Source organism: Macrotis lagotis, chromosome 1, assembly GCF_037893015.1.
Source record: "Macrotis lagotis isolate mMagLag1 chromosome 1, bilby.v1.9.chrom.fasta, whole genome shotgun sequence".
NCBI lineage: Eukaryota > Metazoa > Chordata > Mammalia > Peramelemorphia > Peramelidae > Macrotis > Macrotis lagotis.
The window spans coordinates 902,566,553-902,637,417 of NC_133658.1; the positions used below are offsets into that span (position 1 = coordinate 902,566,553).

At 42.7% G+C, this 70,865-nt stretch overlaps 2 protein-coding genes and 2 pseudogenes across 2 annotated transcripts; all 4 read right to left on the reverse strand.

The window, feature by feature from the left end:
- Nucleotides 1-5,959: 5,959 nt before the first annotated feature.
- Nucleotides 5,960-18,321, reverse strand: LOC141509501 (cytochrome P450 2F3-like). Its single transcript, XM_074219105.1, has 10 exons — nucleotides 18,204-18,321; nucleotides 17,071-17,255; nucleotides 16,757-16,919; nucleotides 16,466-16,615; nucleotides 13,932-14,092; nucleotides 13,603-13,779; nucleotides 9,862-10,003; nucleotides 9,443-9,630; nucleotides 8,754-8,895; nucleotides 5,960-8,502 (listed from the first exon to the last, which is right to left on the reverse strand). Exons 2-10 carry the CDS (start codon nucleotides 17,242-17,244, stop codon nucleotides 8,321-8,323), a joined length of 1,479 nt encoding a protein of 492 aa, XP_074075206.1. The 5' UTR covers nucleotides 17,245-17,255; nucleotides 18,204-18,321; the 3' UTR covers nucleotides 5,960-8,320.
- Nucleotides 10,087-10,974, reverse strand: LOC141509506 (ATP synthase F(1) complex subunit epsilon, mitochondrial-like; annotated as a pseudogene).
- A 3,717-nt stretch (nucleotides 18,322-22,038) lies between the features above and the next one.
- Nucleotides 22,039-37,034, reverse strand: LOC141508581 (cytochrome P450 2F2-like; annotated as a pseudogene).
- Nucleotides 37,035-45,149: 8,115 nt separating this feature from the next.
- On the reverse strand, nucleotides 45,150-58,125 carry LOC141509509 (cytochrome P450 2A13). Its single transcript, XM_074219119.1, has 9 exons — nucleotides 57,871-58,125; nucleotides 55,615-55,777; nucleotides 54,656-54,805; nucleotides 51,975-52,135; nucleotides 51,382-51,558; nucleotides 50,018-50,159; nucleotides 49,611-49,798; nucleotides 47,458-47,599; nucleotides 45,150-45,430 (listed from the first exon to the last, which is right to left on the reverse strand). The coding sequence occupies exons 1-9, from the start codon at nucleotides 58,048-58,050 to the stop codon at nucleotides 45,246-45,248; spliced, it is 1,488 nt and encodes a 495-aa protein (XP_074075220.1). The 5' UTR covers nucleotides 58,051-58,125; the 3' UTR covers nucleotides 45,150-45,245.
- Nucleotides 58,126-70,865: the final 12,740 nt, after the last annotated feature.

Consider the following 70,865-nt stretch of genomic DNA (forward strand, 5'->3'; position numbering starts at 1 on the left):
CTAACCTGAGAAATGGAGTATTCTTTGCCAAGAACAGCAAGGAGACCAGTGTTTGCTGCATCACTGGAGGTGATAGGGAGCCCCTGGAGTTGATTGAGTAGGAGAGTGATTTGGTCAGACCTCTGCTTTAGGAAAATAACTTTTTGGAGGAGAGTAGAGGATGAATGAGGGAGAAGCCAGGCTTATGGCAGGCAGACCTGCCAGCAGGCTGTCACAATAGTCCAGGTGCAAGGTAACCACAGTTTAAAGTAGGGTGGTGGTTATGTGAGTGGAGAGAAAGGGAGATGGATAAGAAATGTTGTGAAGGTTGAAGCAATAAATATGTCAACAGATTTGCTCTGTGGGGTAAATGTGAATGAACATGAGGCTGTGAATCTGAGTGAGTAGGAAGTTGATGGTACTTTTGATAGAAATAGGGTATTTTGGAAGAGAGAAACAAAAGAAAAAGAAAGGGATGGAACATTTTTATTGTGCCTACTATGTGCCAAACACTTAAAAAACCTAAATAATGATCCTTGCAACACTACAAGGTAGGTGATATTATTTCCAGGAAACTGAGACAGACAGTGACTTCTTAGAGTTGTATAGTTAATGTCTGTGACTGAGTTTGAATTTGGTTCTTCTGAACTCCAGACTAAGTGTTCCATCCATTGTGCCATCAGCTATCTCTCAGATAGAAGTGTTTTCGAAGAAAGAGAATGAGTTGGATCTAATTGATTTTGAGATGCCTTCAGGATGTCCAATTCACCTCTGAAAGACAGTTTAACAATGTGAACTTGGAGTTCAGGAGAGATTAGGCTGAAAAACTTCATCTGGGAATCATCTGAACAGAGTTGAGAACTGAACTCCTAGACCCTAATGATCACACTAATGAAATAATCAGAGGAAGAAGAGAAAAGATCCCAGGGTTGACGGGGAATAGGGGGTGCTGCCGTAAAGATGGGAGCTCTTTGAAAGTAGAAAAACTCATGACATGTCCTGGAGTTGGAAAAATTCAGCACTGATTTTATTTTACAAACCTAAAAAATTTCACAAAGACCTTTCAAAGAATTTAGAGAGAGAAGCAGGGAACTCAAGAGAGGAGAGAAGAAAAGCTTAGCTCAACATAAAACTGGGCGGGAGCACATGGTTCTAGGTTTGAGAGAATGTAGCCATCCTGCAAAGAAGGAAAGAGAGAAAAAGAAAGCTCCATTCCATGAGACCTTGCTTAAATACATTTCCATAGTGGACTGGCAAGGGTGGTACTTGGGGAGTAGATTAGCACCTGGCTCCAGGTATTCTTCCACATGGATACCACAGGTGTGATCCCCCAAGCAGTGGCTAAGACAATACTCATTTTGCATGGGAGGCATTCTACACACTAGTGTTTTAAGTCCAACATAGCCATTTCTTGCATGGCCTTCAAGTCCAATATGGCCATTTCCCTGTGCCCTGCTTCACCAGGATAAATCCTTGGGGGATAGCCAAGTTGATACGATCTAGATAAAGACAGACTGAGAAGACATGTTAGATATGTAGGAGGAGAACCAAGAGAGAGCAGAGTCACAAGAGATACTTAGATAAATCATTTATTAAGTTCTTGATATGAGCCAAAGCACTATGTTAAACACTGGGGAAACTTATAGGCAAGCAAGACAGTACTTGCCTTCAAAGCCCTCTGATTCTAATGGGGAGAGACAAGACCTGTGGCAGAGGCTGGGGCAGGGAGGTTGGGGGGCTTTTGGAAAGTGTTGGAGGAGGATGGTTTTTGTGAAGCATGATAAGGAAACAATGAGGAAGAGGTATGCAGGCAAATGTCCTTACCCAAGTGAAGCAAAAACTCCTCTATCAGAGCCATAGCATCTGGAGGCAAAATCCAGGATTTTTGAGGAGGAGAGAGAGGGTGATTCAAGTAGAAAGAACTTGAAGGGAAGAAAGTGTCAAGGAGAAGAGAGTGATCCACAGTGCTAAAGGCTGCAGAGAGGTTAAAAGGAATGAGCAAAGGTCACATTTGGCAATTCAGAGATTACTGTGGCTGCTATGACAGAAAAGTAAAGTGACAAATGTTGGAGAGGATATAGAAAAGTTGGGACACCAATGCATTGTTGGAGGAATTGTGAACCATTCTGGCCAGAAATCTGTATTCTGCAATGGGTAATTGTGCAAATGGATACTATCACAAAGGGCTATAAAACTGTTGACCTTTGACCCAGCAGTACCACTACTAGGTCTGTATCCTAAAGAATAAAAAATAAAAAGGAAACCCGTATGTATAAAAAATTTATAGGAATTCTTTTTTATGGTAGCAAAAATTGATAATTGAGGGGATACCCACCAAATGGGGAATGACTGAACAGATTGTGGTACAACATTGTGATGGAATACTACTGGGCTATAAAAAATGATTAGCAGAATGCTTTCAGAAAAAGCTTCAGAAATGATGCAAAGTAAACAAAAACCAGTAGGACATTTTGCACAATATGCACAATTGCACAATAATAGCAATATTGTATCATAATCAACTCTCAATGGATTACCAATTTTCAGCAATCCAAGACAGTTCCAAGGACTCATGATGAAAAAATCCCATCCACCTCCACAGAAAGAACTGATGGCAAAGCATACAGTTTTTTTTCAATTCTGTTTATTTTTCTTGTGGTTTTTTGGTCTGTTTTCTTCATAACCTTTCATAATGTATAATAAGGAAATATGTTTCGCATGACTGAACTTGTAAAACCTTTTCAAATTTCTTGCCTTCTCAATAAAGGGGAGAGGAAGAAAGGGTGGGAAGAGAATTTGAAATTCAAAACCGTAAAAAAGCTAAGGTTAAGAACTGTTTTTAAATAAAATAAAATATCAGAATAAAAAATAAAAGGCACTAGGGAAAAAGAGATCATCGGTAACTTTGAAGAAAGAAGTTTCAGATGCGTGATGAGGTTGGAAGCCAAATTGATAATTTAGAAGTGTAATTGGGGGAAAATATCAAAATAAAAAAAGGCACTTAAAAAAGGGATCATTGGTAAATTTGGAGAAAGAAGTTTCAGATGCATGATGAGGCTGGAAGCCAAGCTGAGGAGAATTTAGAAGTGAGAGGAAAAAGAAACAGAAGCACCCACTGAAGATAGTCTTAAGGAATTCCTGAATTAAAATCTAATCTCAGATACTTATTAACTGTTTGACCCTGGGCAAGTCACTCCACTCTGTTTGTCTCAGTTCCCTCATAAACTGTATAAAATATATAAAAATTATAAAATGACCTGGAGAAAGAAATGCTAAACCACTCCAGTATGGGGTCAGGAAGAGTCAGATACAATTGAAATAAATGATGGCTTAAGGAGTTCAGTTACAAAAGGCAGTTGGGATATAGGATAGCTAATGGAGATAGATTTAAGTATTTTTTAAGGCTATGGGAGACAAGGGTGTATTTGCAGGAGGCAGGAAAAGAGCCAATAGATAAAGAAAAATTGAGGATTAATGAGAGATCAGGGATGAGATGGGGGCCACCTCCTGGAGAAGACAATGGGATGGGATCAAGAGTTTGTTTTGGCAGGAGAAAGACCACCTCTTTTTTGGGAGATGGGAGCAAAAGGAGAAATTATCTAACTGATATGAGATGAGGAGGAGAGAAAAGGAGGCTCCCCTAGAATGTTTTCAATTTTTTGACACTTAGAGAGCTGAAAGAAAAACAATCTTAGCCCGAGGGCAGTGGTCTGGCTTTCATCAACTGGATTTTTTGTCTCAGCATTGGACTTGCTCTGAGAAATTGGATCCCTTAAGAACAAAAAGATGGTTTCTAGTTATTAGAACCTAAATGCCTGGATTTAGGAGATGATCGGCATGTCACCCTGAAGAGATGAATCCCAGAAACTGGTAGCAAGTATCAGGAAAATGATTTACTCTTCAAAGATGCTCTTTGGGGAACAGTAGATACTTGACACCTGGGGGATGCTCATCAGAGACCTGCTACCTAACAGAAGACAACTCAGAAAGCACACAATGACTATGTCCAGGCTCAGTAAAGATCTAAGTAATGACAACTCCAGAAGATAATAGATGTTCTCTGCAGTGATAGCAATATATGTTGCCCTAATGCATGTCTACTACCTGTGCCCCCATACCTGTGTCCACTTAGCCTAATGATCCTATGTATATTTATGGGAGAGCACGCCCCCAGGTTTGTGGAGAGAATTTTTCATGACTATTTTTCATGTTATGCTCTTGCTTTTGCTTTATGTCCTTTGCCTAATAGCAACAAAGTTATTACTTTGAGGGTTTTGTGAACTATGTCTAAGTTGATGCAGACTTTAAGAGTTTATTGGACCTGGTGTAGCTTTTCTGCGGGCCTTATGTGGGAAAGTATGTGGAGACAGTGACAAGTCATATCCAGGACAGGGACTCATGGGCTTTTCCCCAGCTCCCTAACATCTGGTGGAGGTATGTGAAACATGAAAATCCATTTTCTTTTCCTGGGTCTGCCTTCCATCTTGCAGGCCCTACTACCATGTGTGCCTTCCACCTCTCTCCACCCCACTTTTTCTAAGAAGTCATCTGCTACTACCAAACTCAAAAAGGTTGGAATGTTCCCTTGTCCTCTGTCTTTCTTGCCAATCCTGATTAACATTTCCAAAAACAGATTTCAATTGGTTCTCTATTCCATTTAGCTGAATTTACCTCATAGCACTGGAATTATTGCTTATGCTTCTCTCTGGACATTAGATCATAGAACAACGAATGCTTTGGAATTGGTTGCTGGGGAAACTGGGAGCCTTGAGAATGGATGAACAAGTCAGACCAGATATTAGGGAATAATCCCCCAAACTGGCATAAAACTAGGTGGGGTGACAAATGAGAGGGATATAGTCCTTGTACAAGGTAAACACAGTTAAGTGGTGCTCATCTTCCTGAGCTCAAATATGGCCTCAGAAACTAGCTGTGTGAACCTGGACAAGTCACTTCACCCAGTTTGCCTCTTAGTTTCCTCATCTGTAAAATGAGTTGGAGAAGGAAATAGCAAACCACTTCAGTTTCTCTGTCAAGAAAACCTCAAATAGGATCACAAAGAGTCAGACATGACTGAAATGACTGAACAACAAAGATCTTGGTTAATTTTTGTCTAAGACTCAAACAGAGCTAAAGGTCCTCGATCATCTTAGAAGTACTGGATCTGGGTTCAGGATGAAGGAAAAAAAAAACCCTTAGGTGCCACTTAGTCTAGATACTGATAGTTTTCTTTTTAATCACCTCCTCACTCTAACTGAACTGTGCTTGTGGTCTTTCTGAATATGTAGATTCTCTTCATTTAGCCCTTGTAGGCTCCTGGTGGTAGCCACAGGAGAAGTTTAGAAATGACAAAGGAGAGGGCATCCAATTTCTGAGCTCAGGGAGCCAAGGAGGCTCAAGAGATGGATAGACTAGGACTCTCAACCTCCTAGTAAAGTTTAGCGATATGGCAAGATTTAGAATAGACTTTAGGTTGTTCTGGTGCTGAAGGTAAAGGACCATGGACAGTGCCAATGAAAGTCAAAGTTGACAACCCAGGAATAGATCCTTCTGTGGAGCACACGACATACTTAACGAAGGGGCTTGCTCCCTTTTGCATCTATCTGCCTGTATTTCTAGTTCTAACTCTGTTTCTGTCTCTGTTTGTGACACAGACTGTGTTCGAGTGTATTTCTAACTCTGTCTCTTGTTTGAAGATGCATTGAAGGACCTGAGCATGTGCAGCCTGGATGACTTCATGTGAGAATTTGTCCCTGAATGCAGAACCAGCAACAAAGGATAGAACCAGAAGAAATTCCAGAAAAGCTTCCCAACAATGAACTATTTCTCCAAATGAATTGGGCAGCCTTGAGGAGAGGGTTGGCTTCCTTTTTTTGGAGATTGTTGGGTCCATAGAGTAGCCATGAGATCCCCTCAAATTCAATGATCTCTGAAGGTCTCTGATTCTGTCTTTTTTGTAAGTGTGTTTTTTATGCTCAAAACAATTTTATTATACATATTTCATGAGATATCGGTGTCAGAAATGAAAGCTCTCTATCCACTGTGCTTTGGTGACCCTCCTTTATTTGCCTCTGTAGATCTGTGCCTCGGTCCTCTTTAAGTTTCTGTTCCTAGCCTTGAGACTCACTCACTGTTAGTGAGTCTCGAAGGTTGGGAGGAGGTTATCATACTGATATCCTGACTTTCCCAACAGGGTCTTCATGGCCTCTCATTCCTAGACCCCTGCTTCAAATCCATGGTTTGGGACCTTCCAGGTGCTTCAAGTCAAATCATCTCTGACCTGGTTCCCACCCTGATCCTGCACACTCATATCTTGGACACTTGCTCAGAAATAGATTGTTTATTCTCAGATAGTCAAAGGGGCAGTCTTGCTGGGAGGCAAGCTGCTGGAGTAGAAAGGACCAGCACAAGGCCCAGTGCTTAGGGTGGGGATAGAGCATGAGAGATAAAGGATAGAAGTGTCATGGGGGCTTGGAGCAGGCAAGGATCTGATACAGATCTTGGCAAATTGGGTTCCAAGCTCTGGGATCCTGCCTAGGTTTCAGGGAACCATGCCCAAGGATATGGGGGAGGTACACTCAGAATAGGAAAGAACTAGAGGTACAGGGAGGAGAAATAAAGGATAAATGGGGGAATCAAGGGAGAAGGGCTGAAAAGCAGAGATAGGGAAACTGAGGGAGGGGATCAGGGAAGATTGAAGAGATGAAGGATGAGAGTAGGGGAGACTGATGAGGGAAATCTTGAAAAACAAAAGAACAGAGATGGGGAGAATAAGAAATAGTAGGGACACAGGAAGAGGGTGGAGGAGGCTGAGGGAGAGAAGTGTGTGTAAGGAAATGAAAGAAAAGGAGAGATAGAAGGATGAAGGCAGAGAGATTGAAGGAAAAAGAAAAAAGTAGACTGAAAACTGAAGACTAAGGGAGGAAGACTGGGAAGATAAGGACAGTGGAAGTAGACAGGAATTGAAAGAAGGGAAGAGACAGTGAAATTGAAGCGGTGAGAGGCTGTGAAGAGACTGAGGAACAGGGCACATACCGAGAACCAGAGTGTGGTTACAAAGAGGACAAATGGAGAAGGAGACCCAGAGGGTTATCAGTTCAAGAGTGTAAAGAAGAGGAAATAGATTGATGGAAGAATGGAAAGGAAACCTGAGGACCAGAAAAGGAAACCTGAGAGAGAGACTAAAAACAGCAAAGAAATGGAAGGGACAATGAGGAAGGACACTATGAGATAGGGAGAACGTGGAGGAAGAAGGCAACCCTGAAGGAGAAAGGGGAAGCTAAAGGGAAAAGAGGAGAGAGAGAGAGGCAAACTGAAGGTGGTTTGAAAAGGCTTCAAAGTGTATCTAGCTCTACCTAGGTGATATAGTGAATCAAATGTTGGCCCTGGAGGCAAGAAGATCCAAATTCAAATCCAGACACTAGTTGTGTATCCCTGAACAAGTCACATAATTGCTGTCGGCCTCACCTTCTTGATTGTGAAATGAGAATAAGAGGCACTAACTCCAGAGATTGAGGACCAAATAATACAATAACTGTAAAATACTTAGATTTTTTGCATGTTGCCACTTAATTCCTGTTCCCTTCCAAGTTTCTCCAATCTATTCCCTAAATGGTTATCCATCTTCCCTTCTTTGAAGAACTTTTCTTGACATCAAATCTAAATTGACTTTTCCATAATTACAGGTTGCTCTGAGTTCTGCCCCCCAGGGCCAAAAAGAACTAATCTAATCCTTCTGTCACGAGGTAAATGCTATCTTGTTCCCCCTGAGCCTTCTCTACTGCAGGCTTAATATGGTGAGATGCTCCTCATGTGGCCTGATCTTGAGGCCCTCTCTAACCTGACTGCCCCTTTGGATGCTTTCCAGCTTTCCTGGTCAAGGCTTGTGTTTTCATTTCCCTTGGGAGAAAATTCTCTTTAGTAGGGCAGGTCAGCACTTGCTCTTTGTCCTATGGTCTTTAGGGAGTTGATTGGGGGCCATGGAGAAGTAAAATAATTTGCTGAGAGAAAGAGAGGAGAGAGAGGAGACAGAAAGAGGAGGAGGAGGGCGATATGATGATGACAAAGAAAATGGAGAGAAAGAAAAAATGGAAAGGAGGAGGAAGAAAGAAGAAAGGAGAAGAAGGAGAGAAAGGGGAAGAGTAATAGGAGGGTGAGAAGAGGAGAGAGGACAGGGAGAGAGAAAGAAAAGAGAAAGAAAGAAGAAGAAGGAGGGGGCTGACTGAGAGATAAGGGAGAAACCAAAAGGTATAGGAGGGAGACAAGGCAGGATTAATGAGAAAGATGGGAATTGAATGAATGGCTTTTGGTCTGCGGAGCTGAACTGAGAACCAGCCTGGACTCATCGGGGCAGCATTTGGAGCTGGAAAGGTCTTGGGATGTTGCCCAGGCCAGAGCTGAGGGGAGTCACATCAATTTCCTCCAGTGGGCATAGGGGCTGGAGAGTGAAGTTTTGTAGAATCCCAGTCAGGTAAAGGAACAGCTCCATTCGGGCCAAGGATTCTCCTAAACACAGGCGGCGTCCTGCAGGGAAGAAGAGGCTACAGGTAGCTGGGATCATAGATGATCCTAGAGTGAGAGAGGGAAGGGACTTCCAACCCCCTTATTTTTTCAAATAAAGGAACTGGGGCCAGCCAAAGTAAGTGACTTCCAAAAGTCACACAGTTTGTAACTAGTAAAGTTGTGATTTCCACTCAGGGCCTCTGACCCTAAATGACAACTCTCACAGAGACTTTGGGGAGGTTGGAAGGAGAGCCTTTGGTTGAGACACCCACCAGCAGAGAAGGGCATGAAAGCTGGGCTCTTCTTGAAGTCTTCCTTGGAGTCCAGGAAGTGGCCAGGGTTGAACTCATTGGGTGTCTGGAACTGACTGGGGTCGTAGTGAACGGTGTTGAGGAGAGTGATGATATCAATACCCTAGAAGATGGGGAGAAGAACTGGGAGGTGGAACACTCGAGTTTCTCTCCAAGGGGGAAGGGCAAGGGGAACACTCCAGGGCCAGAGTTGGGGAGGTTTAGGTAGGGCAGGGATTGTTGGAAGATGGGAGAGTCAGAATCAGGTTTTCATTTTTTCTTAGTTTCCCCAGTGCTGATGAGGTATCAAGAACCTGCTTAATAAATGTTCATTACTTACTTTCTGACAGGCTCCAGAAAGTGTGTGTGTGTGTGGGGGGGCAGGGCTTGGCCTAGACAGGATTTGAGTCCTGGGCTGAGGGAGATGGCCAAGCTGTCATTCAGGGAAGACAGACCAGGGTCTAGGTTTTGGAAGAGGGGGTAAGGGGGGGACTCAAGAAGTCTTGTCACCTCAAAGTGGAGTAGAATAAAGCTGGAAGATGGGAAGGTGAGGGGATTAGGGCTGGGGCTCCTCTCTCCAGCAGGAAGGTGCTGCAGAAGGCTGCTCCTCTGGAGGGGTGGAGGGAAGCAGGACAGGGGTCCGGACTGGGATCTCAGGGTGGGATCCCTACCTTGGGCAGCTGGAAGCCTCGGAAGGCCGTGTCACGGGTAAGTCGGTGTGGCAAGTTCATGGGGATGACGTCAGCAAAACGCTGCACCTCGTGGATGACGGCATCAGTGTAGGGCATGGCTGAGCGGTCCTCCAGGGTTGGTCGTCGGCCTCGCCCCACTACACGGTCGATTTCTTCCTGGACTCGGGCTGTGGGAGGCACGTCCACACCCCAAGTGAGCCAAGGAACTTACCTCTCTCCCACCAGAGCTCCTCTCTTCCCCAAGGCCAGGTTTCCTTCTTCTCCTGGACTAGGACCAGAGGCCCATGCCTGGGCTGATTAGGGGCATGGGAGTGTAGGGGCAAAATCCATGGGCAGGAGGGCAAGGGAATGCCCCAGAGGGGTCAGGGAGGGGTTGGGGCAGGAGGTTGGAGGCTCACTCTGAATGTGTGGGTACTTCATGAGAAGTAAGAAGCCGTGTCTCAGGGTGGTGCCCACAGTCTCTGTGCCCCCAAAAAGGAGATTGTGTGTGGTCTTCACTAGCGTCTCCATGTGGAAGTGACTTCCTGGGCTCTTGGCTTCCTGGAGACAAAGTAAGACTGACTATCCCCACACTCCCACCTGGGCCCTGCATCCCACCCACCCTCCCCTCACCTGGAGTCAGAAATTGTTATCCTCACACCTGGGGCCAGCAGGGATAGGGGGAAGAGATTGGTGGGAGTGAGGAGACAACTAATAACTTCACCCCAGCCTATGCTTCCATGGGGGGTGCAGAGGGAAGGTCAGACTTCACATCCCATTCCCTCCCTTCTCCCCAACTTCCAAAGTCATTGGTTTGTTCCTTCCTCTCACAGTGGTCCAGTGCAATGGGATCAAGACAACGGAACTCTGTTCCTTCCTCCAACTGGGGCAGATGTGAGAGTCTGGTGGAGTGAACCACTTAGTTACTTTCTAAATTCCTTTTTTTTTTTTTACCAGGAATCAGGGAAGCTACTTGCAAGCCAGGAGGTAGATTAGATACATGTGCTGAGGTCCCATCCCTAGTGGGGGGACTCTCTCCCAAACCCCTTTTCTCTGTTTTTGTCTCTGTTTCTGCACTTCTATTTTTTTCTCTATGTCTATCTTTTTTTTCCTCCTCCATCTTCCTGGCCCTGTGCAATAGGATCAAGTCAAGGGAACCCCATTCCTTTCTTCAGCTGGGGAAGATGTGAGTCTGATGGGGTGACCCCTTCAGTTCCTTTTTTTTTTTGAATCAGGGCTTAGTTTATTGGCATGTCAGAATACACAGGCAGGTGTTTTCTTCTCAACAGCAAAACATGAAGTGAGATAGTTTCCAATCTGCCATAACATATAACTGAAAATCTTCACCTTGAAAATGTAGCACTAGTCAGGTTACATTATTCCTTTTTAACTTTCACTATTTTTACACTGCTGCCAGAAACCTTTTCAGCATTTGCTTTGAATTCAGTCTTCAGTGCATCTCTTACTGCTTTTGCACAGATCTGGGAATATCAGATATAGCTGAGTCCGGCCTGTCTCCAATGGGTGACCATGGCTGTGGGGCGGGCGGGTGGGCGAGGAACCAATGAGGGAGAAGTCAACCGGCTCAAGGAAGGTCACCTTTCAGTTCCCTTCTAAACCATTTTTTCTCTGGCTTTGTCTTTCTGCACCTCTTGACTTTTTCTGTCTGTTTCTGTCTGTCTCTCTCCATCTCCCTAGTCCTGTGCAGTAGGATCAAGGGAACCCCATTCCTTCTTCCAGCTGGGACAGATGTGGCAGTTTGGTGGACCACTCAGTCCCTTCCTAAACCCCTATACTCTGGTTTTGTCTCTATTTCTACACCTCTGACTCCATCTTTTCCCCTGTAAAGGTGTCTATCTTTTTGTCTCTCTCCATTTCCCTGACCCTGGTCCTGGTTGAAGAAATTACAGGCTTGACCTCCCCTCCACTCCCCTCACTCATTCCTCCTCTTTGCCAAGATGGATGGCTGGCAAACTACCAGCTACCTCTCCTTTACAACACCTTTTCAACTAGAATGAGAACCAGTTCTACTTGCTGCCCCCAGGCACCTTAGACACACCACTCTGGGTCCCTGGCCCAACTGGGCTTTAGACAGGAGCTTTGAGAGCCTGGAGGGTAGAGATGGGAGCATGGTCAGTGTATGAAGCAGATCTGAGTCAGATGGATTGGAGAGGAATGGGAAGCTGCCACTAGATGTATGGGGTTAAACAAAGGAAATGGGTTGATTTATGTTCATGAATTAACTTTTAAGTGCCTTTTCATGGAAGCTGTCTACCTCTCCTGGAGGCCTCTCCCTTCTCAGCCCTGCTTCTAGACCAGGGGTGGGGAAAGCTTTTTTTCTGCCAAGGAATATTTGGATATCTATAACATTCTTAGACTATACAAAATTCTCAACTTAAAAAATGAATAATTAATTCACCCTTAAAAAGCTCTTAGATTCAATGAGTTTCAAGTCCTGCCTGTTGTGTTGGCATCTCCAAACCAAATGATTTTGAGGGCCTTATATGATCTGTAGGTCTGATGTTCCTGCCCTTACTCTTGTCCTTAGCTCTTTCTTTCAAGGTTGAGCTCCAGGGCATCTCCAAGGAGACCTTTCCTAATTTGAGTTAATTAATGTTCCCATAGCTTGGTATTCACTTTATATAGGCCCAGACAATGACACTGAAAGTATCAATGGGATTGATGTTTTCTCCTCCTTGAAGGGATTGTCCATTTTTTGACTTTACATCTTCAATGCCTTTTACTATTCTATTTAACAAATGCTTGTTTAATTGAGTTGAGTCAGAGGACTTGGGTTTGAATTCTAATAATTTACTGTCCTCATGACAAGCTCCTTCCCTTCCCCTGGGTCTCAATTTCATTATATAAAAAATGAGATGGTCGGGCTAGTTGAAACTCAGAAGTCTCTTTCAATGTTATGATTTAATGATCTAATTGATGATCCTATGATCTAAATAAATGATTTCTATGTTTCATATCAATATCAGTTGGTAGGGAGTGGGGAAGGGATCTCTGGGATCTTCTACCTTAGGACCAGTCAATTTCCACTCCCCCCCTTCATCATGGTGAACTTCCTGCCTGATTCTCCTCCTTTATTGGTTCCATATCCTCTTTTTCCTACAACTAAGACATCCTTACTTATTTCTGAATCATAAATCCAATGATCTTCTGATAGACGGCAGAGCTGCAAGGAATCTTAAAAATTGGATCCCATCTCTCATTTTACAGATGAGTGAATAAAGGTTTTACATTTTGGAGTGGAAAGTGCTTAATGGAAGGAAGGGATAGGTGGAAGAGATAATGGGAGAAAATCTCTGAGGAACTTAGAGGTTTATAGAATAACAAGATGGCAGTCTGGTTCAGTCATGTCCAACTCAACATGATCTCATTTTGGAGTTTTCCTGGCAGAGATATGAGAGTGGTTTGCCATTTCCGGATCCAGATCATTTTACAGATAAGGAAACTGCAGTAGAGTGAAATAACTTGTCCAGGGTTACACACTAGGAAGTGTCTGAGGCCAGATTTGAACTCAGATTTTCCTAACTCCAGACCCAAAACTCTTATCCATTGAATTATCTAGCTACCCAACAGTAGAATTAACAATTTGACATCCTTAGACCCATAGAACTTTGAACTTTCAGAATCTTAGAATTAGAGAGTGTTAGACTTTTCAAATCTTTGACTCTTAGCAGCAGAGAAACACAGAAATACAGATTCAGAGACTGTAACTAGGGTGTGGTGACTGGAGCTTTTTTTAGGGATGCCAAATTTGGAGGGTGTCTGCACTTGCAACCTTTCACCAGCTTGGGAACAACAGCATTGAATGCTAAGCAAGAAAAACTAAACTTGAAAAATTAAACAAGCCTCTGGGTAGCTTACTAGTATGAATTCCTCTGTAAACCCATTCGTATCCACGCCTCCAAAAATGCCATGCTATTGCCCTTAGGGGTGGCATGTGCCATAGGGGAAACATACCTCCTTACAACTCTGCTCTGAATCAAAATGAGGTTATTAAAATGAAGAAATTTGAGACTCTTAGCTGAATCATAGACAATTGAAGCCCCTGATTCTCTTAGAGACCAGGATCATAGATTCCGCAGGGGAGGATCCTGCAAATTCCTCTGGGAACCCTGGAGAGTCTGATCTGGGGAAGACCCTACCTCAGCCATCTTGATAAGGAAGCAGTCAATAAAATCCGAGGGGCAGTTAGGGTCCAGCCTGGCCTGGTGCTCATGGATGCTTTGATCAATGAGGGACTTCATACTCCCAAAATTCTGAAAAAGGCGGTGATGAGGACCCGGGATCCATTGTAGAAGACCAGGAAAGATGTTGTACATCTAAGTTGAGAAGAGAGGGGAAGACTCCAGTTTAGAGAGAGTCTCCCCATCTCCCTATCCCTCTACCCTCTGGGTCCCCTAGGAGCCTTCAGTGGCCTCAGCAGGTTCCATTTTCTCTTCCCCCCACCCAAGTTATGTCTGCCCAGACACACCTCCCCCCAGGGGCTGCTCATGATCTTAAAGTTTTCATTGATGAGATGAATAATCTTGAGCAGACGCTCATCCTCATAGTCAAAGCGGCTGCCGAAGATGACCGAGCAGATGATGTTGGACACTGAGCGACTCAGCACGTAAGTGGGGTCAAAGGGAGCACCTGCGGACCAGAGATTCCTAAAGGTCAACAGGGCTGCTGGTGGGGAACAACTGTTACAGTGTAAACTAGGTGATATTCTGTCCTAACATCCTCCCAGCTTTAACATGCCATCATCTAAGGTGCCTCTCATCTAGAATGTTGCTCAAATCTTGCCCAACAGGGTGGTAGGCTTTTAGATCAAAGGGTCCTTTCTTCTCTATGAGTCTCTGTTCCATGGACTCTCCCAGCTCTAGCATTTCAAGTTCTAAGTTCCCTTCGATAAATTTGTACTTTTATCATCTTTCTCTAAAATTCATGTAGATACTTTGAACCGTACCCTCTGTGGTCTGAAGAAGTTATAAGAAGCCAGGTAGAGGGGCAACTAGGTGATGCAGTGGAAAGAGCACTGGCCCTGGAGACAGGAGGACCTGAGTTCAAATCTGGCCTCAGATGCTTAATTACCTAGCTGTGCGGCCTTGGACAAGTCACTTAACCCCATAGACTTTCAAAACAAAATAAAACAAAAAAAAACAAGGTAGAGCAAAGGGACAAGACATCTTTGGGGAGCAGTGTTAGGGGAGACAAAGTCAGAGAGTGAATGGAAGAGTGTGGAGAGACTGGGTGGTGGTAACTGGGCAAATTGTAATAAAGTAATAAAAAAGTGAAAGGGGCCTGGGGTTCTTAGATCTCTGCCTAGTCCTTTGGGTGATTTTTGAGCATTCCTCCCCACTCTCTGGCAAGATGTAGCAACTCAGGGGGCAGCTAGATGGTGCAATGAATAGTGCACCAGCCCTGGATTCAGGAGGACCTGAGTTCAAATGTGACCTCAGACACTTAATAGTTTCCTAGCTGTATGACCTTGGGCAAGTCACTTAACCCCATTATCTTGCAAAAACCAAAAAATAAATGCAACTCAGATAGAATAATTTATCTGAGGACAACAGACCACTAGTTGATCTACCCTAATTTCATCTACCTAGTTGATGCAATCTAATACTACCCTAGATGAAGACGTACAACATGACATAGTGCAGCCAGACACATACAACGGCATACTCTTTTTTGTTTTAAGTTTTTTTTTGTAAGGTAAATGGGGTTAAGTGGCTTGCCCAAGGTTGCACAGCTAGGTAACTATTAAGTGTCTGAGACCAAATTTGAACTCAGGTCCTCCTGGCTCCAGGGCTGGTGCTCTATCTATTGCACCACCTAGCTCCCCTGACAGCATACGCTTAACTGCAATGCTGCAATGTGTCATATGATAATAAATCCTGTCCCAAAACACATCAGATATCTCTCAAGTACATGAGAACATGAAAATTTTACAATAGCTAACAGGACAATTCATTATGTAAACCAGCCACGAGCATAATATAAAAGAGACAGAAGTACCTATAAGATTTACAAGAAGCGGGGCAGCTAGGTGGTACAGTGGATAGAGCACCAGCCCTGGAGCCAGGAGGACCTGAGTTCAAATTTGACCTCACACACTCAATAATTACTCAACTGTGGCACCTTGGGCAAATCACTTAACCCCATTGCCTTGCCAAAGAAATTAAAAATATTTACAAGTCAATTGATTTCATTTAGATTGTACTTTTATCATCTTTCTCTAAAATGCATGTAGATACTTTGAACCGTACCCTCTGTGGTCTGAAGAAGTTATAAGAAGCCAGGTAGAGGGGCAACTAGGTGATGCGGTGGAGCCCTAAACCACAGGACACAGGCTATTAAGTAACATGAAACCCTCCCAGGTGACAAGTTTCTTGAGAATAGGGTTTCTGTTTTGCCATTTTTATCTCCAGCACCCAGGAGAGTGGCTGGCACATAGTAGGTTCTTCATAAAGGCTTGTCAATTGATTGTTCCCCTCTGACAATAACAATGACCATACCCTACTTCCTCTAGGAAGGAACCTCACAGCCAGTGAAACACAACAAAGGCTCTGAAAACCCACTGCACAGTATTTCTATAATATAACCTTCTATATTTCTATAATATAACCTATAATAGAGCCTTCTATAATATAACCAGTGAAGTGACATCACAAATTGGCAAAGAGCAGAAGCCTGTGGAACCTCAGAATGTTCTCATTAGGAGATGGTGCTTTAAAACTCAGATTGTCCTAGAGGATGAGGAAGGGGCTTGGTGAGTGCCAGTGCATCCTATTCTCTGCACATGCATGTGTGTGTGTGTGTGTGTGTGTGTGTATGACTGTATAAGATGTGTGTGACTATAAGATGTGTGATGTGTATGTGACTGCATGTATAAGATGTGTGATGTTTGTGTGTGTATGTGAGGTGTGTGACTGTGTGTGTGACTGTATGTGAGATGTGTGACTGTGTGTGTAAGGTGTGTGTGTGTGTGTGTGTGTGTGTGTGTGTGTGTTGGTCACCTACCTTCAGTTTTTTTTAATTCCTCCAAAAGAAAGGTTTCCTCTTCCAGGATACGCTCCTCAATGCTTTTTTTTCCCATTCCAAAATTGCGAAGGATCTGGATGGAAAATCGCCTCAAAACCTTCCACTTTTCCCCATTGGAGAAGGCAATCCCTGAGAAGGGGATGAGGCTTGGCTCAGATGGTTCCCCTGTCCTGAGGATCCCAAGGAAAGTGGGGAGCTGGAACTGGAGCTAAGATTAGGGTTGGGTGAGGGGTCGGAAAAAGTGGAAGGGAGGCAGGAGAGGGGTCTCACCATTGCCCTTTGTGAAGTCATGAAAAACTGGGTACTCCCCTCGGCCTGCAAATTCTTCTGCTTTGTCCACCAGAGCCTCCTTGACTGTCTCATACCCACTTAGGACAACCACAGGCCGGGTACCCAGGTGCACAGTGAATACAGAACCATACTCCTGGCTCAACTGGGCGAAATAGAAACAGAACATCAACGAGACTGGGCTCTTTGTTGTCCTCCCTCCCTCCCTCCTTCCCTCCCTCCCTCCCTCCCTCCCTTCCATCCTCTATCTCTGTCTTGTCCCCCAAACTCCCCCATCACCCAACCTTGGCCCTGACCTTGGTGAGTGAGGCCAACATGTCTCTAGATCGGAGCTGCAGTAAGTTACCCAGCAGGGGCAGGGGTCTGGGTCCTGGAGGCAGGCGGCCTTTGGTTTTGTAGGCTCCCTTGGCCAACAGCAGGCAGGTGATGCTTATCAGCAGCAGTAGCAGCACTGTCCCGGTCCAGTCCATGTTGGAGGCTCCTGTTCATATTGGAGGGCAGGGGTAGAGACTCCAGAGTCACTGGCCAGATCATCTCATTCACAGATATCCTCCTTCCCTTCCCAGGGGTTACCCAAGTCTCTAAGGACAGTCTTAGACAGAGCTTGGGAACCCATGAAGACAGAGGCAGACAGAGAGTGGGCAGCAAGATCTTGAGAGACAGAGACAGAGACATAGTGAGAGAAACTGAGAAACCCTCCCCCAGGGAGATAGTGAATAGGGGAGGCAGGAAGGAAGAGGGGAAAAGAGATTCAGAGACGATCAACAGGGAGAAAAAGAGAGGGAAACAGATGGACAGATAGCAGAGCAATTTGGGAATAGAAGCAAAAAGAGAAAAATGTTGGGAGAAAACACAGGAAGCACCGGGAGAAAGACAGGTATGTGAAAGAGACACGGGCTGTGAGAAACACAGGAAAAAGTAGGGGCAGAGACAGAGACAGATTGAAGACAGGAGAAAGAGAAAGGATCAGAAAGACAGGGTCAAAGACAATCAGGAACACAGGGGGAAGCAAAAGTAGGGAAATAACAGGCAAAGGATGAAGGAGAAACCAAACAGAGAGAGACAGAGATGGAAAGAGGGAAGAGTGAGATGGAGGAGGAGGGAAAAAAGGAAGAAAACAATAAATTGAGAAGATGGAGAAGAGACAGAGAGAGAGAGAGAGACAGGGACAGAGTCCATGAGACAGATTAGAGGGAAACTCGAAGAGGAAAAGTGAAGAATCAAGGGCAAAGAGACTCAATCTCCAGTAAGTTTGATGGGTCCTGAATTGTTGTCGGGTCCAGAGAAAAAAGACCCAAGATTCCTAGGGAGCAAGAGTATAAGAAGGAAAAAATAGATCTGCAGAGCAGAGTCATAAAAGTAGGAAGACAAGAGATTAAGTGATACTGTTCCCACTGCCCTGCCCCACCTTGTCCCTTATCCCAGGTACCTTCTGGGCTGAGGGGAGTCTGAACTGGGGAAAGAATGTCCTGAGATGTGTAAGGACTAAGCTGGCTAGTGTTTTATGTGGGTCCCAGCCCCACTGGGGTGTGACTCTAGGAGGCTGCCCTTCTTCAGGCCCTCCTCCCCTCGCAGTCCACCTTTATCCATCTAGATGCTGACCCTTAATCCGACCTTGAATTGAGTTGAATCCTTGTAGCTTGCCCTGAGGGCCCGGGCCCTTAGCCAGTTGGACTCAGTCCGCAGTTGCTAGCTCCTCAGTCCTTGAGCTTTCCCTGATTTCTGATGTACCCCTCCCCCTCTATCCCTGATCTAACCTTAGACTTGCTTGCTTTAGTTGCTTACATAACGTCAGGGACTTTGGGGAGGTCCCCTCTTTCCTGATTTCCTTTTGGAGAGGAGGAAAGGAGGAGAGAGGAGGAGGCTGCCCAGGGCTATTGGCAGTTTAGAATATTTTCCCCCTTTTCTCAAAATTTAATTTTTTAATTTTAATTTTCAGTATCAAATTTTTCTCCCTCTCTTTCTTTTCTCCGCCCCCCCCCCAGTCATCCAGAAGGCAAGAAATCTGATACTCATTATACATATGATGCCATGAAAAAAAGTATTTTCACTTGCGGGCTTATAATGTGATACTGAAGACTGGGGGAATAAGACCAAGGACAGGATTGGGGGGGTAAGGGGGCAGGGCATGGCATTGTGTAAGCTTGGGTTTGCCTAGCTTTGTTGGGGATTCAGGAACCTTGGATTCTAAGGAGGCTCTGCCTTCTCATTTTTCTGTGTGACCTTGGCTCAGGTTCTGCCATTCTCTGGCTTTCATTTTCCCTGCCTGGAAAAATGAAAGGATGGTCTTGATTGTCTTCAAGGGTCTTTCCAGACTGACTTTCTGACTTCACCTAGTTCACGCTTCTTAGATGAGCCCTTCCTCTGCTGCCATGTGATGGAGATTGCTCCATCTCACTAGGGACTGAAAAGTGGGCTATCCCTGCTCTCTTCTCCTTTTTCCCCTCTTCTTTGTTCTTTTCTCTCTCTCTCTCTCCCCCTCTTCTTTCTTCCTTCTCTTCTCCCTTCTCTGTATGCTCTCCTAATCTTTTTATTTATTTTTATGTTATGCTATTTATTTATTTATTCATTCATTCATTTATTTATTTATTTATTTATTGCAGGGCAATGGTGTTAAGTGATTTGCCCAAGGCCACATGACTAGGGAATTATTAAATGTCTGAGGCTGGATTTGAACTCAGGTATTCCTGACTCCAGGGCTGGTGCTCCATCCACTGTGCACTAGCTGCCTCTCCTAATCTTTTTCAATGATGTCTCCAATTGTCCCTCTCTCTAATTCCCATGTGTCTGTATTTCTGACTTTCCTTTCTGTCTGTCTCTTTCCAAGTCTTACTGTTTCTAGCCTTGTTTATTTCCCTGTCTCTCTCTGGCTCTTTCATTCATTCCCATCTACCTCCCTGTCTTTATCTTTCCCTTAACCTCACAGTCTCATGGTGTCTCTCCCTGTCTCTCTCCCTTTGTCTTTCTAAGGCTTCCCCTCTCTAAGCTTTATTCTGTCTCTTTTCATATACCTCTCTGTCTCTCCTTGTTTTGCCCCTTTCTCATCCTCACTCTGCCTTTCTGTCCTCCCAACTGGATCCGTTGAGGACTTTCAGTAAGATTCAAGGTAGTTGGGGGTGGGAATAAGGGAGGGGATTGGATGACCCCATGGTCTTCATCAGAGTAGGGGGAAGAATTCAGATAAACTCTGGACTTTCTTTTTTCTTTTCTTTTTTTTTTTTTTAGGTTTTTTTTGTAAGGCAAACGGGGTTAAGTGGCTTGCCCAAGGCCACACAGCTAGGTCATTATTAAGTGTCTGAGACCAGATTTGAACCTAGGTACTCCTGACTCCAGGGCCGGTGCATTATCTACTACGCCACCTAGCCACCCCCAACTCTGGACTTTCTTATGAAATAAAAGACTTGGATGCATGCAGAACATAAGGATTTTTATTTTTGCATAAGTAGGAATTGCCACTGACCAACACTAGGCCACTGTTACTTCCTCCAAAGCTGGATCTTATCTTTGACTCAGACTTTGGGGTCAGAATATTAGAGATAAATGGATACTAACACCTACAGATTGAGGGGGCTGGTGTCCAAGGAAGGGAGGGATGGTGGTTGGAGGTCAGGGATCCAAGGGATGGAGGGAAGGCAGCTGAAGGTCTGAGAACCTCTTTTTGGTTTTGCAAGGCAATGGGGTGAAGTGACTTGCCCAAGATTGCACAGCTAAGCAATCTCCAAAATGATGAGGATTCTTAGGGATGAAGAGAGGAATAAGAGGTTAGAGAACACAGATTCCTGGGATAAATGGAGGTCCCCATTGGTCTAGAAGGATCAGAGGGATTGAGATTGGGGGATTGATTCCATGTTCCAGTAAATCAGGGAAGACAACTGAAGGTCTGAGTCTGAGGGAGGGAGGGATGACTTGGAGGTGTGGAGGATCAGAGGAGGGATCAATCTTCGCAGGGAGGTTCAGAGAGGAAGAGGACAGTAAAGAGGTCAAAAGGCTAATATAATCTCTGGAGCAGGCACTCCCAAGCAGGGCTAATAATCAGATTTGATGGTTGAGCTGACATTCCGAAGAACAGATAAAAGGGTTGTGTGTTCTTGCAAAGCCCCACTGAGTCCAGGTGCTCCCTTTGCCTCTAAGACACGGTCTTTGGTCAGCAGCTGGAGGAAGAGGTTATGTGGTTTTCAAGGGGAATTCCTTTTTGTCTTACTCTGTCATCTTGATGCAGGGGGCAGATGCTAGGAAAAGGCGTACATAGCAAAAGGTGAGGATCCTTGAGATGGGGGCAGAACTGGGTATACTCCCTAAATCTCTTTTTTTTTTTTTTTTTTTTGCAAGGCAATGGGTTAAGTGAATTGCCCAAGATCACACAGCTGGGTAATTATTAAGTGTCTGAGGCCGGATTTGAGCTCAGGTACTCCTGATTCCAGGGTCAGTTCTCTATCCACTGCACCACCTACCCCCCCCTCCCAAATCTCTTGATGGGGATATAGGACAGGGCAGGCTACAAGGGGGTAGAAGATTATTGGATTGAATGTCTCAGATCTGTCTTCTCTGACAAGGTAGAGGGAGGAGAGGTTGATGAGTTGATAGGGTTGGACTGGATGTTCCTTGAGTCTTCTTGAACCCACTATTGGTACCTCCCAACTATTTCCTTATCCTTGGGCTCTTCTTCCAGTTCATGGCCTCTCCTTGATCCTGACTGGGCTAGGCCAGACTAGAAAGACTGAGAAGTGAAGGGTGGAGAACCTGACTCAATGTAAGTAGGCAAGTTCCTTGGTTTTGAGTACTCTTTCTGACCAACCTCCTTCTAGGGGGAGGGTATTGTTTCAGCAGAAACTTGGGAGGTTGAGAGTATGGCCTACAGTGAAAGGAATTTTTTTCCTTTTCCTTTTATTTTTTTGCAAGGCAATGGGGTTAAGTGACTTGCCCAAGGTCACACAGCTAAACAAGTATTAAATGCCTGAGGCCAAATTTGCACTCAGGTGGTCTTGACTCCAGGGTTGGTGCTTTATCCACTGTGCCACATGGGTACCCTAGTGATAGGAATTTCTAAATGGGTTCCTAGATCTGAAGGGGAGGTCATAAGGGAAATGGTGTGGTTTAGGTAACTGGGGAATCTTCATAATATTAGAGACTGCTGGGGTTAAGTGAAACCAGTGGTCTAAAGGAAGTCAGATTTGGAAGGGAGGGTCTCACAATGATGTGGATTAGGATTTACAAGGAGATCCTAGGGAAAATGCGGAAGGGCTTCCAGACTGATCTCTCTGATATTAGAGTTCTTGGAAGGTGTCATTCTTCTTAAACTTTCCCTGTTCATCCAGAAATTGTCCAGGGTCAAATTTCTCAGGGTCTTTGAACTGAGTATGATCAAAGTGAGCTGTACACAGCAGGGGAATGATGTTCAAATCCTGGGAGTATAAGGGAATAAGAGATGGGGAGCTTAGAGAGATGGTCACAATAGCTTCTTACGAGTCACTCCAGCACAGAGGATGGTGATCAGCCTCCCAGATAGGCTGGTCTGACAATCTAAGAGGGGTAATGACCAAGATGGACTGGCAGTGTGGGATGATGGAAACTGAACCATGGAAATGAAGTTAGAAGACCTCAACGTTCAGATCCCAGCTTTGCCATTCACTACTGCAGCCACGACTTTGGGCAAATCCTTTTTTTCTCTTTGAGTCTCAGTAAAGGATGGGGGCAAGACTAGATAATTTTGAAGTATCCTCCCAATCCTGGCTTTTTCCAATCTTGTGATGGGGTATTGAGGTATCATGGGAAGAGCAGAATGGTCTGTGATGAGGTATAAGCTATTGACAGAGTTTCTGGAGCATGGGGAGATGGGGGTAGTGGTGATAGGGAAACCAGTGAATTTTTGGGATGAGATAGAGTTCCCTCCCCAGCCTAGGACCTTACCTTGGGAAGATGGTAGCCACAGAAGGTGGTGGGCCAAGTAATTGTGTGAGGCACTGACATGGTGACAATGTCTGCAAAACGCTGAATCTCATGGATGACAGCATCCATGTAGGGCATTTTGACCCAGTCCTCCATGCTGGGGTGCCAGCTAGTCCCAATTACCTCATCAATTTCCTTGTGGAGTCGGGTTAGAGAAGAGGACAGATATAAAAAGAGATGTTTGGGGTCATCTGCTCTTAAAATTTTGTTTTAAAATCTACTTTTTTGCCCTTCCATCCCGACTGAGAACAAAAGAAAAACAAAATCCATTTCAAACATGTGGAGTCAATCAAAATAAATTTCTCTTCTGACCAGGATCTAAAATTTTTTTTTGTCTCATTCTACATTCTGAGATCTTCACCTCTCTATAAGGAAATGGATAGCATGTTTCATCACTAGTCTTTGGAATTGTGGCTAGTTATTATGCCCAACAGAATGCCCAATTCTTTCAAAGTTGTTACAGCATCTCCTCCGAATTCCAAACCAGAACTTGGGGCCGGGGCCATTGAGTTGGATTTGAGGATCCAAGAAAGAGAGCTAAAAAGATTTCCCATTCCACTTCCTTGGGGTGAGATGGAGTGATGTTAAATTATCAGTAGAACTGGAGGACCTGAGTTCAAATCTTAACCCTGATACTACCTTGAGAAAGTCCTTTGACTTTCATGATTCTATGAGCCTCAGTTTCCTCATCTGTAAAATAAAGAGGTTGTGCTAAATGGTCCCTTTCTAATTTTACATGTGTGGTTCTAGACCTGTCCAGCAGAGAGACAGACAATTGAATGTATAGAACTCTTCCTGTGGAAAATTAAGATGCTTAAGTCAACTTAAAAGCATGAGATGTGAAAGGCGTGGATAGGCAGAAGTTTGCTGAAAGAAGATATGGGGGTTCTAAGGGACCGCTAGCTCAATATGAATTAATAGGGTGAAATGGCAGAAAGGAAAGCCAACAAGCTGCTTTCAAGTTAGGTGGTGGAACATCTCAAATTCATCCTATGTGCCATAAGAACATGTGATTACATTGTAGTTTGGAGAAGAGAAGATTTGGGGGTCATGATTGGTCTCCTCAAATATTTGAAGGCCTATCATGTGGAAGAGATTGGCTCTATTGCCCCAAAGGCAAAACCAGGAAATAAGTTCATCACTCATAATAATAGTTAGTATTAATATAATTCTGCAAAGTGTTTTACACCTACCTCATCTTTTCCTCATAACAACTCTGTGAAGTAGGAGCCATTATTATGCCCATTTTATAATTGAGGAGACTGAGGTAAGCAGGTAAAATGACTTGCCTGGGGCCATAGAGCTTATAGATTTCTATGGAAATATTTGAACTCAACATTTCTTGTCTCCAAACCCAATGCAGCAGCATCTAACAGACCCTACTTCTTACCCTTGTCTATCACCTGAACTAGTAAAATAGCTGCCTCTCTCCCCTGCAATCTATCTTTCACTCAACTGCCAAGGGGATTTTTCTAAAAAAATGTGGTTTTAGGTATCTTCCTGCCCACAGAACTTCATTGGCTCCTTCTTTCTTCCAGGATCAAATACTCGATCCTCTCTAGGTCATTGAGAACTCTTCATTATCTAGTCCCTTCCATGAACTCTAGGATGCAGTTGTCCTGAACTTTCTTGAACACAGTGCTTCATCTCCTGTCTTGGCAATAGCTCTGCCCCCTCACTTCCACCTCTTAGTTTTCTGGGCTCCTTCAGGGCTCAGCTCCAATCCCATCTTCTGCAGGACCCCTTTCCAGGATGGCCAACCACTACTGCCTTCCTCATTTAGATTTCCTTCCATCTACTCTGGATCAATATAGCTCCTATCTAATTATTTACAAATTGTCTCTTTTATCCCATTAGAGTATATCTTCCTTAGGGGTAGGGGCAATTTTGTTGTCTTTATTTTATATCCTCAGCACTTTTCACAGGGCTTCAAAAAGTCATATTTGGAAGGCTTTCTCACCTTCCACATCAGGATGTTTGAGAAGGATGAGTGGAACTCACTGTCTCTGTTCCTGTGAAGACCAGATTCACTGATGTCTTAGAAAGAGGCTGAGTGGGGCGGCTAGGTGGCGTAGTGGATGGAGTCAGGAGTACCTGGGTTCAAATCCATCTCAGACACTTAATAATGACCTAGCTGTGTGGCCTTGGGCAAGTCACTTAACCCCATTTGCCTTGCAAAAACCAAAAAAAAAAAAGAGCCTGAGCATTGAAGTGACTCTATGGGTTATTCTTCTCCTGAAGGAGGGAAATGTGAATCAAACACAATTTGGCCTCCATCAAAGTGGTAGACTCTGTTATAAGGAGCGGAACTCTGTTTTTAGGGGTAGGGATCTTCGTCTAGGAAGAGTAATCTGAATTTGGGGGTAGTCCTATCTCTATGGCTCATGATCCATAGATGAAGACTTTTCAAATACAGAACTTGGGGGCCTGGGCCAAGGAATCGACATCCAGGCGAGTCCTTATATAAGGTAAATTCTGTTTCTCTAAGGTATGTGAAGAAAGAGTCTCCTGGGGGTCTTGATTACTCTGTTGCTCCATTTTGATCAGGAAGCAATCAGTGTAGCCCCAGGGACTGGTTGGGTCCAGAGTCCTCCAATTTTGAACCACTCGATTATTGACAAAGGTTTCAAGCTTCAAATAGTTATGGGAAATCTGCCAGTGTGGTTCTGGGAGTAGGCCCATGATCTTTGGAAATATGGAGAGGAGCTGGGGGTGCAGAAAAAGGGGGCTTAAGAAAGTAGAAGTGTAAGAGGGAGGATGGAGATCCAGTAAGGAAGAGAGAGGGAATTGTGAAGAAGGCTCTCATTCCCACAGAGCTGAGGCTTTGAAGTCATCGGGCTCCCTCAAAACCATGTCCCTATTCCCTGTAAAAGAGAGTTTGGAGAATATAATGGAGATGAGGATGTGATCAAACTTTTTCAAATACTTTTACTATCAATTATCAAAGCAGGTGATTTTTAATATTTTGGCAAAGTAATTGTCTCATTTAAAAATGATAACTTAAGTGTCTTAATCCAAATTTATTGGAAGAGGATGAAATTCTGGAGAGCAGTCAGACCTGTCTTGGTTTGTGTCAAAATACAAATACAACCACTGAGATTGGCCCCTGGGCACTTCCATCTGGGGCCAGTTCTACTTGGCTTATGATAGTATCTGGATCTGGGCCAACTGTTCATCCAACTTGTGGAAGTGCCATCTTATAGGCTAGAAAGTCTACAAGTCAGGAAGCAGAATCTTTTTTTTTTTTAGGATTTTGCAAGGCAATGGGGTTAAGTGGCTTGCCCAAGGCCACACAGCTAGGTAATTATTAAGTGTCTGAGGCTGGATTTGAACTCAGGTACTCCTGACTCCTGGGTCAGTGCTCTATCCACTGCCCACCTAGCCACCCCCTGGGAAGCAGAGTCTTGAAGAGAATAGCTCTTTATATATGGGAAAGACATTGCCTCCTGATGTCCTTATCAGTTTTCTTTGATTCTAGCATCTATCCCAAGATGGAATAAGGAAGAATTGGGTTTCTACTTATAGGGTAATTCTGTTTTCAGAGAATTGGACCCCATGGTCTTGAAGGAGATATTCATCTTCTCAATCACCCAGGGAAGTGGAAAAGAGGCACTTCCAATTTTTGGGAAAATGTCCCAGGATACTTATTCTGATATACTTTTAAGGTCTCTCTGCAATATTTCAAATTGCCCCCAATCAATCAACAAACAGAAGATGAAGACCTAGTTTTTCCAGAAAGTAAAAGGGAAGATTTTATAGGGAGTAGGTGGCATGTTCTGTAGTTGGCAACCAAGGAAAGGAGGATTGACAAGAGGAAAGGTTAGCAAAAAGGCAAAACTAAGGGGGAAAAAAAGCAAAATTTTACCTTTATCATTCTCTGGGACCTTTGATTCACATTCTCTCTGTCTTATAGGTTTTTATTTTAAGCTCCTTAGGAAAAGATGGATTAATAATCTCCACAGACCTTGTCTAATACAGGAATACTTTAAGAAATTTAAATATGAAGTCATGGCAGTGAGGTGGCACAGGTAATTAGAGCACTGTTCCTGGAGTCAGGAGAACCTGAGTTCAAATCTGACCTCAGACACTTAATATATTATTACCCAGCTGTGTGACCTTGGGCAAGTCACTTAATCCCATTGCCTTGCAAAAAAATTTTGAAAAAAGCAGTCTCTAAATATGATGTCACTCACATTCTTGAGACAGACGTGTGTAGAGGCTAAGAGGCAAAGTCAGCTCTCTTACATTAGAGGATGGGAGAATGAAAAAAGGAAACCAATGAAAGGATAGGTGTGTGAGAGAGAAACACAGGAGCTTTAGAGAGAAACTTCTCACCCTTAGGGAGCTGGCACTTAGCAGGCACAATCAAAGAATTTCTACTGGTAATATCTCTGATTCCCAGAAACAGCTCATGATTCGCCAGTTGTCATTGATGAGGGCCATTAGCTCCAGAAATTTAGGGTCATTGTAGGTGAAGTGGTCCCCAAAGACCAAAGGAAGAGATGATGTTGGAGCCCTCACAGCTTAAGAAGAAGGTGGGGTCAAAGGGGGCACCTTTTTTGGAAGAAGAAGTCCCAGGGATCAGGGGAAGTTTTATGGTAGTTGATAATCTCTAAGCACTTAAGAACCCTTTCCGTGGGGGAATCTCTAATTATCCAGGGGTTAGCCCTTCCTAGAGACAGAAAAAAGCAGTAGAACATAGGCTTATTGAGTTGTTTGGGGAAGATGAGAAGTCAGATGACCTAACTGTGGTCACCCAGCTAGTACATGTTTACTGTACTTAGTTTGGTGTAGCAAGCAGACCTTGAAATCATGAAATCTTGGGTTTGAGGCCTGCTTCTGATACATCACTGCTATATTGTGACCCTCGGCAACCTGCCAAGACTTTTATTTTTGCCAAAATTTGTATTTATTCAGTACTTTCTATGACTGTATTGATCTCACATTAAGATAAAAAGAAAAAATATAATTAAGATAATCTTTGAGAAAGTAGTTTAAAAATATTGCTGTTTTTGTTATTTTTGTTTGCTATCAGTACTTTTATTGAAAGAAATTGTACATATGGGATGATAAAAATACAAACTACTTCTCTGTTTTTATTTCAAAGTACCTTGTGCATAACTGAAAACATTAATCTGACAATGACATTCCAATACTGAGTTTTTAAAAAACAATGAACCTCGGGGTGGCTAGGTGGCACAGTGGATAGAGCACCAGCCCTGGAGTCAGGAGGACCTGAGTTCAAATCCTGCATCAGACACTTTATAATTACCTAGCTGTGAGGTCTTGGGCAAGCCACTTAACCCCATTTGCCTTGCAAAAAACCAGAATAAAACAAAACAAAACAACGAGCCTCATAATTTGACAATAAATACATAACTTGGCTTTCTAGCACTGCCAGCAGTAGGACATCCAATTCTAAAGGACTACTTACTTCTCTGATAAAATAAGCCTTACCAATCCCATATCTGTGATCCTTTGTATCCTTCCAAGACTTTAAATTGAAGAGAAGATGGCATGTTTCTTTGGTCAAGGGAATTTCCTCACCTGGAAGGTCCTTTATCCTTATTTTTTTGGTTTGTTTGCTGTTTCTTCAGTCATTTTTCCCTTGTGTTTTTTTGTGATCCCATTTGGGGTCTTCTTGGAAGAGATTCTGGAGTGGTTTGTCATTTCCTTTTCTAGCTCATTTTACATACGAGGAAACTGAAGCAAACAGGGTGAAGACTTGCCAAGGGTCACACAACTTTGAAGTATCTGAGACCAGATTTGAAATCAGGACATTGCGTCTTCCTGACTCCAGGCCCACTGCACTGATGATGATGATGATGGCAGCTAAATAGTGCAATAGATAGAGTGCTGGCCCTAAAATCAGGAGGACCTGAGTTGAACTCTGCCCTCAAATGTTTACTAGCTGTGTGACCTTGGACAAGTCACTTAACCCTGATTGTCTCATAGGCAGGGTCATCTTCAGTTGTTCTGATCCATATCCAGACACTGGACCCAGATGGTTCCAAAGAAGAAAGTGAAGTTGGTGACTTATCACAGCCCCTTTCACTCAAATTCAATCCATTTGCTTGTCATGGCATCACCTCCCTGATGACATGGTCTTCTTCAAGAATGAAGGGGGGGTGGGGCAGCTAGATGGCACAGTGGATAGAGCACCAGCCCTGGAGTCAGGAGTACCTGGGTTCAAATCTGGTCTCAGACACTTAATAATTACCTAGCTGTGTGGCCTTGGGCAAGCCACTTAACCCCATTTGCCTTGCAAAAAAAAAACCTTACAAAAAAAGAATGAAGGGGGGGGCAGCTAGAGTACCAGCCCTGGAGTCAGGAAGACCCGAGTTCAAATCTGGCCTTAAACACTTGATACTTCTAGCTGTTGATCTTGGACAAGTCACGTAACCCCATTGTTCCGTAAAAACAACAAAACAAAAAAAGAATGAAGGACATTTGATACCTACTAGCTGGGTGACTTTGGTTAAGTCACTTAACCCCGAATACCTCACATTGAGGGCCATCTCTAGTCATTCTGATCCATATCTGGCCATTGGACCCAAAAAGCTCCAGAGGAGAAAGTGAGGCTGGTGACTTAGCAAAGCACCCCCTCACTCAAATCCAATTTACATGGCATTTCCTACCTGATGCCATGGTCTTCCTCAAGAATGAAGGATAGTAGGGGCAGTTAGGTGGCACAGTGAATAGAACACTGACCCTGGAGTCCAGAGGACCTGAGTTCAAGTTGATGCTTCTAGCTGTGTGACCTTGGACAAGTCACTTAACCCCAATGTTCCACAAAAACAAAACAAAAAAAGAATGAAGGACATATATCATGATGTTGATCATGATGATGATCCTCATTGTTGTATGGGAGGAAATTGCATGTGGTTTGATGAAAAGTAGATTTGGTTTGGAGTCAAGAGCCCCTGAATTCAAATCTTTTCTGGCTCTGCCACTCTGCGCCTGGGATGGGGGGCCACATCATTTTTATTTCTCTTATACCTGGGTTCCCTCATCTATCAAAGATGGACAAGATGGCCATTCAACTCTAAATCCATAATTTGACCATTCTAATGGCTCTTGCTTCTTCTGAGAGGGATTGCTAAACACCCATGGGCCCTCTTTCAGGGCATCTTGAGCCTGGATCTCACCCTTGCCTTCTGGAATTCACACAGCTTCTTCTCAGATTCTCTCCTCCAGGCTGTGCTTTCCCATGCCAAAATTTTTTAGGGTGGAGATGGTGAATCTCCGGAGCTGCCTCCACCATTCTCCTTTTCCATAAACAATCCCTAAGGTGGAGAGGGAGATAGTCAGAGACACAGCTCCTTTTCTAGCTCCAAGCCTCCCTCAGAGTCTTCTGACTTGGAGACCTTTACAGAACATAACTAGGGGAGGAGAATGAGAGCTCTGCCCCAAGACAGCAAAATGTGGATGGCACTGCCAACAAAAGAACTGCATTTAACCCCCGGTGACAAGGACAAAAGTTTGTACCTTTTTTGAGTTCTTTCCTGTCTGGCCCCACTCTATTCTCTCCCCATCACCTTTGTTTTCCCTATAACTGAGCCTGTATCTGTGATCTCTGTACCCATAGGGTCTTCTGCTCCACAGTGTTCTCTCTTCCTTTCCAGATTTGTTTTTTGACCTCACAGTATTTTATTGCCTCTGGATACAAAAAATGTGTTTTACCTTTAGTCCATTCCCCTTACGCATTCCAGGAAAGTTTCTGACCTGAGACCTAGTGACCTTTCTTTTGCCTAAGCCCTCATTCCAACAATGAGAGCTTTTCCAAGGGCAGTCAGTGCCCTTTATGAAGGGAAAAACTTCATTTCTCCAACCAGAAAAGAAATTTCCTTGTCTGGCATAGAGTTGCCCTTACTAAATTTGCCTGATCAGGTACAGAGCTGGACATTGTGGAAGATGAGGGGGGGTCCATTGAAGGATTGATTATTTTTCCCCAATGGGCTTCACTAAGGATTTTGAGTTTAGACCCTCTCACCATCCCAAATGATTAACCCACCATCCCCATGGCTCCACATCTGCACAGCAGGGAACTCTCCACGGCCCCAAATTCCTCAGCCTGGTTGATGAGGGTCTCCTTCAGGGCCTGGTACCCAGCAATCACCACACATGGGTGGAAGCCCAGATGAAAAATATAGATGGGGCCATATTTGATGCTGAGCTGATGAGGGGAGAAAGATATTGTTCAGATACTCTCTTCTCTTCCTCTATCTTCTTAATCGTAGCTCAGACCTCCCTCAGTCTATCAATGTCTAGTCTGAGAAGAGAGGGCTCTGACACTCTTAATAATGATAATAATGATAATAATAATAATAATAATAATAATAATAATAATGATAAATCTTGTCCTTCATTTTCGAAGAAGACACATCAGGGATGTGATGCTATGACAAGAAGGTGAATTGGATTTGAGTGAGGGGGGCTGTGTTAAGTCATCAGGCTCATTTTCTCCTCCAGAGTCACCTGGTCCACAGTGGCCAGATATGACTCAGGACAACTGGAAATGGCTCTGGATGCAGGGTAATCAGGAACAAATGACATACCCAAGGTCACACAGCTAGTAAGCAGCAAGTGTCTGAAGTTGTATTTGAACTCCATATTCACCGTGCTCCTAGCTGCCCTACACTCTTAGTATAAATATATTGAAGATATCTATCTATCTATCTATCTATCTATCTATCTATCTATCTATCTATCTGGACCTAAGATTTCATTGGTATAGGGAATTCCTTCCATTGAAGGTTGATAGCTGTTCTGTAGTTAAATAACTTTTGCTGGGTAATAGAGTCATTTTACATCTGGGGTAGGATTTGAACCCAAGTCTTTCTGATTCTACGGTCTAAATCTCATCTTTCAGGTTTTCTAAATCATGAAATCAATGACCCTCTTGAGTCTTTCTTCTTTCTCCTTTCTCCTCTCCTATATCCAATCACTTGCCAAGTCCTGCCAGTTCTACCCCCTCCCCCCATATCTCTGACCTCTGTCCCCTTTACTCCACTCATAAATCACTAAGTTAGTTCAATCCTTGCTGGGTTAGACTGTTGCAATGAAGTTCTAATTAATTGTCTGCTCTGCCTCTAATCCATCCTCTCTAAATCGCCTTCTATGGAACTGCCAAAGTGGTTTCTGATTTTGCTGTAGATCTGACCATGATTCTCCCTCTTTCAATTATCTTATATTCATTTGTTTCTTTTCATGTTATTTATCTCCATAGAGTATAAGGCAGTGAACTGATTTTATTTTATTTTATTCTTCCTTTGTGTCCTTTCCCTGATGATGATGTTTGGTCCTTGTTTTCAAAGGAGACCATGACATCAGAATGATGGAGCCATGAGAAGCATATGAATTCGTTCTGAGTGAGGGGGCTGTGTTAAGTCACCAGCTTCACTTTCTTCTCTGGAGTCATCTGGTCCAGTGGCCAGGTATGGATCAGGATGACTGGAGATGGCCCTGGGTGCAAGGCAGTCAGGGTTAAGTGATTTGCCCAAGGTCATTCAACTAGTAAGTGGCAAGTGTCTTGAGGTCATATTTGAAGTCAGGACCTCCTGATTTCAGGGCCAGTGCTCTTTCCACTGTGCCACCTAGCTTATATAGTGCATGGCAAAGAGTGAGAAAGTGTTAATGCCTGTCAGTGATTTCTAGGATAAAATTTTAAATCCTTAGGCTGGCCAATAAAATCTGTCCCAAGTAGACTTCTGCCAGCATCTCCAGTCTAATTTCCTACTGCCCCACCACCCACATTCTCTATTCTATTTGTCACATCTATCAATTGACTCTATAATCAACACTCCCCTTCTGATCTTTGACTAGACTCCTCCTTGCTTGCAGTGCTCTCCCTTTTCACCTTTACCTCTTTCTGGTTTTGGGTTTTTTTTTTTGATGGGGCAATGGAGTTAAGTGTCTTGCTTGAGGTCACACAGCTAATAAGTATCAAGTGTCTGAAGCTGGATTTGAACTCAGTTCCTCCTGACCCCCCAGGGCTGGTGCTTTATTCACTGAGCCACCTACCTAGCTGCCCCAAATCCTTAACTTCTTTCAGGGTAAAGCTCAGTTGCACTGCCTTTACAATGCATTTCCTGACTCTCTCTCCTAATTGTTATCCCTCTCTCCTTTTTGAAATGAATTTCTATATAGGCTTATTGATTGATCCTATAAAGAATCCAACATTGGCTGCTATGGGTGCTATGCAAACTGAACTGGGCATTTGCTAGAATACCTAGGCTTCAGGTGATATGACTGGAAATCTTCCTGGGTTAGGGAGAATGAATGAATGAATAAGTGAATGAATGAATAAAGATGAGAGTCTAATGGCTCAGTCATGGGGTAGATGTTTTCATTTGCATCATTTTGTTACCTTCACACGACCTATGTAGAAAGTGACAAAAGATTCCTGTCAATTCCTATGAGGATTTAGGTTGGTTATGCTTGTGTTTTGTAAACTATTCACAATAGTCATTCAATAAGTAAGTATTTGTTAAAGGCTGCTAGGTTCTGGGGATATAATGACAAAAACGAAACAGCCCCTGCTCTCAAGGAACTTACCTTCTTTTTTTTAAATTTATTTTTTTTATTCTCATTTTGTACAAATGTTTTTTTTTACATTAATAAAATATTCTTGTTTACAAGTAAACAAAATACCCCTCCTCACCCATGAATATAGATAGACTTGCTTGGGCGAAAAAAGTAAAGGGGAGAGAAAAAATTAAAATAAAAAAATAATAGTAATAATTGTAGGTATGGCCAGGTGGCGCAATGGACGAGGCACCAGCCCTGGAGCCACGAGCACCCGCGTCCATATCCAGCCTCGTAAACCCAACGATCACCCAGCCCTGTGACATGCAAGCCCACCGATCCCCACTGCCCTGCAAAAACCAAAAAAAAAGAAAAGAAAAAAAGACCCAAAATAAAATAAAATAGTAATAATAGTAGGGGTGGCTGGGTGGCAGACAGAGCATTGACCCTTGAGCCAGGAGCACCTGGGTTCAAATCCGGCCCCAGACACCCAAAGATCACCCTGCTATGTGGCCCCAGGCAGGCCACCCAGCCCTACTTGCCCTGCACCCTCTCCCAAATAATAATAACAAAAAATGTGCTTGAGTCTTTGTTCCAACACCACCAACTCTGTCATGGGTGGATCACATTCTTTATGATAAGTCCATCACAAAAGTTACTTCCATATTTTTCCAACGTTGCCATTGCTGATCGCAACTCCCTCCTTTCTTATTTCTCCACTACCATGTACTCTATTTTCTCTCTCCTTTCACTCTGACTCTGCTGTAGGGTCGTTGACTGGCTCAGCATACAGATCTCTGGTTCTGGGGCCAAGAAGCCCTGAGCCCCCATACCACCCCTTAAGCCCAGCATCCACCTGGCCCCATGATCCTGGGCAGGCTTTCCAATCCCAGCCCCTTGCAAGAAGTAAGAAAGAAAATGTGTTATATCTGACCACTGTCCCCCCATGGTCCATCCTCTCCTCCTTTATTCACATCCCCACCCCTTCCCCCTGCTCCCCCCTCCTTCTTACTCCAGATGTCTATACCCCATTGAGTATATTTGCTGTTTCCTCTCCTAGCCATTTCTGATGAGAGCAAGGGTTCCCTCATTCCCCCTTGCCTCCCCGCTTCCATATCATTGCAATAGCTCATTGTAATAAAAAAATCTTATTATGTGAAATATCTTGGACTATTCCCCCTCTCCTATTTCTTTCTCCCATTCCATTTCCCTTTTTTTCTATTGACTCCATTTTTACACCATATTTTATCTTCGAATTCAGCTTTCTCCTGTGCTTCAACTATAAAAGCTCTCTCTACCTGCTCTATTAATTGAGAAGGGAACTTACCTTCTATTGGAAGGAAATAATGCAATATACTCAAAAAAACTATATACAAATTATATACAAATATCTAAAAAAAATTATATACAAAGTAATTGCAAGAGGAAGGCACTAGTAACATGGTGGTAGAACAGGCAAGAGAGAATTCAGGGAGCAACTAGGTAATGTAGTAGATAGAGCACTGGCCCTGGAAACAGGAGTACCTGAGTTCAAATCTAGCCTCAGACACTTAATAATAATTTCCGTGTGACCTTGGGCAAGTCATTTCTAACCCCATTGCCTTGCAGAGAGAGAGAGAGAGAGAGAGAGAGAGAGAGAGAGAGAGAGAGAGGAATCAGGCTTATAGGAAGTGATATACTGGAACTGAGCTTTGAAGGAAGCTAGGAACTCATTTGTTTAAACATTAATAAGCTGGTTTTAACAAGCATTTATTATCTGTACCTTCCCACTGCTGAACATTCCCACTGCTGAACAATAAAATGAACAAATATACATATTTTGTATCCCTTCCCCTTAATTCCTACTTTAGTCATATCCAAAAATATGTTCCTAAATCCATGATCTCTTTACCAGGCTGGAATGACATGTTTTGTCTTTATTTCTCTGAACTCATAGTTCCTCACTACCGAACTTGGAGTTCTAAAGTCTTTCAGAGTTTTTCCTCTTCTTATGATGCTATTGTCATTTTTTAAATTGTTATTCTAGTTTCGAAAGCTCCGGGATAGTAAGGAGAAGGTGGGGTAGCATGGAGATGATTCTGATTAGGTTAATCCACACTAACTACATCCTTTGAATTGAACCAGTCAGTGTAGTCACCCATAAAGAATTGGAGCTGGGGAACTGAATGTCATCTACTTTATGAGATCCTTGTCACTTGGAAGCTTGTCACGTCCCTAGCGTGCTCCACACCCACCCAGATCTGCCCAAGCAGGGCATGGAACATTCAACATTGGGCTCATCACTGAGCCTTCCCCCCTGAACTGGATCAGGTTACTGATTAGCAGTGCCACCTGATGGTTACATTTGAATGATCTTGAGTAAAAGGAATGATTGTTTAATAAATGCAAATTATCTGTTGAATTGATTTTGGACCTTAATTCATAGAAACTTTTAAAGACCATTTCAAGAACCCAGGAAGGCAGTAATGAATGAATTGAATCTTGTCCAGAGATGGTGGTGATAGTGGTGTGTTTCTGTCCCAAAGATCTTAGCACAGAGAAAGAATGTATCACTCTCTCCCCTCCTGGAGAATCTTCCTTTATAGCAGGGAATTTTTAAAAGTTTTTTTTTGCAAGTCTTTGGGGTTAAGTGACTTGCCCAAGGTCACACAGCTAGATAATTAAGTATCTGAGGATGTATTTGAACTCAGATTCTCTTGACTCCAAGACCAGTGCTTTATTCATTGCATCACCTAGCTGCCCCAAGGGAATTTTTTTAAGAGAAAATTTAAAAGAGGAAGGAGATCAATGAAACCAAGAAATATATCAAACAATCTGAAACGATATGCACTGTTCCACTCCTAGAATGAAGGATAAACATTATCTCTAAAATGAACTAGAGAAGAAAATGGCAAATTGATTCCAGTATCTTTGACAATAAAACCCCAAATGGAGTCACAGAGTCAAACATGGCCAAAAGAACTGAAGAACAATTGATGGGCATCTATTCTATTCTATTTCCACTGAGCAGCTGCCATAAAAAGTGCTGCTATCAATATTTTGTTGTATGTGGGTGTTTTCTTTTTATTACTACCACCCTTGGGATCAGTAGTGGAATGTCTGGGTCAAAGGATTTAGATATTTTAGTCATCTTGGCTCTGAAGTCAGAGGAGTTGAGTTCAAATACCTTAAATGTTATTGGGAAAGTTAGTCTACTTTCCTGAGCCTCAGTTTCCTCATTTGTAAAATGAATGGTTTGAACTAGCCCTTCCAGCTCTCTATCTATGAAACTATGACCTCTAGGAAGTGAGGACCCAAAACTTCTTGAGTTAACTCATTTTCTTTTGGAATAGTTTTAATTGTTGAGAATCCCCCACCCCCACCCCACCCTGCCATGTCAGGTTCAAATTGATTTCTTCACAGTTTCTACCTATTGGGCTTCCAGGTCTGGGGCCAAATAGAAGGAATCTAATGCTTCTTTGAATGCTTGAAAATAGCTACTGTATTTCACCTCCTGCAGGGCCCCCCCCCCCCCATCTAATCTTCTTTGGGCTAAATACCCTTAAATTCATTCTCATTTGGCCTGATCTCAGACCCTTCCCAGTCTTTCATGGACTATGACTTCCAAACTCACCTCCTTCAGAGACTTCAACAGGTCCACCACATCCATGCCCAGAATATTTCCTAAGAAGGGCCAAGGGGCTGGACCAGGGGGCAGCCCAGAGAACTGGTGGCGCTACATGCTGAGCAGAAAGTAAATGGTAATGACCAGGCCCAGCCCCAGCCCCAGCCCCTCACCCAGCTCCATCACCAGGGAAGTCTGGCTCCGGCACTGGCTCTGTGTCCTTACCTGGCCCTTTATCTGAACCAGACTCTTGTATCAGTTGTGGGTAGGCATGTGGGTCAGCCAACCCTAGACTGGTGTGGGGATGGTCCAGCCAGATTTAAATCCACTAGTATGTGCTCTCCCAAGTATGTATGTATGTATGTATGTATGTATGTTCCCTGGGGTTAGGGACTCCCCTCTACTCCTCAATTTCAGATTTTTTTACCCTCATACCTCACTGTTTCTGTTGGAAGCCTGTCTTCCCCTCCCTCTGCATCAGATTCTCTGCTTTCTTGAGCATTAGCCCCAGAGCTGAAAGTATTGATTGATTCTTGGTTAAATTACTCTTAAAAAAACCCCCAAAACACAAACCAACCAATGTCTGCTGCCCATGAAAAGATGGTTCTTTTTAAAAAATTTTTATTTATTTTATTGTTATTTTTATTTTTCCAACTACATGGAAAGATAGTTTTTTCTTTTTTAAACTATAAATTTTTTTTGTTGTTCTCAAGGCAATGGAGTTAAGTGACTTGCCCAAGGTCACAGAAGGATGGTTTTCAACAATCATTTTTTTGTTTTTTGTTAGTTTCACATTTTTTTCCTTCCCTCCCTCCCCCCCCCAATAGAAAGCAATCTAATATAGGTTATATGTGTATAACTATGGTTTTTTTCTTTTCTTTTTTTTTCGTTTTTTTTTTTTCAAGGCAATGGGGTTAAGTGACTTGCCCAAGGCCAATGTATAACTATATTAAACATATAAGGTAATGATTCTTAAGAGTCAAGATACTTATCCAACAATGCCAACAAGGTCAATCCAAGAATGCTGCTCCATAGTTAGTAGTTTAAGGGTGTTTTTTTTTGCAAGGCAATGGGTTAAGTGGCTTGCCCAAGGTCACATGACTAGGTAACTATTTAGTGTGTGAGGTTGGATTTGAACTCAGATCCTTGACTCTAGGACCTGTGTTCTCTATTCACTGTGCCACCTAGATGCCCCTGGAGTCTTGATTTCTTAGAAAGTTGGCAAAGTGATTGATATGAAGGCTGAGTATTCTTTAAACAAATCAATTGTTTTTTGAACCAGGATTATAGTTATCTTATTATGGTTAACATAGGATACCCTTGAAAGTTCAGTTCTGATGGATAATTGGGTCATGTGATAAGTAAATTTATACTCTTCTTCCTCAATTAATCTTCTTAGGGCCTGGAGAATCTTTATCACCCTATACCTTCTTAGATATTCCATCTTGGCTGTGGGCATGCTCTCTGTTAAACAGTCTCCTTTGTGATTCCTGACCTCCTGGAGCTTTTGGTCCCCCCCAAAATCCCATCTCCTACAGGAAGACTTCCTCACTTCTCTTAAATCCAGTGACTTTTCTCTATTAATAATTTCTTATTTATCCTGTGTATAGCTTGCTTTGCATATATTCATATTATTGCCTGGCATCCAGGGCTGTGTTCTGTTATCCTGATTCCTATCTGGCCCCTGGACCCAGATGGCTCTGTAGGAGAAAGTGAAGCTGGTGACTTAGCACAGCACCCCTTCACTCCAATCCAATTCATTTGCTTGTCAGGGCATCCCCTCTCTGATGTCATTCCTCAAGAATGAAACTCAAACAACATCATCAGCAGGGTCTTTCCTCTCCCCTCCTACACTTAGATTGTAAGCTTCTTGAGGGCAGGGATTGCCTTTTGCCCTTTTTGTATCCCTTTAACACAATGCACTTTATTAATATTTCTTGAATGAAAATAAGTTTTATAAGATGTTCAAGACCTCCCTTAGGATTCTGAAAATAATAACATACTCCTTAGTCGGGATCACCCTGTAGATCTGGGGGTGCCACAGGTTGAGTAGAAAGTGAAGTCAAGATCCTGGGTCAATCCCAAGACCCATTGCCAGGAAGCTGTGGCTCAGTCACTGATCCTGGTCAGTATTGCATCAGGGTTGAGGATTTGTCTCAGATCAACCTACTGGACTTTGCTTGGCCCTGAGCATAGCCCAGCCAGATTCAAATACATTCTAGTGTGCAAGAGTGGCTTCCATGAAGAGTAGCTTTAGGCTTAGTGAGTAGCTTTAGGCTTTATTTTAAGTTGCTAAAAAGTTGGTTTATTGGAGTTTCATGTCTATGATTCTCAACACATTCAACTCCAAATGAAAATGCTGGTTTCCCAAGAAGGATGCCTTTCACAAGAAGGACTGATCTGCCTTGTACAGGTAGAAGAATCCACCTTCTCATATATGGGGAGCCTATATCATCCATTAAGATTTCAGGGTCTGTTTTAAGAATTCAAGAATGTTCAAGGAAGGAATGGGAAGGGACTGAGAGCAGACCAGATGAGAATCAGTTGAAGGAATGTGTATGTTTAGCTTGGAAATAAGATTGGAGAGAAGAGAAAAATATGATATCCCAACCCTATTTTTAAGAGAAAATCTGACTCATATTTTGATGTGGAAATTCTTCAGTATTTCAGAGAAACTCTGAGAGAAATCAGAGAGAAATCACATTTCACTGTGATTTCTTTCTGGAGTTCTACCATCTTTGCATCCAACAGGCAGAAGGATTGGTCCAGTTTCTAGGGGATAATCATGAGCCGCTGTATTTGTGACATCACTTACTACTCTTCCCATCATCTCAACCTCATCCTCTGCATAACCTAGAATCAGCCTTAGCTTTGTGTCTGTACTTTTTCTGGAAACTCGGAACCATAGATGAATGGAGCAATCATCATGATCATAGCTATTAATCCAGGGGATGCCTTTCCCAATCACTGGCATCTTTTGTTTGACCTGTACCCCATGGGTTGATTGTGAGATTGAGAGTCTTATATAATGCCCAAGCTTTGACTACTCTAGCAAGAACAAATTGAGGGGCAGCTAGGTGGTGCAGTGAATAGAACACTGGCCCTGGAGTCAGGAGGACCTGAGTTCAAATCTGGCCTCAGACACTTAATAATTACCTAGCTGTGTGGCCTTGGGCAAGTCACTTAACACTATTGCCTTGTAAAAACCTAAAAACAAAGATTAAAAAAACAGATCGAGCCCTGAGTGAATATCCTCTCCATCCTTTTGAACTTGCAAGATTTCTTTGAACACTGAATGTTATAAATATTTTTTTTTCCCAATAGGGGAAATAGGGTGGCCTTCCTCCACTCCTGTAGGTATTGACACCACCACCTTCTTTTATCTGTCCTGACTGTTCCCCTACAGATTAGACAAAGAGTAATTCGTTATTGTAGAATTCTGAAGGATTTCACATGGCCTTTGAGTTAAACTCCTCCCTAAAGGGTACAGGTTTACAGATCCCTCCCCTACGTCATTGCGGTAATGGTGTTGAACTTTGGTGCCATCATCCAAGTCATTAAACATAGACTAGGAACTCTGATGGTAAATCCATGATGGATTTCTGATGTTAATGGAATACATTGTGGATGTCACATATCAAATGAGCACCCAGAAGGCTCCTCTGGATCAGCAGTGATTGCTAAGGGATCTGTCTGGAATTTTTGATGAGAAGCACTGTATTTGCCCCCCCCCACTTCATCACTTAATAAAGGGCCTTAATAAAGGGCTTTCTCACTTGGGGTTATCCTTACTCATGTTGGGGTGGTATTCTTGGCAAGATGGAACTAAACTTTCTTGACCTCCTGCAGCCAGGTGTGGGATGGGGGAGCAGTGTGAGACCCTTAATAGCTGGTAATATTGCTTTTGACTGAGGAAAGGGTACTTGCTGAAATGGAGACTGCTAGTGGATAGAGCATTGAACTTGGAGTCAGGAAGATTTGAGTTCAAGTCCCATCTCAGCTACTTACTAATGCTTTCTGCCTCAGTTTCCTTAACTGTAAAATTGAGATAACAATACATTTAACTCACAAGGTTGTTCTGAGGATCAAATGAAAACATATTTGGACTTAGCACAGCCTCTGGGACACAGGGAGAGAGAGTTTAATGACTGATTAAAGAAAAAGTTCTTAGAAACTGAGATGGAAGGGATCCAACCCTTATGAAACTCTTTAGAAATGGTCCAGTTGCCATCCCTCTTCCAGTGGACCCCGCCCCCCAGAATCCCAGAAGCTCCACCAGAAATCACCTATCCAACTGTGCCAGCAAGAATGCCTCCTACCCCATCCTAACCCAGGTCACTTAACCTTTTCTTGAATACTTGAAGGGAAAGAGCTGTGATTCTCATGCTGAGCCTAAATCTGCCTCCCTATTGATAACTCCCACCCACTGGTCCAGGTATTGCTTTCTAGAAAATTCCAGTCCCTTGTCCAAGTGAGAGCCCCTCAAATACTTGGATCAGTGCTCTGCTCCAAGAGGGACTGGATGCAAATTCCAACTCTTTCTCTTTTCCCCATGTGACCCACTTTATTACTCTTAGCCTCAGTTTCCCCATCAGGAAAGTGAGTGTATTGGGCTAGCAAGGCACCTATGGTCCATTGGAAATTTAAAAGTCTATAAATGTTTTTAAAAATAAATTTTCATATGGAATTCAATATAGTTAGTCTCTTTTGCAATTATATGTATTCTATGCATTTAAAACATGTTTTGCGAAGGGGTCTGTGGGCTTCACCAGGTAGTCCAGGGAATCCAGGATACAAAAAGAACAAATCATCTCTTTCCATCTCTAGAACCATGAGCATATAAATTATGCTTTCTTCTCTTTTTCCAGACTAAGTATCCCCCATTCTTTCATGACCTCCAATCTTCTCACCACTCTCACCATCCTCTCCAGCCTTTTAGAATGGGGAGACCTTGTTATCTTGATATCTCCCTATGGAGGCTATGGAAATGCCCTTTGCCAGATAACCTAGTCGAGAGGACTGGGAACTTCTCCTGGGGCCTGCTAGGAATACCTTTGGTAGACTCTGCTTATGGCAAATCAGAATTCTCAATCCTTTTGCTGAGAGCTTCTCAAAAAAGGTTTTTGATGCAGACTTACCTCCTGTCTTTTCTATTTTCTGAGCAAAGATGAAGTCTGTATTAGAGGGGGGAGAGGAATATGGGGCAGAAGCCTTTGCTCTGAAGGAGCTGCCTTGAGAAAGAGGTATTCTTTATCTTGTTTATTGCTCATGTGTTCAAATTTGTTGGCTTATCGTCTACCCTGTTAGATTGTGAACTCATTGAGAGATGAGAACAGAGACTATCTTTTGTCTCCTTTTGTATCCACAGTATGGTGCCTGGAACTTAGTAGTCAATTAATTAACTTAATTAATTAAAATAATTAATAATTGTTGATTGACTGACCAAGGTACAAGACCATTGCATGTACTCCAACACCCAAGATGGCAGCCTGGTAGAGGGGATCCCATATTCAGAATGTAAGAGTTAAGAATTCAGCACTGGGAACTCTTTTAGCATTGTTTGAGAATTCCCTTCTAGACAGGAATGAGAAAACATCCTGTAGCCTCTCAGAGAGGAGAGTATCCCTCTGGTATCCCCAGGGGCTGAAAGAGCAGAAAGGGTCAAAGCCACAACATAGGGGTTGGACCTTAAGCCCTGCTATTATTGCACAAGTCCAAGAGAAGGGGTTTCTTTTCCCACAGCCTCAAGTTCATTTTTATTCTGAGATGAGTCTAGGCCTTTAGGGTAATTCCATAAGGTTTGAGGGGCATTTGAACTCTGGTCTTTCTGACTATAACCTATGCTCAAACCCACTCTGCCTTGAACCCCAAATTGAGTCTATCTGACTGATCTCTCATCCAGAAATACTTTTAGTGTACAGAGGGACTATCTGGGGGGAGCTGTTCAAGTGACACCAAATTCATTTCCCTTTCCACGGAAGTCCAAACCACAAGATGGCGCTATGAGCCTGAAGGACTCTAAAGGGAATGGGTAGTCTTTAGAGTAAAAAGTCTTGATTATTTAGGGGCTGATGTGAATTCTCCCTGGTTTCTATATGTGGTGTGGGGTGAAATAAATTCTGTCTTATATCAACTTTTTCTTTTACATGGAGTGGACTGGGAATCTTTTGTCCATTAATTATGAACCCTATAGAGATTTCCAAAAGAAACTCTTGTTCAATCATGTCCGATTCTTTGTGACCTCTTTGGAATTTTCTTGACGAAGATACCAGAGTGGTTCATTTTACAGATGAAGAAATTGAGGTAAATGGGGTGATGTGAGATGCCCGGGATTACACAGTAAGAATATGAGACCAGATTTGAATTGGGGAAGATGAGTCTTCTTGACCCTAGATCCAATACTCCATCCCCAACCACTTGGCTGTCCCGATGCCTGTAGTAGTAGTAGTAGTAGTAGTAGTAGTAGATGCTTGATCATTGTTTGTTGCATTGAATGGAATTGTATGTGGTAAGATGGAAAGTGGATTTGGTTTGGCATCAGAAACCCTGGATTCAAATCTACTCCCCTCACTAAAGAAACCCTAGCTGGGGATAAAATGGATCACAGAGATAACTCTTTTGTCTCAAGACTGGATGCAGTTCATTTAAGTCCAGAACCTGTAATGCTGAGTCACAGGTTATATAATTAAGCTATAAGTCCAAGAAGTAAACACAATGTTCTAGGTGTGGTCTGACTAGAGGAGAGAACCATTCATCTCCACTCCCATTCTGGACATTATGTCTTTGTTATTCCTATCCGAGTATTAATTAGCTTCTTTGAGTCTGCCTTGACACCTTGCTGACTCATTTAGAGTTCACCCAGATCTTTTCCATATGAATTGTTGGACCAGCTCCATTCTAAACTCAGGAAACTGATTTTTTTTTTAAAATAAAAGTTCAGGACATAATATTGTCCATTTAAAATTTCATCATTATGGATTTATCCTATCATTTCAGCTGGCTAAGACTATTTGAAGGCTAATTTTTACCCAACTGGTGAGCTCTCCATCCCTGATTTGTGTCTTCTTTGAATCTGAAAGGGTCCTCATTCAAGCTGTTGATAAACTTGTTGATTAATACAGTGACAGAACTCCAAAGTACTCTAGTGTAAACCCCTCTCCAAGTTGACTTGCACCCTATTTTTGGGGTCCAAGTATTTAAGGGATCACAGAGTCATTGGTTTAGAACTGGAGGGGACCACTGAGTTCACTGAATCCAATGCTCTCCTTTTACAGATGAGGGAGCCTGAGACCCAGAGAAGGGAAGTGACTTGCCTAGTATCAAATTGCTAGTAAGTGGGGGAGGAAGCATTTGAACTCTGGTCTTCCTGATTATAACCTATGCTCAAACCCACTGCAGCACTCTGCCTCAAACCCAAAGCTGAGTCTCCCTGACTGATCTCTCATCCAGTCCACATCTTTCTTTCCTCTTATTTCCCCCTACCTAAAATCATCTCTTCCTCTGCTTTCTACTGTGTATCCCCCTGCTGTTGTGTATAATCTAACTGCCCCCTTTGTTATTCAGTTGTGTCCAGTTCCTGAGCTCCCTGTTTGGGGTTTTCTTGGCAAAAAATACTAGTGGTGTGTCATTTCCTTCTCCAGCTCCAGATGAAGAAATTGAGACAAACAGTGTGAAGGGACTTCCTCAGGGTCATACAGCTAGAAAAGTGTCTGAGGCCAGATTTGAACTCATGAAAATGAGTCCACTAAGCCACAAGTTGCCCCTTTGGCCTTAAGTAAATTCCTTTCCCTCTATTGGTTTCAATTTTTCTGTCTGTATGTAGAAGGAATTGATCATTCTTTGATTGAACAGATGCTTGTTGAGAAATATTTATGATCTAATTTTTCCTCCCAAAGGACATAGAGAAATACAGGACTAGAGACAGAGGTGTAGTCATAGAGGGTCACATATAGGGAAAGAAAGAGAAACCAAGAAAGATTTATGGATAGTGAGGCACAGACACAGAGTAAAGAACCAGGGAGACAAAGACAGCTCACAGAATGACAGAGGCTGACTAAAAGAGACAAAGAGAGACCCTACTAAGCTAGAATTGGCCACAGTCGATGGTATGATATAAGGTAAAATGCTCATTTATAAGCTAAGAGACTTACAATCTCAGCTTCTCCCTTGTCTCTCTGAATGACCTGGGACAAATCACTTCCCCCCCAGTCACCTCTTATATAACCTGCAGGGATTATATTCAATATATATATAGCTATATCCCAGCTTCCAGTAGTCAAACGGAATACAGAGAGAGCCTACCTGGGGGCTCAGATTTTATTAATATAGCCTAAGCCTTTCCCAAGAGTCCCACAGAATCCTTCTGTTTTCTTCTGGAGCTGCCTGGATTCAGTCTCATGCTCGAGGCAGGAAGGAGATGGTGTAGGTGCGGGGGATGGTGGCAAAGCCCACCATCTTTGGGGAGATATCAATGGCCTCTTTGGGGAGTGGAGACTGGAAGCGAAAGTTCTGCAGGATGGTGGTGAGGAAGAGGAACAGTTCCATTCTGGCCAAGCCTTCACCAAAACAGTAGCGTTTACCTGTGGAGCCAGAATCAGAGCTGGTCAAGATGGGGAAGACTCTTAGAACAGGGACTCTCAGAACTGAGAAGGGTTTTAAAAGACAGAATTTCAGTCTTGGGCCTTCCAGGGGCAAAGGACTCTTCCTTAGAAGAGAGGAAACCAGAAGGCACAATGGAGAGTTGACTATCATTACTTAGATATTGACTGTTTCTTAGAATAAGTCACTTTCCTTCTCTCAGCCTCAAAATGAGAGTTTTGGACACTATAACCCCTAGGGTCACTTCCAGTCTTAACTCTATAATCCCTCAGGACAAAAAAAACGTGCCAGACCTGGGAAGTTACTTAAAACCCAGAAAGGTCAGAGCTGGGAGAGTTCATATGATAATGTCATCATTTAGAAAAGGACAAGTAGCCAAAACATTTGATTCTTGTGTCAAGAAAAGAGCTAGTTAGTACAGTGGATAGAGCACTGGCTTTGAAATTAGGAGGAAGGGAGTTCAAAACCACTCTCAGGCATTTACTAGCCGCGTGACCTTGGGCAAGTCACGGAACCCTAATTGGCTGTCATCCAGAACCATCTTCAATTGTCCTGATTCCCATCGGGCCACCCGATCCAGATGACTCTGGAAGAGAAAGTGAGGCTGGTGGCTTAGCACAGCACTCCCTCACTCAAATTCACTTCATGTTCTTTTCATGGCATCACCTCCCTGAAGTCATGGTCTTCTTAGAGAAATGAACCATTAATACAGATTAAGCTAAGCACAGATTCTGGAAATTTCCTACTTTATCTAATTCTTCTTCCTAAATAGCTGCTGTGCTTTTGTTGCTGCAACCTAATCAGTTGTAAATGATGGACCACAAGTCCATTGAGTAATATCTACTAAATGTTGATGCACTAGGATAATCACCCATTGCCACATCCTTGGCATGGATCTGTCTAGACCACAGGTTAACAGAGGCAGAAGGGCTCTTGCTACATGAAGTTGCTCTTTTTTCTCAAACTTCCTACACCTCCTTCTTAGCAGAGTCCTTTGTCTCCTTTGAAGAGACAATGCAAATCATCCCTTGTGAAATCCCTTTTCTAACTCAGGGAGCACTTCAAAAGCTGTCTAGACTATCCTTTATTCTCTCTTTCTTTGCTCCAGGGTCTGTTAAAAAAGAGATGGTCCTCTTCCTTTTTTGGTCCCTTGATTCCCTTCCTTCCCAATTGCACAGAATTCCCCATCTGGCTTTCTACATTTTTAAACAAACATCTATTTTCTGTTTCCCAAGATGATCATTCAATTTTCATCAGAGAAATTCCTAAACTGCAGTCTCCTCCCTCTTCCTTCCTGCTTTTAGGCTCCTTAATTTCCTTCAGTGTTCTGTAGCACAACTTTCTAAGGGAAGCCTGAGTTTCCTGGGTGCCAGTGCTCACCATCTACATATTATTTTGTCTACCTAAACTTGGTCCTGTCTAGTAAAATGTAAACAGGGGCCCCTTTTCCTAGTCTTCACCCCTCATCTAATGTTGAGAAGGACCTTAAATATCATCTAATCCAATCTTCTCTTTTATAAAATGAGGAAATTGAGGCTCAGAAAAGGGAAGGCATTTGAACAAAATTACAGGCTCTTAAGAGTCTGAGCTGTAAGGAGCCTCAGAGATACTTGGATTTAAATTTCACAGATGAAGAAAATGAGGAATAGATAGATGAAGTGATTTGCCTAAAGTCACCCAGGTTGGAAACTTTAAAGATAGGAACTTGAACAAGGTCCTCAGACCCCAGGGCCAGGGCTCTTTCTAGTGTTTGAATGGTTTCCTCAAAGAAGGAGGGGTATCTGGTGAGACTGGGGCTGGTATTCTTTCTGGAACACTTAGCCTCCCAACTATAGTCTCCCTGGAACCATTCTACCCACATACCCATTTGGTCAAGGGAAGTGGTAATAGGAGGAATTGAGAGTAGAAAGAAGGGAAGAAAGGATTCACCAGGTTCAGGCCACATTGATTGAGTCTAGGGATGAGAGCGGGAGTCATGGAGGAGAAGAGAAGAGGTTTGACTGCTCACCAATAGAGAAGGGGACAAAGGCATCACTTTTCTTGAATTGGCCCTTTTCATCCAAGAAGTGTTGGGGGTTGAAGCTTTCAGGGCAGGCAAAGAAGTTGCGGTCCCTCAGGACTGAGCCCAGCATGGGGTAAACTTCTGTGCCCTAGAGGATGGTGTGAGAGAGAACAAAGGAAATGAGGAGTGGAGAGAAGAGGGCAGGAAGAGAAAAAGAAAGAGACAAGAAAAGAAGATGAGATGGGGCTGGGGAGAGAGAGAGAGAGAGAGAGAGAGAGAGAGAGAGAGAGAGAGAGAGAGAGAGAGAGAGAGACAAATAGAGACAACCAGAGACAAAGAGAATATTTTGCTTCTGAGAAGATAAGACTATATTAGTCTCAGAGGCAAGATGATCTGGGTTTAAGTTGTCTCAAAAACATCCAAGTTATGTGACCCTGAGTAAATCACTTAAGGGCCGTAATTTACAGAGAAGATGCTGAGAAAGTTCACTATATCCATGAATTCTTAAGTCCAGTCTTCATTCTTTTATTTTGTATCCAATTATACAGTTGTTTGCCCTGATAGAATGTAAGCCCTTTGAGGGCAGGGATTGTTTCATCTTTGTCTTTATATTCCCATCATTAAATTCCAGTGTCTTGAAAATATTAAACCCATAATAAATGTGAGTGATTGATTGGTTGGTTGATAGAATGAATAATAGTTGAATTATATTAGCAAGAATAACAATAATCATGATAATGACAAATGTAGAACATCCCTAAACAATGAATTTCTACCTTCCTCAGTTCAGCTGCAACAGAAGGGATAAGTCACAAAGACAGTAAGATTTTCACTTTGTTACTCCCTTTAAGTGTGAAAATCTTCTCTTTGAATTTTTTGGGGGGTCAATTTTCCTTTGACTGCCAGCACAACTATGGCCTTCGTGACCCATAAAAATAGAGCTCCTTGGTTTTGGGACATATTGGAAAGAAAAAGCCGCTTCAGGGAGTGTGAGCTCTGGCAGTCAAGAGGAGGTACAGTAATGAAGAAATACTATAGTTATTAAGAATCTTGATTCTTCTAATTTCACTTCTACCAGTGTTAAGGGACAAGGGAAGGAGGGTGAGAGGGAATATCTTTCTCCTCCCTACAGCCCCACTGAACATGTTAATTTGCACCAGCACTAATGACTGAGAGAGAGAGAATTGGGAATGAATCCTGAAAGTGGAAGCTGAGTCAAGCTTCAGAGTCAACCAAGCCTGGAGACCCAGTTATGAAAGGTTCTCAGTAGATTCTGTACATCATAAGAAGGGAAAGACCATTGGGGTTTTGTAGCCCCAGAATGTGAATTGTCTTGGCTCCATGTGTTATCTAAGCTTGTGCATCTCTCCAAGTACACTCTAGGTATATGACCATTCTTTTCATTTATAGCCAGGTATAGTTGTGGGAGACTATGCCCCAGAATTATGGAGGGACTGTGTCATTGCTATTGTTCTCATGATATCATTTTAGCAAACATTTTTTGCTTTGAGCTACTAGACTACTGGCAGATAATTAAAGGTAAGTGTACCAGTGGGGGCCCTAGTTTTAAGAGTGTACACTCATAACGTATCTGAAATTCAAGGGTATTAGTTGTCCCAACCTACTAGTTCAAGTTGGAGGGCAGCCCAGAGCAGGACAAATCAGTTCTCTCTTTGAGACTCACAACACTATGTGGTATCATCATCCTCATTTTTCAACGACCTGGTTGTTTTTCATTCAAATACTTTTCTTTTTCAGTTAAATTTCTTTTGGCATCCTGGATTCCTTCCAAATTCATAGTTTATTTACAATGATGACATTTGATACCCATATTGATACCCACATTGATACCATATTTGATACCCACATTGAACTGAGCAAATTCTGATCAAATTGAGCAGGGACATCAAAATTATTCTCAGAAGAGTAGGGAGAATTTGGAATAGGAGAAACACAGATGAGAGATGTTCTCGGACATGAGGGAGGTTTTAGGAGGCAAGAGGCAGAATAAGGAGACACTTTAGGAAAAATAATGGAGGACCTCTCAGATGTCGGGAAGCTAAGAGGGGGTTTTAGAGGATGTCAGAGATAGAGGAGGTTCTGGAGTAGAAGAATGGAGGCTTTGCAAACTGAGGGAGCTGAAAGTGAGAGACACCTACCTTGGGAATAAGGTAGCCCCGGAATTTGGTGTCCTTGGTAACTCTCCGGGCCAGACCCATGGGGATCATATCTCCAAACCTTTGGATCTCATGGATGACAGCTTCTGTGTATGGCATCTTGCCCTTGTCTTCAAACTTGGGGGATCGGTTCCGCCCAATCACCCGATCGATTTCCTCATGAATTTTGGCTGTGGTTGGTGGGGGTGAGGAAACAGGATACAGGGGTATCAGAGAGATCCTGGGGAAGTCCCAAGGGAGCAGATGGAGTGAAAGGCTGGTGAGGGGATGCTGGGATGAGGAGTAAAGGGGCTAATTTGTATTTCAAGGATGATGATGTATGTATTTATAGATATAACATGTCCTGGACACCAAATGACTTCTCAGGAAACTAGGGGAGGGGAGCTCACCTTCCACTTCTGGATGCTTCATTAGGAGAAGGAAGCCATAGCGAAGGGTTGTGCTAACAGTTTCAGTGCCAGCAAAAAACAGGTTTAGGGTGGTCATGGTTAGGTTCTTCATGAAGAATTCTGTGTTGGGATTTTTATTTTCCTGGGAGGAGAAGGAGCAAGGCTCAGATTCCCTCACCCCCATATATACTTTATTTCTAGATTTTTAGCCTCAAGGATGGTCTCCTCATTCCCTTATGCCAGCTTAAGTTCTTTGAGTGTGCAGGGTGGAGGAGATAATCCAATGATGGTACCTAAGTTGGAATGTCTTAATTCAAAGGGACTCCAAAACATCTTTATTGTTCTTAGAAATTAGATGAACATAGATTCAGTGCTGGAAAGGAGCTTAGAGACTGTCAAATCAAATTACTCTCAAGAAGAATTTAAGGAATAGAGAGGTTGGGACCTGCTCAGAGGAACACAGTAAGTGTTTGAGCTGTGTTTTGAACCCAGGTATACCTGGGTTCCTGAGTCTATATATTCCTGAGTTTACAACCCTACCCACTGCAGTGTGCTGCCTTCCAGAATCCCAAGATGGTAGACCCGGGAGAGACCTCAGCAGCCAAAGAAATCTCTTTCTTGAGCTATCTGACAAGTGGTGGTCCAGTTTCTGCTTGAAGACCTCCAAAGAGGGGAAACCTGCCAGTTCTTTGGGTAATCCATCTCTCTTTTGGACAGTTGTCCTCATTTGGAATCTTTCCTCTCTGCTTCCAGATCTAAATTCCTCCCTTTAGCATTTCTCCTAATGATCTTGATTCTTCCTTCTAGGATTAAGACAACAAATCTAATATTCTCTTTCTCACCAGAGATAAAAAAAGGACTTCACAAGGTCTTATATGGAGAGTTAGGTAAGGCTACTAGTTCTAGAATATAAGGTTCCTGATTACCCCCAGCCTCTACCCAGCTTGTGGATGTCTGAAGGGGCAGGGTGTATGGAGAATGGAAAACATCTATTTTTATGTTTTGTGTTGTTCTGTGTCTCTGTTTCCAATTTTCTGTCTGTTTCTGCATCTAACTCCATTTTCCCGCCACTCTCTGTATATTTCTGTTATTCTATGTCCCCCATCTCTATATCTCACTTTCTCTATTTGTCATTCTCTATTTCTCTTTCCCTTTCTACCCCCCAGTTTGGGCAATGACCAGAAGTGCTATCTGAATCTCTGCTCTGGGTTGCTACCTGACCTATTTGTTTGGGAACCTTTCTCCTGGCTTGTGCCACAGGACACCATTGATATCCGTGAAGTCCACTTCCCAGTATCTGGGACATCCATAACACCCTTGGTCTGAGGTCTCTGTTTATCCTCTCCGTTTTCATCTGCCAGTACCTCTTTCATCTTGATCAAGAAGGAGTCAATGAAATTCCGGGGGGAGTTAGGGTCCAGGGTGGCCTGGTTCTCCCGGACCTTCTCAGTGATGAAGTCATCCAGTCCTTGCAATTCCTTGAAGGCTTGCTGCTGAGGCCCTGGCAGGTGCTTCATCACTCCAGAGAACATCTCATATAGCTGGAAGATGGTACAAGACAAGTCATGGGGTATAGAGCCCTGGGGTGGGTGTCTGAGGGGGATGGGGACAATGGGGGGCAATCATCATGAAAGATGAAACTTTAGGAAAAGGAATTGGGTCATAATGGAGAATGCATGGTCAGGACATTGCACAGAGTCAGATTAGGAAAAGGGGGTCAGATTGAGGAATTGGTTCTTGGCCTTCATTTTTGAAGAGGGCCAAGAGGACATCAGTATGTTGGAGACACGTTGAAAAGTGTCCAACTGTGGCTGATCAAACCAATATGAACTCAGAATTTTCTACCATAGGTCAGAAATGAATCGTGCATGAGAAATAGGATACAGGAGATAGAAGACAGAAATGAAAGTTGAGGGTTAGAGATTCAGGGTATGGAAGAGAAGGTCTTGGGGGTCACCTGTCCCATGGATGTGGCTGTGAACTGGAAGCTCCCCAGCATCATACGCAACAGGGACAGGAACTGTTTGTCCTCATAATCAAAGCGATCACCAAAGACGATGGAACTGATGACGTTGGAGACTGTGCGGCTCAGGAAGAAGGTGGGGTCAATGGCAGCCCCTGTAGACCAACCAGGACAACAGAGACACAGAGAGAGAAACAAGCAGAGAAGTAGAATGATGAAGAAAGAAGACAGAGGCAGAGAGATCCAAAGGGGGTAAAAAGCAAGTAGGGTGGGGGGAAGGAATAGAGGCCAAGAGACCATATGGAGGCAGTGTTTGAGAGAGAGACAGAGATGAAGTTGAGAGAGGTGGATAAGTATAGAATGGATAAGTATAGAAAAGAGAGGAGACAAGGGAAGAGAAAAAGAGAAAAGAAAAGAGAAGAGGAGAGGAGAGGAGAGAGACAGAGAGACAGAGAGATAGAGACAGAGACAGAAAGACAGAGATAGAGACAGTACCAGAGAGAGAAACAGACACAGAGACAGAGACACAGAGACACAGAGAGAGACAGGGAGAGGGAGAGGGAGAGAGAGAGAGAGAGACAGAGAGACAGACAGAGACAGAGACAGAGAGACAGAGACAGAGAGGAGAGGGAAAGAAAGAGAGAGAGACAGAGATAGAGAGACAGGGAGAGGGAGGGAGGGAGAGGGAGAGGGAAGAAGGAGAGTGGCATCAAGAGATAGAGGCAGGGAGAGAGGGAGAGAGAGGGAGGGAGAGAGAGATAGATGGACACAGAGGCAGAGACAGAGAGACAAGGGTCGAGAGAGACAGAGAGACAGACAGAGAGTAGAAGAGACAGAGACAGAGAGAGACTCAGTTTCTTATTCCCCATCTTTCTCCAAAGGACAGTCATTGTCCCCATCCCCAAATCCCATAGAATAAGGAGATTAGAAGCTAGATGTTAAATTGCCTCCACCTTCCTCCTCCTCCTCCTCTGTCTCTGTCTCTGTCTGTCTGTCTGTCTCTCTCTCTCTGTCTCTCTCATCTCTCCCCACTCCCACTTTGGACTTTAGAGTGGCCCTGAGATCTGAAATGAAATGAAATCAATCCTCTGAGAGGGAGGTGGCTTGCTCAGGTTTCAGGTGGTAGAGCTGGGATCCATGCCTAGGTCCCCAGATTTCAGTTCAGTGCTTTTCCATGACATCTGGCTGCCTCCCCTTCCCCCTTTATTCACCCATATCTAGTGCAACAGATGAAAAAATTCTGACCAAGATCACCTATTCAGTGATTTAGAATGTAACCCAGTACAGTCATAGAGCTTCAACCTGAGTCATTTCAATCATGTCTGACTCCCTGTCCTGGCAAAGATCCTGGAGTGGTTTTGCCATTCCTTCTCCAGTTTATTTTACAGAAGAGGAAACTGAGACTAACAGGGAGACGTGATTTGCCCAGGGTGAGGCCAGATTTGAATTTGTGAGTCTTTGTTTTCTTGTCATTTAGTCTGGCATTGCACCATCTTGTTGCCCTACTGAAGCATGGATACCTGAGACTAAATCTGACCTCACTCACTGTCTAGTTGTGTAACTCCAGGCAAGTTATTTCACTTTTGCCTCAGTTTCTTCATTTGTAACATGAAGATAATAATATCTACTTCCCTAGGTTTTTGTAAAAGCTAAATGAGAAAATATAATGTACTTTAGAAACTTTTGTCTTACATAAATGCTTTCCATCATCATCATCATCATCATCATCATCATCATCATCATCATCATCATCATCATCATCATCATCATTAAAAATCCAAACTCTCTGTTTTAGAGAGAAGGAGAAACTGAGAGTCAGGGTGGAGAGGGGACAAGATCACATGAATGTCTCCTCATCAGTGAGAGGGTCAGTCTCTGAACCCAAACATCACAGACTTGGAAGGCAACCTAGAGGCCATCATCTAGTCCATCCTTCTCATTTTACAGAAAAGGAAACCAAGACTCTGAGAAGTGAGGTTATCTACTCAACATCACAAAGTAAGTAAACAGAGGATTTTGAATACAAATTCAGAACTTTTCACCACTTCAGGATATAAAGATCAGTTAGTGATAGGGAGAAGTAAGTCACAGCACCCAGAGGGAGGTCCTTGGGGGGTCAGAGAGAATAATAGCCAATTTGGGTGGGAGATATTAGTTGATGGGAGCTAGGTGGTTGACTGGACTTGAAATTAGTAAGATTCATCTTTATGAGTTCAAATCTATACTCAGAAATTTACTAACTGTGTGACACCTCCCTCCCCCTCCACAAGTCACTTAACCCTGTTTGCCTCAGTTTCTTCATCTGACTGGGGTGAAGAACTATTTTAACCTCCAATTGCTTTCTTTTCTCTTTTTAAATTTTATTTATTTAAGTGGCTTGCCCAAGGCCACACGGCTAAGCAATTATTAAGTGTCTGAAGCCACATTTGAACTCAGGTCTTCCTGACTCCAAGTCCAGTGCTCTATCCACTGCACCACCTAGCTGCCCCTCAGTTTCTTCATCTGTAAAAGGAGATGGAGAAGGAAAAGGCAAACCACTCTAGTATCTTTGCCAAGAACACCTTCAAAATGTGGCCTTGAAGAGTTGGATTTTATTAAAACAAGTGAACAACAACAAAAATTTAGTGGATGCTGAGCTGGCTCAAGTCTCTGGAATATTCTTAGGGCCCACTGACCTTTTGTGCCTCGGAAAGCTTCAATGAGGAAGCCAGCCTCTTCTCGGATGCGTTCTTCAATGCCTCTTTTGCCCATCCCAAAGTCCCTGAGGGTGGTGATGGAGAATCTCCGGAGTTGCCGGGCCCTTTCTCCATTGCTGAAGGCCACACCTGGTTATTGGCAAGAAGGAGGGAAGGAGTTCAGGAAGACTGGAGCTCCTGCAGTATACCAGATCCTGTTATGGGATCAGAGATGGATGTCCAAGGTGAGACAAGGAGAGAAAGAGAAGACTAGGAAAGGTATGGAGACAGGGAGGATCAAAAAGTGATGAAGAGACAGGGAGAAGTAAGGACACAAGGGGAGGTGTAGAGACAGATGGCTGAACAGAGAGACAGAAATGCAGAGATGGGGGATGCAGGGAGAAAAGGAAAGTAAGAGAAATGGGGAAGGACAGGGAGATAGGAAGATAAATCAGGGGAGAGAGGGAAGAATTGGGGAGATAGGGAGGGAAATACAGATGAATGGAAAGATCTGAAGAAGTAGTTAGATAAGGAGAGGGAGGGGGAGAAATAGAGAGATGGAGATTCAGAGATAGAGAGAAAGATGGGGAAACTGAGAGATAGAGAGATGGGGAGTCAAGGGAGATAGTGAAAGAGGTAGAAGAGAGCCAAGAGAGACATGGAGAAACATGGGAAGAAGGGGAGACAATAATAGTCAAAAAAATGGAAAGAGGAGGTAAAACAATGGAAGAAAATGGGAAATAAGAGAAAGAAATAGAGAAACAGAAAGAGACAGAGAAGAGCAGATGGGTGAGGGTGATATTGATAGTCGGGGTGATGGGAGAAGGGATAGAAGATGATGTTTCACAGAATAAACCTGGCTAGCAGCTTATAAGATATCACATTGACCTGGGGAGAGGTATGTGTGGGGGTGAGTTGGGGAGGCATATGAGGGTGTTTGTCCCTGTCCAGATGCTCACCAAATCCTTTAAAGAGCCAGTCGAAGGTGGCCTGCTCCCCTCGACCAGAGAACTCGTCTGCTTGGTCGACCAGTGCCTCCTTTACTGCATCATAGCCAGTCAGGACTACAACAGCCCTGGGCCCCAGGTGCACTGTGAATACAGGTCCATATTTTTCCCCAATCTGGAAGGCATGGAGAAGGCAGCATAAGCAGAGGTTTTTTTCTCTCTCAGATGTAGGATTTCTCTCTTTTGGTTCTGTCCCCTGGAAGATAACTTCTCACCCATCTTCTCTCAGCAGCTTTAAAAAAAGACCTTTTGGCATACAGACCTTTCCCATTCCCTCTCCTCATATAATCACTTCTTCAGATCTCCCCATTTGTTTGTAGTTCCATTTCCCTCCCTATCTCCCCAATTCTTTTTTTTTTTTAGGTTTTTGCAGGGCAAATGGGGTTAAGTGGTTTGCCCAAGGCCACACAGCTAGGTAATTATTAAGTGTCTGAGGTCGGATTTGAACCCAGGTACTCCTGACTCCAAGGCTGGTGCTCTATCCACTGAACCACCTAGCCGCCCCCATATCTCCCCAATTCTTCTCTCTCTCTCTCTCTCTCTCTCTCCTGATTTATCTCCCTATCCTTCCCCATTTCTCTTACTTTCTTTGCCTCCCCACTTCCCCCCAACTCTCCATTTCTCTGTCTCTCCCTCCAGCCTTCTGTCACCATACCTCCCCTTGTGCCCTTACTTCTCTCTGTCTCTTAGTCACTTTGTTCCTCCCTGTCTCCATATGTGTATTATACATGCATATATATACATATATATATATATATATGGGAAAGATGTATATAATGATATGCACACACATATGTGTGTGTATCATTATATGCATCTTTCCTTTTTTTTTTTGAGAGGCAGTATTGTATAAAGGACACAACTCTCAGAGTCAGGGAGACCTGGGTTCAAATCCTTCCTCAGATATTTACTAGCTATGTGACTCTGAGAAAATGATTTCATCTTTGCCTCAGTTTCCTCATATGTAAAATGAGGGGTTTGGACTCAATGGTCTGTCAAGTTTTTTCCAGTGCTAAATCTAGGAACCCACGATCCTCCATTTAACAGAATAATTCTTAAAATTGTTTATTCCTCCTTTGCCCTTTTTTCCCTTGGCCCAAGGTAATTATTAAGTGTCTGAGGCGGGATTTGAACTCAGGTACTCCTGACTGCAAGGCTAATACTCTATCCACTGCACCACCTAGCCACCCCTACACTGGACTTCTTGAAACAATTCTGCAGTCACAAGAAACCAATGAACCCCATGACCAGGGCAGAGAAGCATGTCTGATGCTGCCCCTCTAGAGACCATTTTCTGCCTAACATCTCTCTGGCATCTCATCTCTCCATCTCTCTCCCTCTCCCCCAGGGCCTCACTTTTAGGCCAGTTTTCCAGTTTTCTTGCCTCTTCTCCATCTTCCCCCCGCCCCGAATCCCTCTTCTCACAGCCCAGCTTTACCCATTCCTCTCCCAAAAGAGGTTCTTGACTTTTTTTGGAGTTTCTTTCCCATACAATCATAAAACTTAGACCATAGAGACCATCTAACCCAATATGGCCATGTTGCAGAGAGGGAAACTGAAGACCAGAAGAAAGAAAGAGAGAAAGAGAGAAAGAAAGAACCTTCTTTAAATCAATATAGAAAGACCTTTTTTTCTGTCTGCATCTCTTCTTCCCTCTGATCCTCCCAGAATCTCCCCCACTCCAGTCAACTTGAACCAGTTTATATATTTGAGAGTGGTATCTCTGTGCGTGTCTGTCCCTTTGCTGTTTGTGTTTCTATGTCTCTGAGTCCATCTCTTTCTCTCTTTGTGTTTGCTTCAGTATCTTCCTCTGTTATTATCTCTACCACTCTTGTATCCCTATCTCTGTGTGTCACTCCCTATACCTGACACTCTTGGTGTCTTTTTCAGTTCTGTCTCTGTGACTTCATGGCTTTCCCTGGCTATGTCTGCCTCATTCCTCACCCCAGCCATTTTCTCTATCTCTTTGCTTCTCCTTTCTATGTGACTTTCTCTGTCTCTTTGTCTCTTTGTCTCTGTCTCTATGTCTCTGTCTCTCTGTCTCTCTGTCTCTCTGTCTCTCTGTCTCTCTGTCTCTCTGTCTCTCTGTCTCTCTCTCTCTCTCTCTCTCTCTCTCTCTCTCTCTCCCCACCCCTTGCTGTCTCTCTCTTAAGTCTCTCCATGATCTCCTTCTTTTATCCTGTTCCTCAACCTCCCCAGCCTCAGTACCTTCATGAGGGAGTCATACATCTGCTCGGTGTTGAGTTGAAGGTAGTTGCCAATGAAAGGCAGGGGGGTAGGCCCAGGGGGAAGGGTGCTGCGGACTTTCCTCTGTCTCCATACAGAGAGCACCACCAGGGCTGAGAGGCAAAAGAATAGGGCCCCCAGTAGTAGTCCGGAGGCCAGCATGGTGGAAGTGCCAGAGGCCTCACTGCAGTATTGTCTGGATTTGAGCAGCTGCTGAATCAGCTCTGGGGTCCAGGTAGGGCTGTCTCTCTCTTTTATTCTTAGGGATGGGGGTTGTCACCTGGCTCTGCTCCCAGCCCTCTTATATAATATTCTCAATCCTAACCATTCCTTCCCTGGGCCCCAGGACTGTGGCCAGATCTTAAGACCAAAGGGGAAAAAGGAGTGGTAGTGGAGTGGGGTGGGGTCTCAGAAACTGAAGATCCCATTGCAGAAGTATTGGGAGGAGGGTGAAGGAAAGAGTCAAGTTTCAGGGATGGGGGTTCAGAGAATGCTAAAGTTCTAGAGATATAAATTTTAGGAGGGTCTCAAAACCCATATATGGGGCTTTGGGGTTCTCAGATCCCAATTATATGTGCTGAGGAGTGTCTCAGAGTTTCAAAGGGTCCCAGAGAGGAGTGTCTCAGAGTTTCAAAGGGTCTCAGAGAGGAGGTTCTCAGAATTCAAAAATAGGATTAAATAAAGAATCCAGAAATAGAGTTAATAAATTTAGGGTCCAGTGATAGGAGTTGGAGGGGACACTATGCTCAGAGATAAAAGAGTTCAGGGGGTCTCAAGAGATGAACCTTATTGGTGACAGTCTCAAAGTCCATAGAGTAGGGGATCTCAGTGTGCATAGATGAAGACTTAGGCAGTCTCTAAGACAAGAGATGAGACTGGAGAGTTTGATGTTTCATAATAGGGCTTTGGAGAGAGAGTCTTAAAGTTTAAGATGGAGGTTTAGGGGTCCCAGAGCCCCAAATCAATGGGAAATCTCAGCTTTGGCTCTTCTTTTACTATGACCTTAGGATATTCCTCCTTTTCTCTGGTTCATTCATTCCCTCTCTATGTGAGGAGGGAGTATTTCAGATGAACTCCAAGGACCCTCATTGTTTTGCCATTCTATGTGCTATTCTATGTGCAACACACTGTATGTGTTATTGTTGAGTCATCCAGTGAAACAGAGTATTTGGTCTAAGAAATGCAAAGTGGCCAGTGTCACTGAGTCACAGAACACATGAATTTGGAGGTATATAATTTGGTCCTAGAAGTTATGGAGAACCCCTGAAATTTGTTAAGTATGAGGTGATGTGATCATACCTATGCTTGAGGAAAATCTCTTTGATATCTAAATGGAGGATGGATTGGCCTAGGGAGAGATTTAAGGCAGGCAGACCCACCAGAAGGTTATTGCCATAATCCACATGCAAGGTAATGAAAGTCTGGACCAGGGTGGGGTGGCAGTGTCAGAAGAGAAAATGGGGACCTATTTGGGGAATGTTGGTAAGGTGAGACTGATAGATGTTGGCACCATCCAATCCAACAGATTGGACATGGGGGAGAGGAGGAGGCAGGAGACCAGAATGGTTTTTAGATTATGAACTGGTATTACTCAAAAGGGTAGTTTTGGGAGGGGAGAGGGCTGATGGGGCCGATGGGGCTCATGGGGTAAGTTAATGAGTTCAAGTTTGAACATGTTAAGTTTGAGGTATCCAAAAGGCAGTTGGAGATGTAAGAGTAGAAGTCAGCAGAGAGAGATACAAGCCAGATAAGTAGAACTAGAAGTTTCAACATAGAGAAGATAATTGAATGCATAGGAAACAGAGACAATCAAGCAAAATAACATAGAAAGAGAAGAGAGGAGGCCTTGTACAGAGTTTTGTGGACACTAACAGTAGGTGGCAATGACAAGCATGAAAAGTTACAATAAAGGAGACTGAGAAGGAGTAGACTGGTAGGTAGGAAGAATAGGGGCATCAAAAAATTCAGAGAGAAGAAATTATTTAGGAGAAGGGGATGATTCACAGTGTCAAAGGCTGGAGAGAGACCAAGAAAGATGAAAGAGAAAATTGGATGTGACAAATAAGGGATAATTAGTAACTTTGGAGAGAGTAATATTGGTTGACTGAGGAGGATAAGCCAGACTAAAGAGTCAAGGAGAGACTGAAAGAAAAGGAAGTGGAAACATTGTTTGTAGATGTCCTTTTAAGGAGTTTAACCACGAAAAGGAAAAGAACTATGGGATAATAGGTACCAGGAATGAATGAACCAACTATTTTGGGAGATGGGGGAGATACAGGCATATTATTAGGTAGTAGTAAAGCACCCAGTAGACAGGGAGTGACTGAAGATGAAAGAGTAGGGTTGATAGAGATGAAAATTTGCTAAAGAAGATTGAGTGGAATAGGATCTAAGAAGCAGATTTAATTTTTCATGTGTTACAGGGGTAAAGGAGGAGATAAAGAGGCAGAAGGTATCTTGGTGAGGTGAGATTAAATGGAGGGAAGACGAGGCGATTTCAGCTTTTTCGGTGAAATATAAGGCAAGAATCTTAGCTGAGAGGATGAGGGCAGAAGAGCCAAGAAATGTTTGAGGAGGAATGAAAAGGCTTGGAAGAACATCTATGCTGAGTAGGAATGAGTTAATTAGGGAAATGTAAAAGAATTGCTTTGAAGTAATGGGGGTTATGTAAACTAATCCCTATTTGCCTCAGCTCCTCATTTGTAAAACGGGACATTCTGAAGAAGGAAATGGCAAACCATTCCAGTATTGTTGCTAAAAAAGCCCCATGGACTTTGTCCAGTTATTTGACCATGAGGACATGTAAGGTCAGACATAACTCAACAGCAAGAACTTAAATTTGTAGTAGAGCCTGTCATCAGGGTTTTAAGATTTTTCTCTGGCTTTGATCAGCAGCAGGAATAGAGGAGGGATGATACAAGGCTAATGATTGGCAAGACAAAATCAGTCATACAATAAGGGGGAAAGGGTTCAGAGAAGGACATGGTAACATCAAAATGGGGAAGGAGAGACAATATTTTTCATGCTTATGTGATGACTTGAGAAAGAACTTAGAGGTCAAGGAATTGGAAGTCAGGATGTGGATAAAGAATAGGGTTTGGGTTATAAGAGGGACACATAGAATAATAATAGGATATAATCATATAAGGGGAGTTCCCAAAGTCATAAACATGGTGAGATTTTGAATCAGATTTGAAGGAAACCAAGAGATAGAGATGAAGAGGGAGAACATTCTAAACATGGGATAAATAAAGCTCTAACCCAAATTTCCATATATGAGCCATTTCTACTTTGATCTATTTGGGGGAGGTGGAGGTGGCAATTATTAGACTTTAGGATTTAGTGTTGGGATCCTCTAACTGATCACTTTATTGTTTTGTTGTTTTTTTTCTTTGAAAGTTTCAAGTTTTAAAAGTTATGAACTTAAAAATTACAAAAAATATGAACTTTTCCTAGCTCTTTGTTTCGCAAATGAAGATAGTGAGACAGCTGATGGCAGAGCTGAGATTTGAACCCAAAAGGGTAATTATGTGAAGCATCCCCAGAAGGGTAATCTGCCACATGTTGTTTTGGGCAGCTGGTCTGGGCAGGAGGGAGGGAGCAGAAGGAAGTGGATTGTGTTTTTTTAGTGGCGGGTGAAGGGGGAGAGGAATGGTGGATTAGGTAAGAGTGAGAAACTAATCCGGATTGCCGATTATTTGCACCTGGTCTGGCCTAGGTCCCAGTGGCCCCTCCTCTATTTTCCTTTCAGTGATATCTTTAGTTCTCCCCTTGCTAAGGTCATGCTACTGGGGGACACAGGGTTAGGGAGGACCCTGAGAAATCAGGAAAATTTTCCTCATATCTGCTGTTGACAAGAAAAGACCAGGGTGGGTGTAGGTTGTTGAAGAGGGACTGTTTAGAGTAAGGTAGATGTGTGTATGCAATGTCAGTGAGTGGGTTAGAGAATGGATAGACTTTGGAATCAGTGACCCCAATGAGAAAAGCACTGGGGTCAGAGTCTGACATTAATTAGAGACCATGCAGAGCTCTGAGGTGTAGACTTTGAGCCTGGGGTTAATCAGGTCTGAGGGTATCATATGAGTCAGTGGGGGAATTCATTTTTTCCTCTGATCCCCATTGACTCTGACCTCAGTGAAACACTGTTGGATTAAAGAGTCTGGACTCACAGCCACATAATATACCAGAGGCTGACTGTGAGACATGGGAACCCCATACCTAATGCAACATTGGACAATGAAAAGAGTGCTGAATTTAGTCAGGGTTCCAGGACCAGAATTTGACTTCCATTTTTGTCACTTACTACATATTATGACCTTAGGCAGATCACGAAAGATCTCTCAATATTCTTATTTGTAAAATGGGAAGGGGAGTTGAACTGAAAATATCTAATCAAACCTTCCATTTAGAAATCCTGGGTTCAGAAGGGTAAAAACTTTGGCTTCCAATTCTTGGGAAGACATTTCTTAGCTCAAAATGTTCTGTTCTTCCTTGCCTTCCATCCTTACCTCCCCCCGCCCCCACTGCTGCCTTCATTCTGGACAGTAAATAGAAATATTATTCTTCCTCTTTGAACCCTAAGAGGATTGCAAGGAGGGGGGAACTGGAGGAGAGTGAGGAGGGACTTGGATGTGGGCAAGAGGGGAAAAGTGGGGGAAGGGGAAAAGTGAAGCTTGCATTAGAATCACAGATAGAGTGAATGAGGTAAGGGTCATTGCTGACATTTCATAATTGAAATCCTTTTTAGTCCAGGAAAGGACTCTCTTATTATCCATGGGTATTAGATATCAGATGGGCAGATCAACTGAGCTCCTTTAACCATGCCTGACCTTTCAATTTATTCTATTATGTTGGACCAGATAGTTTTCGATGGCACCTCTCAATTTCTAATCTTAAGATTTTACGTTTGCATCTGGCAAAATAAGACTCCCTTCAGCTCTAGAAACCATCTATGTGAGGGGGAAACAGGATTGGACTGTGGGGTTCAGGCTGGAGGAATTGAAGAGGAGGAGAGAGACCAAGGATAGGACTGAAGCCTTCCTGGAGGAAGGGAATTATTGAAAGGGGGGCAGTTTACCAGAAAGGGGAGAACACCGCAGGGGTTCAAAGATCTTTATTTTGTGAGACAGCCAATGGAGAACTTTCTGGATGTTCCTGCCCCAAACTAGAAAGGACCCTTAAGAGATGCTATATCAATTATCATGAATCCTCTGGACAGAAATGATCTTAAAGGGTAAAACTGGGATCCTGTTTTTTGAAATACCTGAGATATGGTTGGTCACCTTCCACTTCACAGGGAGTAATTAGGAGTGCTGAATTGGATTTAGGAAGAACTGGATTCAAAACTTAACTCTCTTGAGATCTGGGTAACCTAGAGGACAAATCACTTACTGTCTCTGACTCTCAAGTTCCTCATCTATAAAATCAGGAATGAAAGAACCCCAAAGGGTTCTTGTAAGGCTTAATAATTTATGTAAATCTCTTTTCAAATTTTGAACTTCAAAGTTTCTCCACAACTGTGATCATTTCGCCTTGTATACTTGGAAGTCCTGTTGTTCAGTTTTTTTAGTCATATCCAACTCTGTGAACCTGTTTGAGATTTTCTTGGCAAAGATACTGGAGCAATTTGCCATTTTCTTCTCTAGATTTTTACAACTGAAGAAACTGAGGTAAAGAGGGTTAAGTGACTTGTCCAGGGTAACAGCTTTAATCAAAACCAGGTCTTCCTGATTCCATGCTGGTGCATTCATTATGCATTGTACCAACCAGCTACTCCAATTGGAAGTCCTTCATTTCACTAAAAGTCAATCTCCTCCTCAGGTTTATGCTCAGTTTTGCTGTATGAGTTATTCTTGGTTGTAAGCCCACCTCCTTTGCCTTCTGGAGTGTTATATTCCAAATTCTCTGCTCATTTATAGTATATACTATAAATTATATAAATAAATTTATATAAATTCTCTGTTATCCTGACTCCAGTTTCTCAATGCTTGAATTCTTTTTTTCTTACTACTTGCATTTTTTCTTCGACCTGGTAGCTCTATATTTTGACTGTGCCGATCCTGGGAGTTTTCATTTGGAGCTTTCGATCAGGAGGTGACTGATGGAGTCTTTCCATTTACACTTTACCTTCTGGTTCTAAGAAAACTAGGCAGTTTTCTTTTTATATTCCTTGCACTGTGATAGCTAGGCTCTTTTTATGGTCATGTATTCCAGAAAGTTCAGTAATTCTTAAATTTCCCCCCCTCCCCAATCAGTTTTCCAGAGTCATGGTTTTTGCTATGACATAGCTTACATTTTCCTATCAATTTTTAATCTTTTGACTTTGATTAATATTTTTTGTATTGTCTCAGAGTGATTGGCTTTTATTTGATCAATTCTAATTTTGAGAGTTTGTTGTATGGGCAAGGTTTTATACCCCCTTTTGGACCCCAAATTCTTAATTCCCTTTCCATAGATCTGAATTCTTTTCCATTGTTTTCCCTTTAGCATTCTCATTTTATTTATTTATCATTTTTTTTGTGGGGCAATGGAATTAAGACTTGTCCAAGATCACACATCTAGTAAGTATTAAGTGTCTGAATCTGGATTTGAACCCAGGTCCTCCTCACTCCAGGACTGTGCTCTATCCTTTGCACCATTTAGCTGCCCTCTCATTTCATTTAATAAAACTTTTTAGAACTCTTTTAAAAGACTCTTGTTTTATCTCTTCCAAAAATTCTAGTTGAAAATTTGTGCACAGGCTGTGCTTACTCTCAGACTGCTTCTAAATCTGGGAATGGGTCTCCCAGGGAGTCTTGATTGTTCGTTTTCTCTCTCTCTCTCTCTCTCTCTCTCTCTCTCTCTCTCTCTCTCTCTCTCTCTCTCTCTCTCTCTCTCGTTTTACTTGATTTACCTTGATCAGGAAGGAGTTGATATAGTGCTGAGGATGGACTGGATCCAGGAAGCTGTGGTTTCGAGTTGTTAGGTTGCTGACAAAGGCCTCGAGTTTCAGATGATTGCAAAATTTGACAGTATGACCCCAGGAGAAAGTCCATGATCTTTAACTATGCTGAAGGAAGGGTAGAGAGAAAAGTGGGGCTGAGGAGATAGAGGGAGGCCAAGGAGGTGAGAGGAGTGTGAGAAAGAAGATAGTGATCTGGGGATCTGGGAAGGAAGAGAGGGAGAGCTGTGTTTTTCCTGAAAATATCTTTTCATAGATTTATTTTTGCTTTTGCTTCATCTACATTCCTGATCACTACCTCTGTCCTTTTAACTCTAGAAGTAATTGATTCTGCTCCAGTCCCCTATTTTACAGCCATGTGTATCTTTTTGTTTCAAGTGTATCTCTTGTAAGCAAGATATTGTAGTTTCTGTTATTTTTTTTAATGCCATGGAGTTTTATTTTTTGTTTTTCTTTTTGTGTCCTTTGTGCTTATCAAAGGGCCTAATACATGTTGCTGCAGGTCCAACTCTTCATGATACCATGGACCATGGCATGCCCCAGTCCATGGGTTTTTTTGTGGCAATGATACTGGTGTCGTTTGCCATTTTCATCTCTGGTGTATATAGAGGTAACATGACTTGTCCAGGGTTTCTGTTTTCTACTCTATTCTATTCTCTTTTTTTCCCCACCTCTGATGTGAGTTCATTCCATTTACATTCAACAGTTATGATGCATAACTGTGTATTTCTTTCCAGAATACTCTCTCTCTCTCTCTCTCTCTCTCTCTCTCTCTCTCTCTCTCTCTCTCTCTCTCTCTCTCTGCCTGTGTGTGTATGTCTCTGTCTCTATCTCTGTTTTAACCTTGTCCTTTCCTCAAAAATATCTTTAGCTTCTAATCACTGCCTCCTTTTATCTAATCTCTCTCTTACCACAACCCCCTTTCTCTTATTCCTTTCCCTTCTTCCATGTTAGGTAAAATTTCTATACCTAAATGTGTGTCTTTCCCAATATATGCATGCACACACACACACACACACACACACACACACACACACACACACACACACACACTTAGTTTTCTATTTGAACCAATATAGACAAGCATAAAGTTCAAGTATTGCCTACTCTCCCCGCTCCTTTCCCCTTTCATTGTAAATTTGCTTTCCTGAATGCCTTTTTAATATGAGGTTATTTTCCCCATTTTCCTCTTGCTTCCCCCTTCTCCCTGTACATCCCTCTTCCTCACCCTCATATTCTTTTTTTAGATCATTCCATGTAATAGACCTACACCCATGCCTATGTATATGTAGATTCTTTCAAGCTGTCCCACTAATGAAAAAGTTCTTAGGAACAATATTTATCATTTTTCTTTATAGGAATGTAAACAGCTTGACTTTATTAAATCCCTTATGATTTCTCACTTGTGCATACCCTTTTTATGCTTCTCTTGAATTTTATGTTTGAATGTTAAATAATTTGTCTAGTTATGGTTTTTTCATTAGGACTATTCTAAAGTCCTTTTCATTATATCCATTTCCCTTCCACCTCCCCACCTTCATCTCCCCAGGATAATACTCATTTTTTCAGGGTATATTATTCTTTTTTTTCCTTGGGATATATTATTCTTGATTCTAATCCTAGCTTCTTTGTCATCTGGGATATCATATTCTAAACCCTCTGTTCCTGTACATTATTTGATACTACATTTTGTGTGATCCTGACCATAGTATCATAGTATTTGAGTTATTTCTTTTTGACTGCATGCAGTACTTCTCCTTGACCTGGGAACTCTTTAATTTGGTCATTATATTCTTGGGACTTTTCATTTTGGGCTTTCTTTTTTGGAGGTGATTGGTAAAATATTTCAATTTCTATTTTTCTTTCTGGTTCAAGGATATTTGGAAAATTTTCATTATAATTTCTTGTGATATCTAGGCCCTTTTTAAAAAAAAATCATGGCTTTCAAGTAGTACAATAATTTTTAAATGATCTCACCTTTATTTCCCTTAAGATCAGTTGTCTTTCCTATGAGATCTTTGATAATTTTTTTCTTCAATTTTTTTCAATCTTTTGACTGATTTTTTTTTCCTTTGATGCTCATGGAGTCAGTAGCCTCCTTTGGATGAATTTTAATTTTGTAAAGGATCATTTTCTTCAATGAGGCTTGGAACCTCTTTTAGCAAATTGTTAATTCTCTTTTCATAATTTTCTTGCATGGCTCTCATTTATTTTTCCAATTTTCCTCTACTACTCTTACTTGACTTTTAATTTCTTTTCGCTCTTTAAAAAAAATCTCTTTCTCTAGCTCTTTTAAGATTTTTTAAAAATTGAGTTTGTGTCCAATCTGCATTTTTCTTTTAAGGTTTTGCTTGTAGGCGTTTTTAAGACATCTTCCTCTGAGTTTGTGACTTGAGTTTCTGTGTCACCATAGAAGTTTTTGTGGTTAAGTTGTTTGTTACTGTTGGTTTTTGCTCATTTTCTAGCTAATTTCTTGTCTTTGGATTTTATGTTAGTTGAGCTCTGCTCATTTTTTTTTTTTTTTTTGGTTTTTGCAAGGTAATAGGGTTGTGACCTGCCTAGGGTCACGCAGCTGGGTAATTATTATTAAGTATCTGAGGCCTGATTGAACTCGGGTCCTCCACATTCCAGGGTGGTGCTCCATCCATTGCACCACCTAGCTGCGCCTTTTGCTCATCTTTGATGGGAATGATTAGCCTAAGTTTCTGAGTCTAGATCTGGGGATCTGTAGGTTTTTGGTGCTTCAGGGGTAAGGTGATTTGGAAACGTATAATGGGCTAAGAAGTTGTCAAGAGTTCTTGGTAATTTTTCCAACGAGGAGTTTAATCTCCTTACCATTATTGGTGCCACCATCCCTGTTGCTGTGGAAGCTGCTGCCATCTTCATACCCCATGACAGATGACATTTCCTCTCTGCTTACCCTCGGTATATATGCAGGCAAACCTCCCTTTCAGTCCTCCTAAGATATAATAGACTGAAAAGATGAGATATTGTAGATTTTTTGTTCCATTTAGAATTTAATTTGAACCATTTTCAAAATATTATTTGCAGGATTGGGTTGAGAGAGCTCAGCAGAAATGCAAATTCCTACTTACACTCTTCCTCCCTCCCAGGGAACTGTGAAGGAGAAAATTGATGAGGACATGCTGGAAGCAAGGAAATAATCAGACTTCCCCATCTGTTTTTCTGCTTTTTACAACTACTAACAGAGCAAATGATTTCCAAGTATGAGAATTTAGCAATTTTTGGCAAGATAATTGCCTCATTTAGAAAATTGAAGACAGCCTGTGCACATAACTTAGGAATCTGAATCCAATTTTCTGGGATGACCTACCCTGGTTTTGTGTCAAGATACAAGTTCAGCCACTGAGATAGGCCCTTGCAGCTAGGGCCAATTCTACTTGGCTTGTGATGGTATCTAGATTTGGACCAGCTGTTCAACCAACTTGTATAAGTGCCATTTTACTGGCTGGAAAATCTACACATCAGGAAGCAGAAACCTTAAGAGAATAGCACTCTGTATCTGAGGGGAAGACATGACCTCATGAGGCCCTCATCAGGTTTTCTTGCTTCTACGAAGATGGGGTAAAGAAGGGTTGTTTTTCCATTTTTAAAATAATTCTCTTTTCAGATAACTGGACCCCCTGACCTTGAAGGAGACATTCTTATCTTCCTAATGGCCCAGAGAAGTGGAGAGAAGTTTCCAAGTGATACTCTTAGCTAACTTTTGTGGAGATGTCCCAGGATACTTATAATATCCCAAATGGACCCCAATCAATCAACAGAGGATGAAGACCTAGTTTTTCCAGAAAGAAAAAAGGGAGGATTATCTAGGGAGTAGGTGGCATGATCTCTAGTCTGCAATCAAAGAAAGAACGATTGTCAAAAGGCAAAGTCAGTAGAAAGACAAAACTAAGGAAAAAAAGCAAAAATTGATCCATTTTTAAAAACCTTTTTTCATTCTCTGATATTTGGTTCATATTCCCTTAGTCATATTTCAAGCTTCATAGGAAAGGATGGATTAATAATCTCCACAAGACTTGTTCAATTCTGGAATGCTTTAAAAAATTTAAATATGAGATGATTCACATTCTTGAGGCACATATCTATAAACTCTGGGAGGCAAAGTAAGCTCTCTTAAATTAGGGATCTGGGAGGGAAAAGAAAAGGAAGCCAAAGAAGAAGGGATGAGAAAGAAAGAAAAAACACAGGAGCTTCAGAGAGAAGGCTCTCCTCCCACCCCATCCCCAGGAAACTGGGACCTAGCAGGCACAATCAAGGAATTTCCACTGGCAATGTCTTTGCTCCCCAACAATTATTTGTCCCCAGAAAGAGCTCATGATCCTCTAGTTGCCATTGATGAGGGCCATTAACTCTAAAAATAAGTCAGCATAAGTGAAGTGTTCCTTAATGACCAATGAAGAGATGATGTTGGAGCCTGCATAGCTTAAGAAGGTGGGATGGAAGGGGGGTACCTTTTTGGAAGGAGAGGTCCCGGGGAAGTTTTATGGTAGTTGGTGATCTCTAAGCACTTAAGAAACATTTTCTTTTGGTGGATCACTAATTACTCATTGAATTTTCCTTAAAAGGAAAACTCTTAAATTCTGCAGAGTTCTTCCTAGGGCTAGAGTTAAGCTGTAGAACATAAACTCATTGGGAACAGGTCTATTTTTGTCTTTGTATCTTCAATGCCTAACATAGTTTCTTGAACTTTTTTTTTGTCCTGAATCTGTGATCAAACTCCAAGTAATTCAAAGTCTTAGAAAGTTCTTTGGAGGTCAAATGACTTACTTAAGGTCATGAAGCTAGTGTGTAGTGGACAGATGGAGGTCCCTGAAGTCAGGAAGAATTGGGTTCAGATCTAGCCTCTTGACACAATCTGTTGATTTTGTGATTCTGGGCTAAACAGAGACTAGAAATTGCAGAGTAGGTGGAAACCTGCTTGTTCAAGAGGTTTACTCATCTGGAGTTTCTCAATCCCATAGTAGCTCCCTTAATCAACCTTTCTTGTATTAAATGGAATTTCATGTGATCTGATGGAAACTGGGTGGGTTTGGAGTCAAAAGTCCTGGATTCAAATCTTAGATATGCCACTTATTGCCATTAGATTGTGAGCAAATTGAAAGCAGACTGTCTTTTGCCTTTTTTTTTTGTTCACCAGTGCTAAGTACAGTGCCTAGTACATATTAAATATTTTTTGATTGATTGGAGAGCCTTGGAAAAAAGTCATTTCACCTTCTCTTGGACCTGTGATCCCTCATCTGCAAAATGAAAGTTTGGACTAGATGATCTTTGAGGGCCCTTTCAGTTCTAAATCTGAAATTTGACCATTCTAATGGCACTTGCTTCACCAAGAAGGTGCACCTACATGCTCCCTTTCAGGTTTTGGAACTCTTTGCACAGGTATTGAGTTTCTTCTTGGATTTTCTCCTCCAAACTGTGCTAACTCATCCTCAAAATTCTTCAGATGAAGATAGAAAAGCTTTGGAGTTTCTACCATTTACCATTTCCATATTCTTAAGATGAAAGAGACAGAGACACAACCTCTTTTCTACCTTCAAGCCTTTCTTTCTTTTTTGCAAGGCAATGGGGTTAAATGGCTTGCCCAAGGCCACACAGCTAGGTAATTATTGTCTGAGGTCGCATTTGAACTCAGGTCCTTCTGATTCCAGGGCCGGTACTCTATCCACTTTGCCACCTAGCTGCCCAACCACCTGCCCTCAAGCCTTTCTCAGTCTTTCCTGACCTGGAGACCCCTACAGAGCCATAAGTAGGAGGGGAAGATGACAGCTCTGCCCCAGGACAGCAAAATGTGAAAGGTACTGCCAACAAAAATCCCGAATTTAGCCCCCATCTGGTTCCATCAGGTAGCCAATGACCTCTTTTTTCTACAACCAAGCCTGTATCTCTTCTATGTCTCCCCTCCCCATAACAGTCTTCTCTTCTGAGATTCAAGGGTTTCTTTCTCTATACATCCCCCCCTCCAATTTCATCTTTTTTTTCCCCCAGCATATTTGGGCACAAAAATTGTTTAATT

Excerpts from the sequence above, each read along its gene's own strand:
- LOC141509501 (XM_074219105.1), bottom strand. The coding sequence starts at position 17,244 with ATGGACTGGACCGGGACAGTGCTGCTACTGCTGCTGATAAGCATCACC. Across the intron at positions 16,920-17,070 it reads TGTTGGCCTCACTCACCAAG|TTGAGCCAGGAGTATGGTTC; the intron begins GTCAGGGCCAAG and ends TATTTCGCCCAG. Across the intron at positions 9,631-9,861 it reads GAAGTACCCACACATTCAGA|CCCGAGTCCAGGAAGAAATC; the intron begins GTGAGCCTCCAA and ends TGCCTCCCACAG.
- LOC141509509 (XM_074219119.1), bottom strand. The coding sequence starts at position 58,050 with ATGCTGGCCTCCGGACTACTACTGGGGGCCCTATTCTTTTGCCTCTCA. Across the intron at positions 52,136-54,655 it reads AGCTTTCCGAGGCACAAAAG|GGGCTGCCATTGACCCCACC; the intron begins GTCAGTGGGCCC and ends GTTGGTCTACAG. Across the intron at positions 49,799-50,017 it reads GAAGCATCCAGAAGTGGAAG|CCAAAATTCATGAGGAAATC; the intron begins GTGAGCTCCCCT and ends CACCAACCACAG.